This window comes from Bos javanicus, chromosome 14, assembly GCF_032452875.1.
Source record: "Bos javanicus breed banteng chromosome 14, ARS-OSU_banteng_1.0, whole genome shotgun sequence".
Classification (NCBI taxonomy): domain Eukaryota; kingdom Metazoa; phylum Chordata; class Mammalia; order Artiodactyla; family Bovidae; genus Bos; species Bos javanicus.
Window position 1 is genome coordinate 1 of NC_083881.1, and position 59,042 is coordinate 59,042.

At 38.7% G+C, this 59,042-nt stretch overlaps 2 protein-coding genes and 4 pseudogenes across 2 annotated transcripts; 2 read left to right on the forward strand and 4 right to left on the reverse strand.

The window, feature by feature from the left end:
- Positions 1–1,984: 1,984 nt before the first annotated feature.
- On the reverse strand, positions 1,985–2,103 carry LOC133260826 (5S ribosomal RNA; annotated as a pseudogene).
- A 10,085-nt stretch (positions 2,104–12,188) lies between these two features.
- Positions 12,189–13,125, reverse strand: LOC133260193 (olfactory receptor 4P4-like). Its single transcript, XM_061438375.1, has one exon. The coding sequence runs from the start codon at positions 13,111–13,113 to the stop codon at positions 12,565–12,567; it is 549 nt and encodes a 182-aa protein (XP_061294359.1). The 5' UTR covers positions 13,114–13,125; the 3' UTR covers positions 12,189–12,564.
- An 8,702-nt stretch (positions 13,126–21,827) lies between these two features.
- LOC133260808 (olfactory receptor 4P4-like) lies at positions 21,828–22,734 on the reverse strand (annotated as a pseudogene).
- A 4,018-nt stretch (positions 22,735–26,752) lies between these two features.
- On the reverse strand, positions 26,753–27,482 carry LOC133260195 (transmembrane protein 60). Its single transcript, XM_061438376.1, has one exon. It carries the CDS (start codon positions 27,382–27,384, stop codon positions 26,983–26,985), a length of 402 nt encoding a protein of 133 aa, XP_061294360.1. The 5' UTR covers positions 27,385–27,482; the 3' UTR covers positions 26,753–26,982.
- Positions 27,483–40,035: 12,553 nt separating this feature from the next.
- LOC133260809 (olfactory receptor 5D13-like) lies at positions 40,036–42,101 on the forward strand (annotated as a pseudogene).
- A 6,561-nt stretch (positions 42,102–48,662) lies between these two features.
- On the forward strand, positions 48,663–50,011 carry LOC133260810 (olfactory receptor 5D13-like; annotated as a pseudogene).
- The last annotated feature ends 9,031 nt before the right edge of the window (positions 50,012–59,042 follow it).

Genomic DNA, 59,042 nt, shown 5'->3' on the forward strand with positions numbered 1-59,042 from the left:
CACTAAGGCATCAAGGAAGAAAGGAGTAGAGGTGGAGAAAAAAAAGAGACAACCTTTCCCCTTGGCTCCGTCTCAACCAGCTGCTTAGTTCCTTCATCTCATGGACTACGATCTGGGATAATCTTGTTTTTCTGATTTTTGTTTGGGGACCGTTTCTAGTCACAGGGCTAGAAACAGTGGAGGGGGTAAGCCCTTCTTTCCATTCCACATCAGACCCAGTGGGCAGTCCAGGCCCTGCCCACTGCATTGAGTCTATAGCAACAGAATCACCAGTGATGCTGGATAACAATGCATATTCCTGGAATCCACTCCATTCACTACTGACTCTTTGAGGTGGTGGTCTGGAACCTACACCTGGAAACTTTCTTGAGGATTCCAAATCACACCAAAGTCTGAGGACTATGGAAGATCTTCACATTTCTGGAAGAGCCGCACACCTCCAGAAGGAACCACAAGACTTGCCTGAAATGGTAAAGGTATAAGTATTGGACTGAAAGTTGGAAGGTCTCCACCTTTGCTATGTAAGTAAAATGATCTTTCTTTGAAATGAAAATAGATAATACTAAAAGTTCACATTGTTCTAGAGCATTAAAAAAAAAAAAAACCCTGAATTATAGAAATCTGATGTACGAGTTCCTGGAAAGCAAGAACCTATATTTATTGATATGTCTTCATGCCTTAGATCGTGCCTTGAATATAGTGTGCACATCAACAGAAGAAAGAAAAGAACTGAATCGACAAAGATACAAAGAGATCCAAAGTGCTGAGCCAAGTGAAAAGTTGAGGCTTCACAGAACTTTTCTGTCTTTCACACACTGAATAAATATTGAGCACCTACTATGAGCTAGTAGGCATGCAATATGTTTCTGGAAATAGAATGCTGAGAGAAGAAGAAACACAGTTCCTTCTTTCACTGAGACTAATCTAATGATAAATAACAGGCAGATACTTTGAGAACTTCTATAGGGGCCTCTTCCCTCACCAAAAACTGGGTGTCAGAGAAGGCTTTTCAGACTAATAATTGAGTTGAGATCCATAGGTTGAACCGACGTAAACCAGGGTTGAGATGCAGGAAGAATTTCAGGCAGGTAAAATAGCATCTTGGAAGGCTACGTGACAAGGGAACCTTAGTACATTCAAGAAATGAAAAATGCCCTATGGGATGGAACCAAAAGAGTGCAGAGGGCATTCCAGTGAAAAGAAATCAGAGAAGAAAGTGGGGACCAAGCAATGAAGGGATTTGGTCATATCTTCTCTATGATGGGAAAATACAAGAGCAGTTGGAGCAGGGAGGTGATAGAATTGCATCTGCATTTTAAAAAGGTCATCTTGCTCCACATCACTCATGATTGGACAGACTCAACTCCAAACTACAATGAGGTTCCACTTCACATTAGGCAGAATGGTCCTCATGGAAAAGTCTGTAGATAACAAATGCTGGAGAGGATGTGGAGAAAAGGAAACTCGCCTTCACCCTTAGTAGGAATGTGAGTTGGTAGAGCCACTATGGAAAAGAGTATGGAGGTTCCTGAAAGAACTAAAACTAGAAGTACCATATGATTCAGCAGTCCCACTCCCAGGCATATATCCACCAAAAGTATAACTGAACAAGATACATGCACCGTCTGTGCACATATATGTGTGTGTGCCCGCGGGTGCGCGCGAACTCGGGCGTTCGTCTTCGAGGATGGGGGTGGGGTGGGGGTGGGGCTGGGGGTAGGGCTGGGGCTGGGGCTGGGGCTGGAGCTGGTGCAGCCCCCCGGGATTGCCTGAGGCACGCCAAGGGAGCCCCAGACGGAGACCCGCGGGACGGTCATCTGGTTTCCTGGAAGCCAAATGTGGAGGGGCTCGCGGGCTGCGCGGAGGCAACCCAGGTCTGCAGCGGGAGTCGGTGCCCTGGCCACCCACCCCCAGGAGGGGCTGGGGCTGCGGGAGCCCAAGAGTTGGGACGTGGGGCGGGGGCTAAAGGAGAGGGAAGGCAAAGAGCCTACAGCACCCGGTATGCCCAGGCTGTCTCCCACCCAAGTACTAACCAGGCCCGACCCTGCTTAGCTTCCGAGATCAGATGAGATAGGGCGCGTTCAGGGTGCTATGGCCTTAGACGGAGGCTGCTGCCGCCCGGCGCCCTAAGAGCCCTGCGCTGCACCTCCCTTTCGCTCTGACTTGCCGGTCAGCCATTCCGTCGACAAGTAATTTTACTCCCTCCCCTTTCTCTCCCTGCTTTCTGAGAGTCTCTCTCCTTCCATACTTGATGGTGTGATGAATGGATGCCTTAGATCATTTTCCCTCAACATTTTTTTCTCTTTATTTTTACATTGATTTCTATGAATTCATCTTCAAGTTTATGGATTATTTCTGCTAGCATCTCAAATGTGCTATTGAACCTATCAGTTTTTCATTTCAATTATTTTAGTTTTCAAATCTAGAATTTATGTTAGTTTCCTTTAAAAAAAAATAATTTGTAGCTCTTCATTGAGTCTCTCTGTTTGTTGACTTTGTATCATACTGTCATCTAATTCTTCAAACATGGTTCCAGTATTTCATTTTGTAGTTATAATTATTTTGATATTTTATCTTTTGACCTTCATACTGAATTTATAAGTGATATACTTATGTGAGTTATCAGTGGTATGTTATACAAATGCTTTACTCACCACCATTACAACATTAGAGTTTCCTGATTTTAACTGTATACTTACCTGTCCCAGCAGGTTGATAAAGAGTCCAAGCCTAAAGCCCCTTTAAGGAGGAGGCAAGCTTGCTTTTTTTTTCACATTCTTTTGCCTAAGACAAGTAGGCATTGTAGGGAGCAGTATCTCAGGTTCAAGGACATTCCTCTTTTTGAGCTTTGGATGTATGTTATAGGAAAGGGTCTGGGCAAAACGCTCACATCCTTGAGATGTTTTTTGTCTATTCTCAGAGGCTAGTTGAGAAGTATATATGGCCCCACTTAAATTAGTGGGCCCCTTCTGATGTGTGTGTCAGAGCTTTTTCTGTCACCTTCACTTTAAATAAAATATACACAAAGCTCTGAGTGACTGAGACTGTCTTGGCCCCAGAGTAATATCTTCTTCTTAGACACCATGAATCCAGTGGCATCGGTCACCGTTGACTGCTAGGTTATCATCTTGGGGGCTTGTCCAAGATCTTCAAGACAAGGTAAGAACACTCAGAGTTGAGATTCTTTTGCTCTTTTACTGTGGTCTCTACTTTACTACAGAGAAGGCAATGGCACCCCACTCCAGTACTCTTGCCTGGAAAATCCCATGGGCGGAGGAGCCTGGTAGGCTGCAGTCCATGGGGTCGCTAAGAGTTGGACACGACTGAGTGACTTCACTTTCCCTTTTCACATTCCTGCATTGGAGAAGGAAAGGGCAATCCACTACAGTACTCTTGCTTGGAGAATCCCAGGGGCGGGGAGCCTGGTGGGCTGCCAACTCTGGGGTCTCACAGAGTCGGACACGACTGAAGCAACTTAGCAGCAGCAGCAGCAGCTACTTTCCTAAATCAGAAGCATCTGGACTGAACTTCTTTTCCCCAGTCAGCTTTTCCTGGTCCCTCTGACCATTTCATATCTGCTTGGGGAATTAAAGTTATTAACCTTGTGTGCCGGATTGTAGACTTTCAAGGGACTTGCAATCCATGCTGTTATTGTGCTTTTCTAGCAAGGCCCCCACTCCAAGTTTTACAGGACACTGCAGACAGGAGCACTTTAGGGAGCTAGCTGGAGCTCTAGCTCCAGGGACATCTCTCAGACTAGAAATCACCATCCTGATCCCACAGACACACAGGCAAGTTCTTGTCATGGCTATGCCTCTGGACTATATGGATTGAGGCATTGCTGGTGAGCATGAGATTCCTGAGGACACAGATTGGGACACCCCAGATTTGGGCAGAATGAAAGTGCATTGGGCTTCTTCCCTTAGTAGCGCTAGCTCTTAGCAGAGCAGACGAAGCCCTCCAGTGGCTCTTGTCTCAACTCCTTAGGTATTCTTTTTGTACAGTCTGATGGACAGGAATAAAAAGGATGATGTTGGCACTCCATGAATATGAAGGATTAGCTTTTCCTCGCAGGCGGGCCCTCCATCGCCTCCTTTGTTATTAAATAGACTCGTGTGGCCACTCTCAGGAGGATGTCTTGGGTTTTCTGTTCATCCCTTTATGACTTGCCACTTATACTGTTATGAGGAATGTGCGCAGGTACACAGAAGTTGGGCGCGTCCCCTAGTGGTCTTGGCTCGGCAAGCATCTGGAAAACTACTCTGTTCCACCCCAGGTGGTGCCGGAATAAAAGGGAAATCAAACCAAGGTTTTAATGGTGAGGACCTGGACATCAATCTGGGATGCCATCAGGTCTAACCCTGGTGCATCTCCACCATGCCTGGGTGGTAGAACGAGGGGGGTTGGGAGTAGGACACCTTCACCTGTAAGAGACAGGTTAGCTCTGGCCAGGGAAGGAAGCTTAGGTGGAAAATCAGTCTCCAACCGCGTCTAGAGCAGGGGCAGACACCTCTGGTAGAAAAAAGCCATGGCACTGGGCACTGCTTTTTTCTCTCTTACAGATGGGGCCTAACAGTCCAGAACCACCCCCCCTTGAATAATATCTTGAAAAACTGGGATAATTTTGATCCTCAAGGCCTAAAAATCCCTTATATATGGGGTTTCTTTGCTTTAAGAGAAGACCTCACCTGCCCAGAGAGAGAATCCCTGCTGGGACATCTTATCAATCAGTCTACCCCTGTCATCAGAGCCCATCTGAGCACTCTCTGGTTTAAAGCTTAGCTATGAAGCTATGACTACATGAAGGAGAAATGACATTTTGAACCCTGAATGGCCATATGTATTCTTTAGACTCCGGAGAAAACTAGGTAAAATGGAATCTTTTTGAAATTGCAAAACTGGTTCTTTTTGCACATGTAATTACTAAACGTTTGACTTGTGAAAATACTCTTTTGGGGAGCTCTGATCCTGCGTGAGAAACAGAAACATGCCTGGGGAAAAACCTGAGTTAACTCTTATCATGTCCTTGAGATACACAGCCCACTCTATCTGGGACTCCAGCCATGAGCTGGAACTCAAGCCAAGAAAATAAAAGGGTCAAAGAGACATTTTAAATTTCAGGTGGAAAACTGTGAGGTTTCTGTCTGTCCAGATTTGTGTCTGTCTCGGTGTATGTCTCCATCCTTGGAAAAAATTGCTAAAGGCTAAGTGGTTCAATGAGCTCTAATTAATTGGCCTAAAGAGAAGTCAGTGCTTACAAATCAAACAATTCTAAATTCAAGAAAATTAAAGTAAATGAATTTGAGGCTTGTGTGAACTGGGAAATAATCATTACTGAATTGATACATGATATTGATGTTTGTTTATTGATCTAATTAACAGAGGCATTGTGAAGATACTTTTATAAATGATATAACTTTGGGTGATTTATCCTTACCAATCTACAGAATGATGATGTAAAGTACAAGTCATGGTTTCTGAAGAAAAGTAAGATGTGTGTTTTTAATAAAAAGTAATAAGGAATGGAATTCCATTCTATTAAGGAAAAGCAAAGTAAGTCTAAACGTACAGGTGGCTGTCCTCTAAATGCACAAATGAAGTGATGAATACAGAAAGTGTAAACAGGTGTGTTGCAAGTGAAAGAAGAGTTTTGTGCATGCTACAAGTTTGTTAAGACATTAAACTGCCTTTGAAGTCTTATTGTTACTATGACTAAGTGAATAACTATTGTTTCACAGTGAATATAAGCTGTTACCAAACTGGAATTTGGTTTTCTCTCACTGATTAAAAGAACAAAGTTTTCTTGGAATGTGGCTTTTGAGAACAGACTACAGCACATATGAACAAAGCTCATTCTGCTTCTACAAAAGTTAACACCTCTTCAGGGAATTTAAAATGGATTAAAAATGGCCATAAACCAAAGAGTTGGGGCTATGAGAGGTCCAAGATGGCCACTTGGCTTTTCCTGGCTCCCTGACAAACCTTATTTTTATTTGATAATGCCTTTCCTGGCTTCAGGATTAATATCTCAGAAAAGAAAAAATGGTTAAAAGGTGCTTTCCACAATCTCCAGTGATCAGGGCACCCACTTTGCTGGACAGGTCATACAGACGTTCACAAAAACTTCATGAGTCTCTTCGAGACTATTGCTTTCACTGATGTCCTTGGTCATTGGGCAAGGACAGCAGAACAAAGGGATCAATTGCATGGGATGGAGTAGACCGCTAAATATGACCACAATTTTCACGACTTTTTGTCTGACATATTGTTGACTTTTACTCTGTGTTTTCAGATATAAAGAAGCACTTCTCCTCGAGTTACTGATCGTTTAAAACAATCTAGTGATTTACTCCTATGGGTAAAATTATACCTTTTTTCTCTCTGCCTCATCCCTCCAGAAACTGGAGACACTTGGGTTCTGAACAGCCTTATCAGGTAAATAAAAAGACTGTCTCCCGACATATACAGAAATCTCAACATATACTGGGGAGCTCTAAAAGAAAAATCCACCTAACTGATGTCAGGCCTATGGCATCTATTATGTTTCACTGAATATTAAGTTCCAGTTTTTTTAATTAAGGTCTGTATTTACTAAGACTCACTCCTTAGATAGTTCCTTGTGGTTATGTTACATTGCTAAGAGGTTGAATTAAGTTGTTAAAAAGGACATTCTGAGTTTGTTTCTAAAGCTTATCTCAATAACCAGTCTTTGAATAAAGATCAGATGCTCAGGATCTACAAGCAGGATATCAACAGCAAGCTATAGTCATTTAGCAAACTAAGTCAGATGACATGGAGATGTCACTGGGCTACACCTAATAGAAGTTCTTGACTTAACTTCTTATGATTCTACTATTACTGCTATTGTTTTCGATATTGCCTGTTTCAAGAAGTGTTGTTCCTTACATTATCAAGTGTGTGACTGAGCCACTAAGTGAGTCACTGTATGACTTAGCTGTAAAAAGAAGAGAAGTGAAAAGCAAAGGAGATAAGGAAAGATGTAAGAATCTGAATGCAGAGTTCCAAAGAACAGCAAGGAGAGATAAGCAAGCCTTCCTCAGCGATCAATGCAAAGAAACAGAGGAAAACAACAGAATGGGAAAGACTAGAGATTTCTTCAAGAAAATTAGAGATACCAAGGGGACATTTCATGCAAAGATGGGCTCGATAAAGGACAGAAATGGTATGGACCTAACAGAAGCAGCAGATATTAAGACGAGGTGGCAAGAATACATAGAAGAACTGTACAGAAAAGATCTTCACGACCCAGATAATCACGACGGTGTGATCACTGACCTAGAGCCAGACATCCTGGAATGTGAAGTCAAGTGGGCCTTAGAAAGCATCACTACGAACAAAGCTAGTGGAGGTGATGGAATTCCAGAGGAGCTATTTCAAATCCTGAAAGATGATGCTGTGAAAGTGCTGCACTGAATATGCCAGCAAATTTGGAAAACTCAGCAGTGGCCACAGGACTGGAAAAGGTCACTTTTCATTCCAATCCCAAAGAAAGCAATGCCAAAGAATGCTCAAACTACCGCACAATTGCACTCATCTCACATGCTAGTAAAGTAATGCTCAAAATTCTCCAAGCCAGGCTTCAGCAATACACGAACCGTGAACTTCCAGATGTTCAAGCTGGTTTTAGAAAAGGCAGAGGAACCAGAGATCAAATTGCCAACATTTGCTGGATCATGGAAAAAGCAAGAGAGTTCCAGAAAAACATCTATTTCTGCTTTATTGACTATGCCAAAGCCTTTGACTGCATGGATCACAATAAACTGTATAAAATTCTGAAAGAGATGGGAATACCAGAACCCCTGACCTGCCTCTTGAGAAATCTGTATGCAGGTCAGGAAGCAACAGTTAGAACTGGACATGGAAAAACAGACTGGTTCCAAATAGGAAAAGGAGTACATCAAGGCTGTATATTGTCACCCTGCTTATTTAATTTCTATGCAGAGTACATCATGAGAAATGCTGGACTGGAAGAAACACAAGCTGGAATCAAGATTGCCGGGATAATATCAGTAACCTCAGATATGCAGACGACACCACCCTTATGGCAGAAAGTGAAGAGGAACTAAAAAGCCTCTTGATGAGAGTGAAAGTGGAGAGTGAAAAAGTTGGCTTAAAGCTCGACATGCAGAAAACGAAGATCACGGCATCTGCTCCCATCACTTCATGGGAAATAGATGGGGAAATAGTGGAAACAGTATCAGACTTTATTTTGGGGGGCTCCAAAATCACTGCAGATGGTGACTGCAGCCATGAAATTAAAAGACGCTTACTCCTTGGAAGAAAAGTTATGAACAACCTAGATAGCATATTCAAAAGCAGAGACATTACTTTGCCAACAAAGGTCCGTCTAGTCAAGGCTATGGTTTTTCCTGTAGTCATGTATGGATGTGAGAGTTGGACCATGAAGAAGGCTGAGCACCGAAGAATTGATGCTTTTGAACTGTGGTGTTGGAGAAGACTCCTGAGAGTCCCTTGGACTGCAAGGAGATCCAACCAGTCCATTCTGAAGGAGATCAGCCCTGGGATTTCTTAGGAAGGAATGACACTAAAGCTGAAACTCCAGTACTTTGGCCACCTCATGCAAAGAGTTGACTCTTTGGAAAAGACTCCGATGCTGGGAGGGACTGGGGGCAAGAGGAGAAGGGGACGACAGAGGATGAGATGGCTGGATGGCATGACTGACTCGATGGACATGAGTCTAAGTGAAGTCCAGGAGTTGGTGATGGACAGGGAGGCCTGGCGTGCTGCGATTCATGGGATCACGAAAAGTCGGACAGGACTGAGCGACTGAACTGAACTGAACCGACATAACATAAGAAATCCCCACGTAATAGGAATTAAAATCAGTATATGAGTTTTCTCATACAGTGTGATTTACTAGCGAAAAGCAACCACCACCCCACAACCTGAACTGCTCATGAATCCAGACTGAATGAGGCAGGCAGAATAATGTCTTACTTTAAGCCTCATTCCGAGAGAGAGAGATTTGTATGAATGATGTCTCTGTGAAATGAAGCAATATATTCTGGCCTCTTTATTTCCTAGTACTTGTACTTATTAACAAGAGAGATAAGAATGGCATATATTGTAAGCATCTTTTTAAAAAATTCCTCACCCAAAGTATCTGGTATTAAACTTTGTAGTTCGTGGCTGAAGGTCATGGATTATGGTTTATGCTTAATTTACACATGAAGGCAGAACTGAGGTCTCTATGGAAGGCTATTAAACACTATAAGCAAACACAGAGATGGGGATATTGAAAAATATCAGTTATTACCAGATATTCGCAACTATCTGGGAAGATGAATGGATGATCTTTATGAAAATGTAACTCCAAACAACTGATCCACTTGAGGAGATAATTCAATTGGGAAAATAAGTAAGATTTGGTTAATTTACATTATTTACTACATATTCATTCAGTTACTTTGATAACTTTTGCCTCCTTAAGATTATTATTTACAATTCTGAAACACCATTCTTTTTTGACATTTAAATATGAAGCAAAATATGAAAATAATATTTGCAAAGTATCTTGCAAGTACAAAAATAAGACACATACATATTCAGTTCAGTTCAGTCCCTCAGTCGTGTCTGACTCTTTGAGACCCCATGTACTGCAGCAAACCAGGCCTCCCTGTCCATCACCAACTCCCGGAGCCCACCCAAACCCATGTCCATTGAGTCAGTGATGCCATCCAGCCATCTCATCCTCTGTTGTCCCCTTCTCCTCCTCCCCTCAACCTTTCCAAGCATCAGGGTCTTTTCAAATGCGTCAGCTCTTCTCATCAGGTGGCCAAAGTGTTGGAGTTTTAGCTTCAACATCAGTCCTTCCAATGAACACCCAGGACTGATCTCCTTTAGGATGGATTGGTTGGATCTCCTTGTAGTCCAAGGGACATTCAAGAGTCTTCTCCAACACCACAGTTCAAATGCATCAATTCTTCGGCCCTCAGCTTTCTTTAGAGTCCTACTCTCACATCCATACATGACTGCTGGAAAAACTATAGCTTTGACTAGACAGATCTTTGTTGCTAGTAAATTAATGGAAAAAAAAAAATTCTCCAAGCCAGGCTTCAGCAATACGTGCACCATGAACTTCCAGATGTTCAAGCTGGTTTTAGAAAAGGCAGAGGAACCAGAAATCAAATTGCCAACATCTGCTGGATCATCGAAAAAGCAAGAGAGTTCCAGAAAAACTTCTATTTCTGCTTCATTGACTATGCCATAGCCTTTGACTGTGTGGATCACAATAAACTGTGGAAAATTCTGAAGGAGACACGCACATAATATAGCCAAATATTAATATGGCCTATCTTCGTGTGGAGAACAGTTAACAACATTTTTATGACATATTAATAATGTGATTCTTTAAAATTCATATCTTTCCTCTTAATTCTAAAAAATATTACATTATTTGAGAGAGAAACAGAAAATATCCTATTACCTAAAATAAATCTATAGTATTAAATATAGTTTAACTCATTATATAGAATACAAATCTATACTATTAATAGTTACATTTTATATCCAAAACAATGCACATTTTCATAAGAAAATGCAGCAATCTTAAAAATGTATTTCAAACAAAATGTATACTTTGCACTAGAAAATCATGAAAATCCTATAGGTATGGGTGTATACACATTAGACTTCCCTGGTAGCTCACCTGGTAAAGAATCCACCTGCAATGCAGGAGACCCCTGGTTGATTCCTGGGTCAGGAAAATCCCCTGGAGAAGAGATAGGCTACCCACTCCAGTATACTTGGGCTTCCCTGATGGCTCAGTTGGTAAAGAGTCTGCCTGCAGTATGGGAGACCTGGGTTCAGTCCCTGGCTTGGGAAGATCCCCTGGAGGAGAACATGGCAACCCACTCTGATATTTGTGCCTGGAGAATCCCCATGGACAGAGAACCCTGGTGGGCTACAGTCCATGTGGCCACAGAGTCAGAAACACCTAAGCACAGCAGCAGAATATATATATATTCCCATCACTGAGTCTGATCTATATTTTGTCAAATATTATTTTAGGATTATTCTACACTTGGATTTAGATAGTAAGTGAAAGTCTTTTACTTTGAGATAAATCATCTATTTTGAGGAACTAAAGGATTTATATTTTCTTCTTTTTTGTAGCAAAGTCAGTTGTAGTTTATTTATTCCTTGATCATGTATACTTAATGTCAAACCCAGTTAAAATAGCATGAGTTTGTATATATATATATATATATATATAAACACATATATTTTCCCCAATACTTACAATGTTACTTCACAAACAGATCACACAGTGACTTGCTTTTCAGACTGTAAGACTTGCCATGTAGACTATTAGGCTGGACTTTACACTATGTTGTATTTAGATCTATATATTCTTTTCACTTAAGTAAAATAATAGCAGTTCACAAATACACAAAAAAAATCTCTAGGTACTTGATTAAAAGAAATCTAGAGTTGTAGGATACGAGGCTAGGTATATAGTTCTGAAAGGAGTTTGCAGTATGTGATTGTTCTTATTTTCCTATAACTGCCTTTTGGTTTTTGTTTAGTCGCTGAATCATGTCCAGCTATTTTGCATCCCCATGAGCTGTAGCCCACCATATTCCTCTCTCCATGGGATGTCCCAGGCAAAAACACTGGAGTGGGTAGCCATTTCCTTCTCCAGAGGATCTTCCTGGCCCAAGGATTGAACCTGTGTCTCCTGAATTAGCAGGTGGATTCTTCAACTGTCTTTTACCTTTTAACATATTATTACCTTTTATACCTTGAGGCCAAGTATTTTGAGAGCTAGGTCTCCCCCAGGTTTAGCCTTCAATACAGGCAGGATCACTCTCCCTCCAGATTTTTCAGTGTGTTTTTACTCTGTAAAAAGTTTTCTTTTCTTTTTTTTTTTTTTAAACAAAGGGGATTATTAGTGAAAAGTGAAATCAAGGAAAATGCATTGAGAGGAAAATAAAGAAGGAACCACTGAAGGCAAGCTGTTGTTGGAGGCTTGGCTTTTACACATTCTGACTGATTTTCCCATTAGCAGGAGAGAATCAGCAACAGAGGGAGTGATGAGAAGACAGTCACTGGCGTCAGAGATGAATGACCTTCAAATTATTAACCTCCCTTCCCAGAACCTTTTTATTGCACCAAACTCTTCTTATGGAATTTTTCATCTCCATGTTTCTAAGTGTGTAGATAAGTGGGTTGAGCATGGGGACAATAATTGTGTAGAAGAGCGTAAACACTTTATCTTCTGGTAATGTTGTGGCAGGTCTAATGTAAACAAAGATGACAGGTGTGAAAAAGAGGATCACGGACTGTGATGTGGGAACTACAGGTGGAAAGTGCTTTATGGTGGCTTTCTGCAGAATATGTGCACACATTACACAGAATCAAAATGTAGGAGGCCATCAAAACCACAAAGAGCACCAGTCCCATCTAGCCAGAATTGGCAATGACAAAAAAGCCAATTTTGTGAGTATCAGTGCAGGCTAGTTTCAACAAAAGATATGCATCACAGAAATAGTGATCTATTTCACTGGGGCCACAGAAAGGTCAAACAATCGCAAGAAGAAAGAGACCAAGAGAATGAAGAAGTCCCCCTGCACACGACGCTATGAGAATTGAGTGACGTTTTTGCCTGTTCATGGTGATGGCGTCGTGGAGAGGTTTGCTGACGGCCACATAGCAGTCACAGGCCATCCCTGTGAGGGTGAAGACCTCAATCCCCCCGCCAAAGAAGTGGGTGGTGAAAAGCTGTGTCATGCAGTTTTTATAGGAAATGGCCTTTTTCTCCATCAGTAAGTCAGTCATGAGTTTGGGTGTCACAGTGGAGGTGCAGAAGAGATCTGAGAGTGCAAGGCAGTTAAGGAAGAAGTACATGGGCTGGGTGATTAGCTGACTGCATGTAATAGAAATCACAATGATCAAATTCCCCAACCAAATAGCCAGGTAACAGAATAAGAAAAATAAAAAGCAGAGGATCTGGACTTTCTTGTCCATAGAAAGTTCTAAGAGGATAAATTCAGTAACATTATTTCTATCTTCCATGATCTGATGTTCAAGAAAGTTATCTGAAATGACAAAACCAATGAAACGAATCATTGATGAGAAAATGGAAACCTAATATCTACTTAAAATGGCACCAATGCCGTTTAAAGACAAGTTATTTTGAGACCCACTGAAATAATTTTCATTTAATACGAGTCTTTTGAATATCTAGTGCTAATATTCTTCTAAGAGCTAAGAATACAGTGATAAATTAGACAAAGTTCAAGTTTTTATATAATTTAAATTATTTTGTGAGGAAGCAAGGAATTACATTTGTCAAGAATTAAAAAAAGAGAGATAATCTTAATAGTGTTAAGTAGGGTGCAATATAATGTGCCAATTTAGGATGTAAAATAGGGGTAACTATAGAATTTGCTTGATTAAGTGGTTTCTAATGAAATCACAAAATTGGTGTAGGGTGTGTGGGTGGGTTTTTCAGTGCTGGCACAGAGTCAATGTTAAATAAATATCAATTAAATAAAAATCTGGAAAGTGAACAATGTGCTATAATTTTGAAGGAATAATACAATAAATAATCATCCTTTAGTCAGGTAATTCACGATAAAACTGAAGAACAAATCATTTTTATGAGTGGACTCATAATCCTTTTTGACTTTTAAGTTAGTTAAGTTGCTCAGTAGTGTCTGACTCTTTGCGACCCCGTGGACTGTAGCCCACCAGGCTCTTCCGTCCATGGGATTCTCCAGGCAAGATTACTGGAGTGGGTTGCCATTTCCTTCTCCAGGGGATCTTCCTGACTCAGGGATCAAACCCAGGTCTTCTGCATTGCAGGCAGATGCTTTAACCTCTGAGCCACCAGGGAAGCCCTTTTGACTTTTAAGAGGAAAAAATTCCTTCATGTGAAATACTCCATGAAACTTTCATATTTCTTAAACTTTATTTGTAGCATCTCTAGGTTAATATATTTACAACTCTGCTTTTCCTATTTGTCTATATTTCTCTTGCAAGATTATTTCCTCTTTCAAAATAAATTAACATTCAGAAGTTATTTGAGTTACATCTTATCAGACTGTAATTATAGTTGCCTAGTTTGGAAATAATATACTGAGAAATGGGCTCCTCTAATTCCAAAATAGTTCCCCCAAACACAATACAATAAACAAGATATAACACTTCTTCCCTTAATTTCTTAGAGAATTCACCCACACAATCTGCATGACTATATAGAGGAATCTCTTGGGTTCTCTAAAATAGAAGCAGTTATACCTGTATTCATGTAGTCATCTGGTAAATACACTATGTAAATAGGCAAAATAGCTAGTTTTTTCCTCCCACTTTGTTGCTTAGTTGCTCATTCCCTAGGATCCCAGGCTCCCATTCACAAAATAAAAGTGGTTAGATAATCTCTGAAGATCTCCCCAGATTCCAATAATGTGTGACTTCTGATTCTCCATTAATTTGGGGAAGACATCTGTTTACCTCTCTCCTGCCTTCCCTTCTCTGCTTGATACATTGAAACTATAAAAAGTAACAAATACAGTGGCAATTTCATTACAATTCCTGTGCCTCAGTTTACTTCTCGGTAAAATCAAGGTAAAGATAATATCTCTTTATACGGTGATTTTTTGAATAATCAGTTTCTAAATATGAAATTTCTTAAAGCAATATCTGGAAAGTACTATATATTTAATAGTTATTGGCCATCCTCAACAATTACTAAGGGCTTCCGTGGTAGCTCCGATGGTAAAAATCTGCTTGCCATGAAGGAGACCAAGGTTCAATCCCTGGGTTGGGAAGATCTCCTGGAGAAGGGAATGGCTACACACTTCAATAAATATTTTTGCCTGGTGAATTCCATGGACAGAGGAGCCTGGTAGGCTACAGTCCACGGGGTCACAAAGAGTCAGATACAACTGAGCAAATAACACACACATGATTACTAACTATAAGATCAAGGCCCCAGAGAAAACGTGAGTACACCATCTCAGGAACTGTACCTTGTACTATCCTTCCCTGAACAAGATAGGAAATATTATTAATATTAATATCAGAAACTTCAGAGATAAGAGTTGTGTTCAGACATAGCTCTGATACTCAAATGCAAGAGTCTTCACCTCCTTAAATACTTTTTCCTTCTTCCTTAAAATAAGCATGCAGTGCCTAATTTACAGGAATCCTATGGAATGTAAATAAGCTTACATATACAGAACTTGATGCTCAAAAACATGTTAGTTTCCCCTCCTTCCTCTTGGAACCCCCATAGTGTTATAAATTTAGGAGGTCCTCACACTATTTGAGTGGTAGTAGATTCTAGTAATTAAGGTTATGAGTTCTGGACCTACATAGAATGAGATGCTCCAAAATTCACTTGGAGCATAATCACAGATAAAATATATAACCTCAGCTTCTTCATCTATAAAATGAATAATACTGTAATTAACTCTGGGATCTGCTGTAAAGATATGATGAGTTCACTTATATAACAGCTTAAGACAGAAACGTATATATTAAGATAAAACATTTAGTAAATATTCATTGTCATTGACATTATATTTGTCCTATCAATGGGTACACTGTATTATTCTTACTATATATTTTGAATCGCTTATTTAAAATATGTAATATTGTAACATGGGATAAATATGGATAAGACATAGCAGAGTTTCCCTGCCATAAACAATCTGCTCTTTCTTACCTGAAGGCTGGGGTTGCTCACTGTGGGGAAACATCCTGTCGTTAAGCCAAATCGTTCTCTTTGGTCTGGGTTGAGCTGACTTTCCACATTTCTGAAGATAAATGTACTGCTTATTTCAGCCAGTTAATACTTTTGTTTTCTTTCTTTTGAATTAATTAACCTTATTGATGGACAGAGAGGCCTGGCATGCTGCAGTTCATGGCGTCCTAGAGTCGGACACGACTGAGCGACTGAACTGGACTGAGCGACTGAACTGAACTGAACTGAACTGATCTGAATTAGACAGATATTTATGTTCCCCTTTGATAATTTTTCTTCATCTCAACTAAGGAAAAAGAAACCTACCACTTAAATACTATCCATTCAAATAGCTTCTTTGAAAATTTCATCATATATTTTTGCTTCTGCATAATCTTAGAAGCATACTGGTGTTTTGATTTTAATTTTTTTAAATATATCTTCAGTTCCTTCACTGCAATACTGTCCACTTATCTCTTGGGCCAGTGCATTCTTCTTCATATTAAACTTTTTTCCATAATGGAATCCAAAGAGCTAATAATATGATTAAATTTTTGAAATATGAAAAGACAAATAAATCTAGCAATATTTTGAGAGCTGCTGAGAGACATGGCACTGATAATTTTAAGACAAACTATCATGACAAATCACAAGTCATGATAGTTGAAGCCAGGTTTTCCCAAATAGTAAAAATAGCATTTTAAAGTCTCTGGAATTTTTCAAAGGTTAGTTAGAAGGCTTAGATCATAAATACAATCAGAATGATTCAAATATTCATTTTAAGGAAAATCACTATTATAATTACGAACTGGATTTAACTTACCAGCTGCTTAACTCATCAGACAGATTTCTTATAACATGAGGCTTCACACCTAAGATAAAGTCAGAATTTTAAAACCTGAATTTCCATGCAGTAATCCATCTCTAATTGCATAAAATCTTACAAGAGAACTTGTGAGTTCCACTGTTACAGATATGTTTGGTAAATTGAACCAATTTTGAGATTTTTTTTTAGCATGCAGTTTTTCCACTTCTAAAAAATAAATATGTGTCTCTCTGATATTTTGCCTTTGTCTCTATAGAAAAGTGACATATATACATATATATGTATCAGTTCAGTTCAGTCGCTCAGTCGTGTCCGACTCTGCGACCCCATGAATTGCAGCACACCAGGCTTCCCTGTCCATCACCAACTCCCGGAGTTCACTCAGACTCACGTCCATCGAGTCAGTGATGCCATCCAGCCATCTCATCCTCTGTCGTCCCCTTCTCCTCCTGCCCCCAATCCCTCCCAGCATCAGAGTCTTTTCCAATGAGTAACTCTTCGCATGAGGTGGCCAAAGTACTGGAGTTTCAGCTTTAGCATCATTCCTTCCAAAGAAATCCCAGGGCTGATCTCTTTCAGAATGGACTGGTTGGATCTCCTTGCAGTCCAAGGGACTCTCAAGAGTCTTCTCCAACACCACAGTTCAAAAGCATCAATTCTTCGGTGCTCAGCCTTCTTCACAGTCCAACTCTCACATCCATACATGACCACAGGAAAAACCATAGCCTTGACTAGACGGACCTTTGTTGGCAAAGTAATGTCTCTGCTTTTGAATATTCTGCTTGATGTTAAATTGGCATTTAAGGAGAATTCTGACAAAATGTGTAATATAGAAAAGGTCTCAATATCTCTAAAAATATAGAAATTTCCCATCACTATACTTTGCCAAAGATGTAAATCATAGCTTCAATTTCTCGATTTCTACCTAATAAATAAATATGCCAAAGTTCTTAATTATATTTCCCTATTGCATCAACATCCAAAGCACTGAGATCAGACATGGGACATGGAGACTATGAGGAAATGGAGTATATGATGACTATGGACATGGAGTATATAATGCTCATTTGTCAGGACAGGGCAGAATCAGTTAGCTGAGGGAGACTGAAGTGAGCTGCCATGGGAAATACTGAGAGCCCTACAGCTAGAATTAAAAGTTCAGTGAGTAGACCTAGGATTTAAGACAATTCTTCCTGGGGAGGAAAAAAATAAGCTTGTTAGGGCATTATAATTTCTGGCTGATGCCTGGAAAAGACTCCTATGCTTTACTGCTATGCTTTTTTTTTTCCAGGAAGCTCACATACCCCCATGGGGCATCTGCGCATCTCTTGCAAATGTGCAGACAATTTCCCAATTTATTTTTGTAGGCGAACTCCTTTGTAAAAAGATATGCTTTTTTCTGATTGAATTTTCCATATGTATATTTCAGAAAATATATTTTAGAAAGAACTATAACAAAAATAAAATGGTCTCATAAATTTATTCATATAAAAATATTTACTATTCCTAATTCTAAAAGGTCTGACTTGGACAAAACTTACTATGGAGAATGCATTTGTTGTTGTTTAGTCACTACGTTATGCCCCACTCTTTTGCAAACCCACAGAATGTAGCCTGCCAGGCTCCTCTGTCCATGGAATTTTCCAGCAAGAATATTGGAGTGGGTTTCTGCAATATGTTTCCTTCTCCAGGGGAACTTCTTGACACTGGGATCAAACTCACATCTCCTGCATTGGCAAGTGGGTTCTTTACTGTAGAGCCACCAGGGAAGCCCTAGAGAATGTATTTAGTGGTGAACAAAATAGCCTTTGTCCTCAGTGAGGCTGGAGACTAAGGAAAGAGACAGACAATGAGATAAACAAGAAAATAAGCAAATGTATAATTACAAATAGTATATTTTAAATAAATGAATAGGAAGTTGTGGGTCATTTCTTTTTAATCTATACAAATTTTAATCTATAGACGTTTTAGTCAAGTGCAAATCTTGGACATTCTTATGTTATACAGACATTTATTCCTTAGTTGCCTCTTGAATTTTACCTTATGTAACTCCATAAGACAATTGTATTTTCTCATCCATTTTTTACCTGCAAATGTAGTATTTATATTTGTTGAAAAGTTGAAATCATATGACTGAATTCATATTTTTAAAAATTTACTTAATCTTTATTGTTTGTCTAAAAGCTTCTAAGATCTTTTCATGTACCATTGAATTTTTTTTTCTAATTTTACATCGTGCATCGAACCTGGACTGGCACAGTCAGTGGGTATCTGTGAATGGATCTATTTCTATAGTTTCTTTAAAGTTTACCATTTGTAAAAGGATATATTTTAAAAGAGAATATTATTGAATTTTTATGCAAATGATGAATGGACACATGTCAAAGATTCTATTGAATTTATTATTAATATTTAATGTAGAAACCAGTGAGATGTTACCATCAGTTCAGGCAACAGTTCACCACATATTTATCGTCAGTAAGGGGTGCTAAAATGAATTTATAAGTTGATGCAAAACTAGTCAAGTATCCAAAGAAATCCAAATCAAAGAAATCCATTGCATTTCACCTGACACAATTTGAATTTCTATGGCCAGACATTGTTGACATTGATATTATTTTGTGTGAGTCAACTTCTCTATTTTGAGTTGTAAAATGTCTTAGCCAAAAATAATGAAAGATAGGTAATAACCTGAATGCAAGAACTAGTAAGGTCACTCACTAAATTACAGAGAATCTCACTGCTCTTTCTTGATATTATATGTGCTATTAATGACCCAACTGAAGAGAGAAATATGGCTGATGCTCTTGAGAAGCTGAGAAGGGAGGAGATCACAGTGCAAAAGTGAAGGAGTTAAATCATAATTCCCAGTTAATGATTAATATTGACAATGAAGTGTTTGCTTGCTTATCTTATTAAACTATAGTTTATTTACAATGTTGTATTGGTTTTGGGTATATAGTCATGTGATTCAGTTCATATATATGTGTGTTCATATGTATGTATATTTTCCATCTCAGATTACTTTTCATTATAGGTTATTATAAGATATTGAGTATAGTTTCCTGTGCTATACAATAGATCATTGTTGTTTATCTATTTTATATTTGGTAGTCTGTATCTGTTAATCCCAAACTCCCAATTTATCCCTCCCCTCCCCCTTTCTCTTTTGGTAACCTTAAGTTTGTTTTCTGTGTCTGTGAGTCTTTTTCTGTTTTGTAAATAAGTCCATCTGTGTAATTTTTTTATAAACCACATATAAGTGATTATATATGTTTGTTTTTCTCTGTCTGACTTACTTTACTTAGTAAGATAATTTATTGGTCCATCCATGTTGCTGCAGACTCCAAGTATTTTAATAATCCACATTCACAACTTTTGTTCCAAGAATAAAAGTAAAACAGAAACATTTGTGTTAATTTTTGAAGTTTTATTTGTCAATAATACAAGTCTGGTTGGTTGGAGGATAGGGCTTCTGACACAGAGGGAAACTTTGAGGGTTGGCTGGTCTTATTAAAGACCCTGCTTATTTCACACCAGAAAGTGATCTTTCACTTTCCTGCTCTTTATGTTCTCTGACATGTATACTGTGCATGCCCTATCCAGGAGTTTTCAGAGGGCTGTCAAGAAGTAGGTTTAAAACAACAACAAGCAAATATGTTAGGATCTTTCTATAAGAATTTCTAGCACATAATATTTTTAGGTTTATTTGTTGGGCATTTTCAACTGAGTCATAGAACTATGCTATTTTTCTTTTGTATATTATGAACCCATCTTAAGAATCCTCAACATTGACAACTCATTTTTATCTAACTTGGCTCTCTCTACAACTTGAAAATAAATTCTCATGCAAGTACATCATATCCACGAAGTTTTTTAAAGACTTTTGAGATTCTACCCATTCCTAATCAGTTATCTAGTGGCCTGATCTTGCTCCTAGTCATTTCTGACATTGGGCAAAGGTGCTCCAGGATGACTTTAAATTCCTACTGGAAAAACTGCTATTAACTTGAACAGTGCCAAAGATGTGATCATTGACTTTGAGTGATATTCTCCACTTGCCCACTCTAAGAAAAGATTAATTTCACCAGTAATAGGTGCCCATTGCACACTGTGCTGTGCTTAGTCACTCAGTCATGTCCTACTCTTTGTGACCCCCTGGACTGTAGCCTGCCAGGAACCTCTTTCCATGGGGATTCTCCAGGCAAGAATACTGGAACAGATTGTCATGAGCTCCTCCAAGGGATCTTCCCACCCAGGGATTGAACCCAGATTCCCCACATTGCAGGTGGATTCTTTACTGTCTGAGCCACCAGGGAAGCCTAGTAATAGGAGCATGACATTAATATGAGCCCCATTCTCACACCCTCACTGCTGCAAAGGAAAGTTATTATCAGAAGGGTTACATTTCTGATGCATAACAGGAGACCGGGCAATAAAATAGCTCATACGTGTTGAGCACTTACTGTGTGACCAAGCAGTGTTTCAGTCCTGCACATATCCTCACTGGACTGTGTGCTGGGCTATTATTATCACTTGATGGATGGTTTGTTGAGCATATGTCCCAGTCCTCATAGTTAGTAAGCAATTCTGGGTCCAGAACACATGCCCGTAACAAATATACACCATCAGGTGCTAGAATTAGCCAGAGTTGCAGTTCATGTTTACACAGACAGAGTTGGGAAAGACAGTTCCTTTGAACAAAAGAAAAGAGATTGATGTGGGACTTAGGTAAGAGTACTGGTGTTGGACATATGAGAAGCTCCAGATTGCCGTTGGCTACAAAATTATCAGAGTAGAAAGCTATATTTTTAAGAAATATAGTTGCAGGTCCAAAATTTGGTCTTTTAGAATATTCTTTACATGATGCAAGTAAAATGTTGGAATTATCTTCTAAATCATTGCTACCTGGGATTGGCTTTATTGACTAAAGTCACATACAAGAATGGGCTGTATAGGTTCTCAGTGTTGATTTGTATTACATGATGCCTTTGTGGTCTACTGCTAAATATCTAAATTGATTACACAGCCAAAAGATCAGAGGGGAAGAGGAGATATAAATAAGAAAACTAGAAAACTAGAAAAGAGCACAGCAGAGTCTGGATAAATCCAGGGAGTTGTAAGCTTTTGCTCATACTTAAATCTATATATTGCTAAAACAAAATGAAACAAAAAAGCATATAAGGCAAGCATTATACATTTTAAAGTCTTCATTGTAGAAAATCCATATATTCAACCAAGTTCAGCAGTGAAAATCAGAGGTATCTTTTAGTTCATTTCCTTTCTTACTGCGATATGGCACCAGAATTTCTTTATGTCATTCTTCATCTCCAAGTTTCTCAATGTGTAGATTAGAGGATTGCGCATGGGCGCAATGATAGTATAAAAAAGAGCGAACACTTTGTCTTCTGGTGAAGTAGTTGCTGGTCGAATGTAAATGAAGAATAAAGGAGCAAAAAAGAGAACCATCACAGTGTTGTGGGAACTGCAGGTGGAGAGAGCTTTGCGGCGATTCTCTACAGAGTAGGACCTGACAGTGGACAAGATCACAGCGTAGGATACCAACAAGACCACAGAAGTCACCAGGCCCATGAGGCCCGAGTTGGCAATGACAGGGAGACCAATTCTGGTGGTGTCAGTGCAGGCCAGTTTCAGCAAAGGATACACATGGGCCACAGTAGGGTAAAAAGATGGCCAGGAGAAACTGACCAAAGGAACGCAGGAACCCCCCAGCGCAGCAAGCAGCGATCATGGCAACACACTTCTGTCTGATCATGATCAGAGTGTAGAGCAGAGGTTTGCAGATGGCCACATAGCGGTTATAGGGCATCCCTATGAGGATGAAGACCTCAATCCCCCCAAAGAAGTGCATGGTGAAGAGCTGTGTCATGCAGCCATGGTAGGAAATGATCTTCTTTGCTGCCAGCAAGTCAGCGATCAACTTGGGGGTCACAGTGGAGGTGTAACAAAGGTCTGCGAGGGAGAGGTGACTCAGAAAGAAATACATGGGCTGCTTCACAAGTTGACTGGAGGCGATAGAAATCATGACAAGTAGGTTTCCGATCAGAATTGCAACGTACCAAAGTAAGAACAGTAAAAACCAGAGAATTTCAATTTCCTTTTTCTGAGAAAGTCCTAAGAGAATAAATTCTGTGGTGTTATTCCTATTTTCCATGACTCAGAGCAGTTTGTAGCCACTTGAAATTAAATAGTTATCAATCTTTACAAATATGTAAATACAATGATGTATATTATTCCTTGTCATGGGCATTTTAAAATGGAAAGCATTCAAAACTTGAAGAAAAAGATTTGATTTTTATTTTGAAAGGCTTTCCTTGCATTCTTTTTGTCCCTCTCTGGAAAATATTAATTCCTGATAAGCAACTTTGATACCTGATTTAAAAACTAACCCTGTAGAATGCAGCATATTTATGCAACCATTCTATTAGCATGTATTATCAAACATAACTGGATAATATGCCCTGGTTGAATTCAAGAACTGGTACTGTAGAAAAAAATCAGTCATCCCTTTCCTATTCTCACTATTTGTTATTGAGAAAATAGACACAGAAATGAAACCTTGAGAGAAAATAAAAAAGCACTTATATGTGGATAATGTTATATGTGAGAAATTTCCTTCCATCTATCCTAGGTGGAAATTTGATAGATAGAAAAAATCAACCAATTTGGAATCATGAGGTATATCAGTTCAGTTCAGTTCAGTCACTCAGTCGTGTCTGACTCTTTGCGACCCCATGAACCGCAGCACGCCAGGCCTTCCTGTCCATCACCAACTCCCAGAGTTCACTCAAACTCACATCCATCGAGTCAGTGATGCCATTCAGCCATCTCATCCTCTGTCATCCCCTTCTCCTCCTGCCCCCAATCCCTCCCAGCATCAGAGTCTTTTGCAATGAGTCAACTCTTCGCCTGAGGTGGCCAAAGTACTATATACATGGCCAAAATCAGCTATATATCTGTTGTACCTAATTTACCAATATTATTAATTTACAAATGTGCTTAATTTACAGATAGAATATTATATTTTATAGTCAAATAAAAGGATAACAAGCAAAGTATAATTACCTCTATTTTTTCAAAAGGTATCACCTCAAACTTTAAAAAATTTGTTTTTTACGTTCAGTAAGGCATTTGAGGTTAATAGTAGGTTTCACTTGAATTTTAGTCTCATACAGTGTCTTACTCACTTGCATAAATTGGCTTCTTTCTAAGTGATGTACTCAAGCTGTTCAACTCTTCCTAATAATCAGTCATCCTGAAAACGTTTGCTTCTTTCTGTTCCTATATCACATGTCTTAGTATCTCAGGCTGGCTTTTCTCTCTTCCATTCCTCTTATTTGTACCTCCTCCTCCTTCTAGTCACTGCTGTAAAGTAATGTAAAACCAGCTCTAATAATATGCTCATAACTATTATGCCTTTGAACAAACCAATACCTTTCTCCTGGCAGAAGTTCAAGAAGCATAGACTAGGGAGAACTACTGAGAATTAATCATTCCACTAAATCACACCAAAATTCTCTACTTCAACTATATAAAACACAAGGCCTTAGTATTTAAAATATTTTATTTCATTTACTCCAAACTTCAGAACCAATATATTCACAATTTATTTTCAAATCTGTAATGTTCCTCTCCTTATTTTTCATTTTCAGTGAAATTGCCATTCAAATCTGTGTACATAAAGTAGGGTTTGGAAGAGAAAAACTGCAAATCTATCTAGTGTATGAGAGTCAACATCAGTGGCCACAAAATGACATTTAAGTATGTAACAACTGAATAGTGAAGAGAGGATATTTGTAGTGGTCAAATAAACCATCTCATTCAACTAACAATTACATTTTAGGCTTTTAAAATAATTCTCAATAATTTAAAAGAATGTAGGGCTCTATTCTAACTTCTCCCCTAAATTATATTCTTCTGATTTGGTGGGAAACACTGTAAGTTATATATTCAATCACAGATTATTCTTTATTTAATACTTGACTTACTGCATGAATTGATCAGTTAACTTATATCTTCTTAGCGTCTTTTCCCTTACTATTTGTCTAAAATCCTACCTCTGAGATTCTTTATCAGATAGCAGGTCAAATCATATTTGAAAAAGACAATGTAAATGCCATTTTGGTAAGTGTATTTGCAGACTAAAAGTGGAAAATCAATGAAATGATTATGAATTACCAAGAAAATAAACAAAAGCTTTTAAAATGCAGATTCTTTTGTCTTACCAATACTTGAATATTTCAGACAAATTGAAAATTATTTTAAAAATTTTAATCTTGAAAATGCACTCAGTCTAGGCCATTAGAAAGAGAGGGAATATGTGAAAAATACCTACAAATTAACTTGCATTTTAAAATATAAAAACTGTTTAATGCATGACTCAAAACCATAATCTATATTCCTGAACAACTTGAAAGCATTTTTCCCTATTTTCAGGTATTTCTATGGAAAATAAGAAAGTGTGCCTCATATGTCTATAAGCGTCATTTTCATATTTTAAAAAATTAATAATTATATCAACAGAAGGTATTCTTTAAAATACTGGACTATTTGGAAAATGAAGCAAAATATTGTCTCCTTCATCTTGTTGTACTATTTTCTAACTTGTTGGCACGAGTATACCACACCCCTTTTTTGTATTTCAGTTTAGGCATCAATAAGCAATGGGAGTTAAACTATATGTTTAAGGATCTCTGCTGGACCCTAACTCCTTGTCCATGGTTCTGACGTAAATTTTGAGGAGTCAATAGCTGGATGTTGATGACTGTTATTTTCCAAACAAATCAGAATAAATTTACAACTCCCCTCCAGGTTATTGTCTCTCATTTCCTTTAAGATTAACTGATCCAGTCTCAGAAAGAAACACAACTCCTCCAGCTTTCCTTTTCTTTGGATCCTTTATAGCCTGATATTTTAAATTCCCTTTATCCAATCCAGGTGTATAGAAGGCTCCATCATACTTAAGTATTCTTCTCTGGAATCCCTAATGATTCCCTGAAGTAGTGAACCTGGACTAGCAGTTTCAAACCAATCTTTGCTCAGCACTATCACAGTGTATTAAACTCTGTGAAATCTGCTACTTCCAGGTAGATTTCACTAACTACAGCCCACCATGCTATGGTTACTCAAATATTCTAAGTCTTGTGGTTCTTAGAACTATCTACCTTGCTTCGTATTTTTTTTTCTAATAATTACCAGATACTGTTAAGTGCTTTAGCTTATCTCTCTAAAACAATCTTATCTTGGTGAGAGTTAGGGCCAGTGCCTCATTTTCTCCCTAACCTGGACATAATGAAAAACAAAACCAAACAAAATTTATGCCATTCAAATCTATGTTGAAAAGTGAATGTTTGACTTTGGAACAGATTATATAAACTTTCTGAGCCATTTTACTTGTTTAATCTCTAAAGAAAGGAAAATAAAACTCATCTCTTTTGGATGAAGGTTCATCTAGTCAAGGCTATGGTTTTTCCTGTGGTCATGTATGGATGTCAGAGTTGGACTGTGAAGAAGGCTGAGCACTGAAGAATTGATGCTTTTGAACTGTGGTGTTGGAGAAGACTCTTGAGAGTCCCTTGGACTGCAAGGAGATCCAACCAGTCCATTCTAAAGGAGATCAGCCCTGGGATTTCTTTGGAAGGAATGATGCTAAAGCTGAAACTCCAATACTTTGGCCACCTCATGCGAAGAGTTGACTCATTGGAAAAGACTCTGATGCTGGGAGGGATTGGGGGCAGGAGGAGAAGGGGACGACAGAGGATGAGATGGCTGAATGGCATCACTGACTCGATGGATGTGAGTCTGAGTGAACTCCGGGAGTTGGTGATGCACAGGAGGCCTGGTGTGCTGTGATTCATGGGGTCGCAAAGAGTCAGACACGACTGAGCAACTGATCTGATCTGATCCGATCTTGGATGTGGGAAAAGTTATTAACCAGTTATCAATTACTATGTGTCAAGAATTGTGCTAGGTGAAAAAAAGACAAAATCATCCAGGAGGCTTTATTGAAATTCTCATTTAGTAAGTTAGTTATCTAGTTCTCCCATAATAAGATTGTGACTGGATAATGACAAATTATGAAGGATTTGATGAATTAGATTAGACAATACATTCCTCATTTAATCAATTATATGACACTGTGTCTCATCATGAATTAAATTATTTTTTTAAGATCCAAAACAAACTTTATTCATATAGAACAATAAGGGTATTAATAACTCAAATATTGAATGATTAAGTTTGGGGTCAACTAGAAGTCACCAAGACTATTTTAATGGGAGCAGTATAAAATTACATTTGGTATTTTTCTCAGTTCTCTGGCATTCTTCAAGCTTGCAAAGATTCAGTACACTTTAATAATAACTTGCTGAACAGCAATAAAATGAGCTGATGTCCTTAGAAGTCAGTCTCTCACAAAAAAGACATTATATCCAAGCTCTATCAAAGCCCCAGCCAGTAAGGCCCATAAAGGAATGAAGACATAGGACAGATTCATGGTAGTAAACTGTTCCAGTTTAGCACAGAGTGCAAGACAGAAGGCTAATTTAAGTAACATTGCAATGAGGTACCAGGCTTTTTTTTTAATATTGTGTGATCCATGTCGAGGGTCAAAGCCAGACTTACATCGCCCAGCCATTTTCACAATCAGCATGACAAGAAGGATAGTATCAAATATCCAGACTGGAATAAATATGAGGAACCAGTTCCAAGGTGCCTTCTCATCCAGTTTCAACACCAACATGATCAAGAAGAGTAATGTGAAAAGCCAGGTGAGTAGTACTCTCTGAGCCAAGGACATTCTCATTTAAACAATTTAAAGAAGCTGTTGCAGGGTCGAAAAAAGGAAAATATACCCCAGCAATTCTGCTGTCTGGAGAGCGGAGAGGGCTCGAAGATCAGGAAATTCGCCAGTTTGGATCCTTGGCCTTTTCCACACTTCTCCCCCCATTAAATCCAGAAGCCATCACATGAAGTCAAGAAAAAGGGACCTCAATTCCGCCTCCTCAAATGACCACAGTACAGGCTCTCTTGGGTGTACCTCCATGAATTAAATTATTAATTCTGTTGGCTTTCCCATTATATCCTCACTCTATACATTGATTATTTTAAGTATTCAGTATGCATTTGTCAAATAAATAAATTTTATTTCAATATTTGATAGAATGAAATGAAAACTCATTTTAATTACATGTCATTATCATTATAATTATTTTGTCATGTATTTAAGAGACATAAAAACACAGAATGCTTATACTAAAATTTACTTCAGAATGATAGAGACTCAGAAAGATCATTTTAGAATTGCTTTCTAATTTTTCCTAGTATTCTATTAGAAAAATCACTTGAAGGTCACATAAATCCATCCCTGTAACCTTCCCCCACTTCTCACTCCCTTGGCTTACTGTGGAGACTAGACCTTTAAGAGTAGTCTTATATATTAAAACTCAGTCACTTGCCCTAAAACCCTGGTTGTCTCCAACCTGGGTGGTCTCCAAACTGTACGGAACTAAATCTTACCATGCACTATTAGCCACTCTTTCATTTATTCTGAATATTTATTCAGATCATCTTCATTAACCTCCTCTTTTAATAGACAGCCCTGTCTTGGACAACTTGTAATAGAATAAGTGGTGTTTTTAAATACAGGAGTGAGAAACTCAAGCTACAAATATGGCACATTCAGGCAATTAATAGAAAGTAAGTGCAGAGTGATTTAACATACTTTGTACTTCTTGAGTTTTTCCTTAACAGATTTTCTGTATCCTTTACTGGAATTTAAGTCACAGACTTTCTGCTTTACTAGCTTCCCTTTAACATTCCCCAAGTTATGAAAAAATGTTTATCACTGTCATTTTTATTACTTTATGCAATTGACATAGGAAGGGTAAGTTATCACACATGAGTTGTACAAAAAATGTGTAGCCATAAAAGAGATGCTCTGTGTTACCAGGTAGATAGAGCAATAGTTTCAGATGTTGACTGTATGAACATGTGGTTAAAGTCTTCTAACAAACATTAGCCAAGGGGCAAATGATCATTAAATTATACTTAAATAATAAATTCTAAAATCATATTGATCTGATTAATTGTGGATTGATTAAAGAAAAGTTAATTCATGTCCAACTCACTTGGCTTAAATCTCAGGTACATGTAATATTTCACAGTACCATAATGTAAATTAACCAGTAAATTCTATGACTATGAAGTAATATGTCTCATTATACAAATAATTCTCTAGAAATCTGAAAATAGAAGTTACCTGCTCTCTAAGGTAAGGTGTCCAGCTTTTTTCTTAAGCAAATTCAAAAGGCTTTTCCCAGTTTTATTTTAATGTTTAAGAGAACAAAATGGTGCCATCATTTATGTTGGCAACTATTCTTTATTTCTCTTTAAATAACACTTTTATTATATTCTATGGTGAACATTAAAACAAAGACAACATAAGGTTCCTATCTGATTTCTAAGCAACTTTACCAGGGAGATATTTAACTTGCAGACATTTATTGCAGTATCTCTGTGAGTTTGGAAATTCCCTTTGGGATAATGTGACCAAAGTGAAGCTGAACTTTTCTGAACATTATTCAAAGACCTAAAAATAATTATATTGACCAAATCATATTTTCCCTATGTGTATATGGAAACTAAGTACAACCTTCCTTGGGGGCTATTGTGAGAAAACTCAGATGACCTGGAAAGAAAGCTCATAACATGCACACCTCAGAAAGAAGAGGCAAAGAAAGAGAAGGAAACTTTTTCTTTGTTGCAGGTAAAATGAAAACACTGATGCCGCCTCAATTCAGTTTGTGGAGCGTGCTAGCTATTCCAGCATGCATCTCCTGTAGCCTATCAATAATAAAACCACTTTGAAAAGTTACCACAATCTGTTGTCCATTCTTCCTCAATGTCTTTCACTGTTGACTTTTCTGTCCACAGTTTACCCAAATAGCTCCCTTATATACCTCATCCCTGTAATGGAAGGTAACACCAAGTCTTTTTGTGGTTACTTACGTTTTTCTTATTTCTCAGTAACATTTGGAGACAATATTTTCTCTTCTCTGACAGCATTTTATTCAAGCTCCAGAGACCATATTCCTCAAATGTTCACATTTTTTAAAAATGGCACTTGTAACAACTTTAAGTGCACAACTCAGTGGCATTGCTTATATTTACAATATTGTGTAATTGCTATATATTTCCAAAACATTTTCATCACTCCAAACAGAAACCCATTAAGTAATAACTCTTCATCCTCCTTTCCCTCTACCACTGATATCCTTTAATATACTCTGCCTCTGTGAATCTTCTTCTTCTATTTCATGTAAGGGAAATCATGCAATGTTTGTTTCTCCTATCTTTTTTTTTTTTAATTACTTAGTTACCTTGGCTGTATCAGGTCTCAGCTGTGGCACAGGAATATCTCATTGCACTGCCTGGGCTCTTCACTGTGGTGGGGGGTGTCAGTTGCTCCTCCACAGGTGGGATCTTAGTTTCCAACAAGGGATTGAACCTGTGTTCTCTGTGTTGCAAGGTGGATTCTTAACCACTGAACCACCAAGGAAGTCCCCTAATCCCTTTTTTTCTACATTGCAATTTAATCTTGATTTCTCACAAAATTCTTTTTTTTTTTTACAATCTCTTTCTTGAGTCCAACCAACTCTTTTTTGGCATAATCTCTTTTTTCTATTCATGTTTTATTTTATATTTATGACATATTTTTAATATTTCCAAATAATATTTAAGGAGATTTTCATGCAAAGATGGGCTCGATAAAGGACAGAAATGGTATGGACCTAACAGAAGCAGCAGATACTAAGAAGAGATGGCAAGAATACACAGAAGAACTGTACAAAAAAGATCTTCATGACCAAGATAATCATGATAGTATGATCAGTGACCTAGAGCCAGACATCCTGGAATGTGAATTCAAGTGGGCCTTAGAAAGCATCACCACAAACAAAGCTAGTGGAGATGATGGAATTCCAGTTGAGCTGTTTCAAATCCTGAAAGACGATGCTGTGAAAGTGCTGCACTCAATATGCCAGCAAATTTGGAAAACTCAGCAGTGGCCACAGGACTGGAAAAGGCCAGTTTTCATTCCAATCCCAAAGAAAGGCAGTGCCAGAGAATGCTCAAACTACCACACAATTGCACTCAATTCACACGCTAGTAAAGTAATGCTCAAAATTCTCCAAGCCAGGCTTCAGCAATATGTGAACCGTGAACTTCCTGATGTTCAAGCTGGTTTTAGAAAAGGCAGAGGAACCAGAGATCAAATTGCCAACATCCGCTGGACCATGGAAAAAGCAAGAGAGCTCCATAAAAACATCTATTTCTGCTTTATTGACTATACCAAACCCTTTGACTGTGTGGATCACAATAAACTGTGGAAAATTCTGAAAGAGATGGGAATACCAGACCACCTGACCTGCCTCTTGAGAAACCTATGCAGGTCAGGAAGCAACAGTTAGAACTGGACATGGAACAACAGACTGGTTCCAAATAGGAAAAGGAGTACGTCAAGGCTGTATACCGTCACCCTGCTTATCTAACTTCTATGCAGAGTACATCATGAGAAACGCTGGGCTGGAAGAAACACAAGCTGCAATCAAGACTGCCGGGAGAAAAATCAATAACCTCAGATATGCAGATGACACCACCCTTATGGCAAAAAATGAAGAGGAACTCAAAAGCCTCTTATGAAAGTGAAAGAGGAAAGTGAAGAAGTTGGCTTAAAGCTCAACATTCAGAAAACTAAGATCATGGCATCTGGCCCCATCACTTCATGGGAAATAGATGGGGAAACAGTGGAAACAATGTCAGACTCTAATTTTGGGGGGCTCCAATATCACTGCAGATGGTGACTGCAGCCATGAAGTTAAAAGACACTTACTCCTTGGAAGGAAAGTTATGACCAACCTAGATAGCATATTGAAAAGCAGAGACATTACTTTGCCAACAAAGGTCCGTCTAGTCATTCCAGTTGTCGTGTATGGATGTGAGAGTTGGACTGTGAAGAAAGCTTAGCACCGAAGAATTGATGCTTTTGAACTGTGATGTTGGAGAAGACTCTTGAGAGTCCCTTGGACTGCAAGGAGATCCAACCAGTCCATTCTAAAGGAGATCAGTCCTGGGTGTTCATTGGAAGGACTGATGCAAAGCTGAAACTCCAATACTTTGGCCACCTCATGCGAAGAGTTGACTCATTGGAAAAGACTCTGATGCTGGGAGGGATTGGGGATGACAGAGGATGAGATGGCTGGATGGCATCACCGACTCGATGGACATGAGTTTGAGTGAACTCCGGGAGTTGGACAGGGAGGCCTGGCGTGCTGCAATTCATGGGGTCTCAAAGAGTCGAATACGACTGAGGGACTGAACTGAACTGAATAAATGATAATTTCATTATTAAAATTGTTGTGTTTTACTTATGGGCTAAGACATAGTCAATTTTTAAAACTTCTTAAGAAAGATTGGAAAAAATTCTATTCCTTATTAGTAGATTTCTGTGATATAATGTAATTGTGTCATTTGGGATTATAACAGAAACACAATCACATATATATATATATATATCATATATTATTTTTAGTTTGAATTTAGAGTCTTTTTATTTCTCCTCTCATCTCTTATAGTTTATGGCTTATTAATATTTTTGCTTTGTCATTGAATTATATATATATATGTTAATAACATTATAACTTCATTATGCATTCTTTTTTTTTTTTAAACTTTACATAATTGTATTAGTTTTGCCAAATATCAAAATGAATCCACCACAGGTATACATGTGTTCCCCATCCTGAACCCTCCTCCCTCCTCCCTCCCCATACCATCCCTCTGGGTCGTCCCAGTGCACTAGCCCCAAGCATCCAGTATCGTGCATCGAACCTGGACTGGCAACTCGTTTCATACATGATATTTTACATATTTCAATGCCATTCTCCCAAATCTTCCCACCCTCTCCCTCTCCCACAGAGTCCATAAGACTGTTCTATACATCAGTGTCTCTTTTGCTATCTCATACACAGGGTTATTGTTACCATCTTTCTAAATTCCATATATATGCGTTAGTATACTGTATTGGTGTTTTTCTTTCTGGCTTACTTCACTCTGTATAATAGGCTCCAGTTTCATCCACCTCATTAGAACTGATTCAAATGTATTCTTTTTAATGGCTGAGTAATAATCCATTGTGTATATGTACCACAGCTTTCTTATCCATTCATCTGCTGATGGACATCTAGGTTGCTTCCATGTCCTGGCTATTATAAACAGTGCTGCGATGAACATTGGGGTACACGTGTCTCTTTCCCTTCTGGTTTCCTCAGTGTGTATGCCCAGCAGTGGGATTGCTGGATCATAAGGCAGTTCTATTTCCAGTTTTTTAAGGAATCTCCACACTGCTCTCCATAGTGGCTATACTAGTTTGCATTCCCACCAACAGTGTAAGAGGGTTCCCTTTTCTCCACACCCTCTCCAGCATTTATTATTTGTAGACTTTTGGATCGCAGCCATTCTGACTGGTGTGAAATGGTACCTCATAGTGGTTTTGATTTGCATTTCTCTGATAATGAGTGATGTTGAGCATCTTTTCATGTGTTTGTTAGCCATCTGTATGTCTTCTTTGGAGAAATGTCTATTTAGTTCTTTGGTCCATTTTTTGATTGGGTCATTTATTTTTCTGGAGTTGAGCTGTAGGGGTTGCTTGTATATTTTTGAGACTAGTTGTTTGTCAGTTGCTTCATTTGCTATTATTTTCTCCCATTCATTATGCATTCTTGTTTTTGTAATATATTAATAGTATTTGCTTCTGTAAGGATTTTAATATTTATACTAATATTTGCACATATTATTAACCATGTTTTTGTGTATTTACTTCTTATAAAATTAATTGAGATGAAGTGTTAACACTCTTCATTACCTAAACTATGTGATTATGTATCACTCCTAGTTCCAAAATGAAAATTGGAAAAACAAAGATAAAAATCAAAGGTGAATTGCTGCTTGAATGTGATATAGTAAATTGCCATCTTTGAACACTGGTTTCCTTATTCCTGAAAGAGACATGAAATTACTAACGGACCAAAAAACAAACAAACAAATAACAACAACAAAAAAAAAACCTAAAAACAAAATTATTTTTTATTCTATGGACTTAAACCTAGAAAATGAGTGGCTTCCCTGGTGGCTCAGATAATAAATAATTCACCTGTAATGTAGGAGACCCAGGTTCGATCCCTAGGTCAGGAAGATCCCCTGGAGGAAGAATTGGCTACCCACTCCAATACTCTTGATGGAGAATCCCATGGACAGAGGAGCCTGGTGGGCTACAATCCACTGGGTCACAAGAGTCGGACATGACTGAGTGGCCACGCACACACAAACCTGGAAGACAACTTCTCAGTTAGTTCAGAGAAACTGCTCTGAAAAGGGAAGGGAGGAGTCAGGATGTATATGCATTTTTGCAACAAAAACCAGGCAGTCAGACCATCAGAAGATTATCGGAAATTAAAACCAGAAAGCTCACGTTAATGAATTTAGGGCTTTCTGTGCCTGGGAGAGGGAACAGTCGGGCTCCTTGAAATCATCCCTTTGAGCTGCACCTTGACTACTTAGGGCCAGTGCCCTGCTCTTTTCTATCCTGTGTTCCCTCAGGGTGCAGCTCTGTTCTAGAGAGTTCCTCAGGGCTCAGCAGCCTGAGCGGGAGTGGGGGTGCAGGAGCCGTGCTGATGGCTTGGTGGCCTCAGCATCCTCTGTCGGTCGACATGACAGAGCACATTTTTCCTTCACAGAATAAAATGTTTTCAAAGTTATATTTAAACCACGAACATCTTGCTTTCTATCAGTTTCTGCTACTTTTATCTAAAGCAGTCAATCAATGCACATTATTTGTGCCTTGATTTAAATTACAGTGTCACTCTGCCATCTAGTGGATATGCTATTTGTATCACTTGTTGCCGCTGCTGCTAAGTCGCTTAAGTCGCTTCAGTCGTGTCCGACTCTATGCGACCCCATAGACTGGGCTATGCAGCCCACCAGACTCCCCGGTCCCTGGGATTCTCCAGGCAAGAACACCGGAGTGGGTTGCATTTCCTTCTCCAATGCATGAAAGTGAAAAGTGGAAGTGAAGTCGCTCGGTCGTGTCTGACTCTTAGCGACCCCATGGACTGCAGCCTACGAGGCTCCTCCAGCCATGGGATTTTCCAGGCAAGAGTACTGGAGTGGGGTGCCATTGCATCACTTGTTAGGGAAAGACAAATTCATACTCTTTGCTACTAATTTGCAGAGGGATTTTATGCTACTTGAGGCTCAGAAGGTAAAGGATCCGTCTAGAATGTGAGAGATTCTGGGTTCGATTCCCGGATTGGGAAGATACCCTCGGGAAGGGAACGGCAACCCACTCCAGTATTCTTGCCAGGAGAATTCCAGGCAGAGAGGAGCCTAGCAGGCTACAGTCCACAGGGTTGCAAAGAGTCAACCATGACTGAGCGATTAGCACTTTATACTCTTAGATCCTATGAAAAAATTCTACCAATTACTGTGTAATTTTGCTGAGAATGAAACGACAAATAGATAATGTAGGGTCAAACTGGGAATGTTGGGGAAAATAAAACCAGCATTTCCTTCCCATTGTGTCAAACTAGTATTTAAACTGTATATAAACTTAAGCGGAAAAAATAACCTCTTGTGTAATAAGAAATAATACTGGACTGAGACTATCAGATTTACTTTAATTCTTTAATCTTTTCTGAATATGTGCCAGACTGGAGCCCCAGACCAGATCAAAGAAAGATAAATAAAACTGCCTGTGCACACACTAGACACCAGGGTGCCCGTGATGGCCTGCACTTCATACTTGCCATTCTCAGAGGTATCTACACATAAATACATGCAGGGAAAAAAGTGCAAGTGTTAGTTGCTCTGTCGTGTCTGACTCTTCATGACCTCATGGACTATAGCCCAACAGGCTCCTCTATTCATGGAATTCTCCAGGCAAGAATACTGGAGTGAGTAGCCATTCCCTTCTCCAGGGGATCTTCCCAATCTAGGGATAGAAGCCAGGTCTCCTGCATTGCAGGTCAAATCTTCACCATCCGAGCCACCAGGAATCTATCTAAAATTATGATTTACATGTCATACTGAATTTAGGAGGCTATTTTGAATTGAATTTCTTACTTTTTTTAAGCATGCTTTACCTACCATACACTTATAGGAATGATCTCTTCAGTTAAGTGCTGTGCTCAGTCACTCAGTTGTGTCCGACTCTGCGACCTCATGGATTAGAGCCCACCAAGCTCCTCTGTCCATGGGAATTCTCCAGGCAAAAATACTGGAGTGAGTTGCCATTTCCTCCTCCAGAGGATCTTCCCAACCCAGGGATCAAATCTGGGTCTTCTGCATTGCAGGAGGATTCTTAACCATCTGAGTCACCAGGGAAGCCCCTCCTCAGGTATAGACAAAGATTAATAAAGTTTGTATTTAATTCAATCCTTATGTATTAAGGTGGTTAGAATGTACTACTTAGTTACAGTAATAGATTTTTTTATCAGATGGAGTGGTTAAGTCAACCTGTTACAGATGTGTAAATTATGGATTTTGAGAATTATACAGATAATTTTAAAACAGTATTTTGGGAACACCAAGCAAAAAGTGATCTTAGTGAAATCTCTAGGCCAGTGTGAGGACCAGTCACAGAATATGGGAAATGTAGAGAGACATTGTGGAGTTTAATATCTTGTCTACATTCTTCCGGAAAAGTCTTCCCCTTCCTTTTGTTTACATTCAAGTTTGTGTCTCTAGAGCCCCTTCTCATATACTTTTAGTGAAACTGGGCAACCCAGAGACTCTGAGTCATTCACACTATTCTGTTCATTGACACTGGAGAAAAAAATAGAAAATTCTTTTATTGTTGTTGGTCTGAAATTAGCTTCCTGCGGCTTTTAAAAGTTAATTCATTTAAAATTAAATTTCTGTCCTTAGGACACAGAAAAAAGGTCAGTGTTTCTTTCATATTTTAGCCTTGAAATATTTGAAGACAGTGGTAAGAGTCTCCGTTTGTTTTCCCTCCGTGTTCCAGATGTCTTTAGGCCTTTGGTTGGTTTATCAGATGCTCTAGCCCCCACATTACACCTCACTGTTTACTACTTCTCATTGCAGGTGCCTGTGTGATTATTGCTAGCTTCCGGGAATCACTGACTCGTCTGCAATGAGATGCTGTCAAGAATATAATGTTTGTTTCTGAAACAAAATGAAAATGGGAGTTAATTCTTTCTGTTTACATCAACAACTAATGCAACTGCATTGAATGCCATGATTATAATATTGAAACTGAGTCCATTTCATTCCCATTGTCGACACCGTTTTACAACCACACTCTCTTCATTACTACATACTTGTCCTGTGGGCATAGAACTCTATTTCCACTCTATTCAGCAATCGGTTTAGTTCAGTTCAGTTCGGTCGCTCAGTCATGTCCGACTTTTTGCGACCCCATGAATTCCAGCACGCCAGGCCTCCCTGTCCATCACCAACTCCCGGAGTTCACTGAGACTCAAGTCCATCGAGTCAGTGATGCCATCCAGCCATCTCATCCTCTGTCGTCCTCTTCTTCTCCTGCCCCCAATCCCTCCCAGCATCAGTACTAATCCTAATTGCATTCTTTACACGATTTAGATTCTCTGGTCCTCTGATCGTATCTCATACTTTTTGTTGTTGTTCAGTCTCACAGTCATGCAAGACTCTTTGCAACCCTATGTCCTGCAGCATGCCAGGCTTCTCTGTCCCTCGCCATCTCCCAAAGTTTGCCCTGCATAAACTCTACTTCTAATTGAAAACAATTTGAACATTCAAATTCCTACCTTGGTTCAGACTGTCTTCTCTGCTTAAAATGTCTTTTGTTTTTGTTTCTTATCCCTTCAATCTATCTTAACACTATAGTTTGACTCAAAGTTCAAAGTCCTATTGTGATTTTATTGATCAGGAAATATCTTGGTCATTATTCAAGTATCTCAACATGTGAGGAACACTCTTAATATGCTTGACAAAAGCTTAATGAAAAATAAATAAGCAAAACACAAAAATATGCACAGTGGCAATGCAGAAAAGTGTAGTATTTTTTAAAGCAAATTATTATTTCTCTCTCTACATTACAATTATACCATAATAATCCCACTGTTGAACTTCCCAGGTGGCGCTAGTGGTAAACAACCCAACTGTCAATCCAAGAGAGACAGGTTTGATCCCTGGGCTGGGAAGTTTCCCTGGAGGAGAGCACTGCAACCCACTCCTGAGTTCTGCCTGGAGAATCCCATGGACAGAGGAGCCTGGCGGGCTTCAGTCCATACCCTCTCACAGAGTCAGACACCACTAAAGTGACTTAACACACATGCACCCAGTCACTTTATCATAAGCCATAATTGAGAACAAGCTTAAATCTCTGTATTGCCACTCAGAGGACATCTGCCTACTCATCTGGAAATAATTTTAGACTTTGAACAATCAATAAATGCCTTCTATTGCATACGTTGACAAGGTGTGATCTGCAAACCAAATCTGTCCTACTGTCTTTTATAAATAAAATTTTATTGGAACAGAGTCATGCCTATTGATTTACATATTGCCTACAGGTGAATCCATGCTGCGAGATACAGAAGTGCATAGCTGAAATTGAGACTATGTGGCTCACAAAGGCTAAAATATTTACTATACAGTTTTTTCCAGAAAAAAGTGCTGCTCCCTGTTCTGTTAAACTGTTATTGGAGTTGAGATATTTATATGTTAAGATATGGCAGCTTCTTAAATAATAAATATACTATACTTCCCATAAACCTAGACTATAAACTGAAAAATAGAATACCAGTTTTTTTCAATTTCAATAATAAATGTAAGAATAAAAAAGAATTGTACTCATATTTATAATAGTAATGCAAGTTGTATTATCTTAAGAAAACCAATGGTTTTTACAGAAAATGAAACTCACAACACAATGTTAAAGAAAGGGTAAAAAACACTATAATATGATTCATATTGTATAAGTTTTACATCCAAACACGTCAATATGTCCCTCAGATACAGAGAAAGTGAAAGTCGCTCAGTTGTGACAGACTCTTTGCAACCCCATGGTCTGTACAGTCCATGGACTTCTCCAGGCCAGAATAATGGAGTGGGTAGCCTTTCCCTTCTCCAAGGGGTCTTCCCAACCCAGGGATCAAACCCAGGTCTTCCGCATTGCAGGCAGATTCTTTACCAGCTGAGCCACAAGGGAAGCCCAAGAATACTGAAGTGGGTAGCCTATCCCTTCTCCAGGGGATCTGCCTGACCAGGAATTGAACCAGGGTGTCCTGAATTGCAAGAGGATTCTTTACCAACTGAGCTATGAGGGAAGCCCACAGATACAGGGGGACAACCAGAAATTCAACAAAAATTAAGAATCTTTGGATTGTTACCCAATAGTTGATTTTGCTTTTGTATATTTCTGCATTTTGCAAGTATTTAAAGACAAAAATATAGTGTCTAGTTCAACATTTTTAAAAGATCAATGGACTAGAGTGCATGATGAAATTGTTCCCCAAACTTTGGGAAAAAATGCATATGCAACCAAAGTGTCACAAGGACATTATTTCATCTAATTGCCCCATTTGTGGTCTCAAAGCAATAGCTAAATAATATTCTCTAAGGTTAATCTCCTTGGGGTTTTGGTGGCATATATATGTTACAGTTTGATGTTAGGGTTCAGCTTTTTTGGTTTCCTTTTTTTGGTGTCCTTTTCTCAGTCCTTTTCAAGTCTGAATATATTTTTAATACATTATAAGAGAAATTCATTTTCTGAAATATTCATTGCAATATACTCTAGATTCCCGTTAACTATTTTTCAGACTTATTACTATATTAAAAAAAATGACTTCTCAGCATAAATTTTCCTGGAATCCATTGAACTTAGAAAAGAAGCTTTATTAAATGAGCCAGTCAAATTCTTCTACACTCAGGTGAGTTGATTTTTATTTCACTTTAAAAGGAATATAATATGTTCCTAATATACTTCATTAATCTTTGCAGGAGGCAAACAAGCACGTGTATAAATCTAACTGCCAGATTACCTGTTTAGTTGACTAGAAGTCTTTGATTAGTTATCTTTCACCACATTTATTATTGTTCACCATGCTACATCACAAGGAAATTTTGTTTTTTCTGGATCACAATATTTTCATTCCCTTTATACATACAAACTTTAATAATAAACAAGAACTATAAGTTGTCATCTGTGCTTATATGGATTATATCCTGGAATAATGCTCTAAGAAACAAATTGAGGCTGAGATTTTATAATTTTATAGTTTCTAAAATGCCTGTTACAGGGCTGAGCACATAGTGGGTCTGCAATGGGAAAATTATACCAAGGTAATTGCACAGAAAAGAAGATAAATACTATGCACAGCACCTGTGCTCACAGCTGAACATGGCTGACACTTCCTGGACTACATGGGCGATTGGGAACATTGGCCCCAAGCCTGTTGACAAGTACAGAGTGTGGAAGGTGGAGAGAAAAGCTACAGGTGTGGAGAAGGAGTGTGGGGAAGAAGGAACAAGTGTGCATCAGAAATTGTATTCATCTTTGGTGAAGATTTCCCTTTCAACCCTGGACTATTCAAACTTTGTTACCATAGACATAGGGAACAAATCCTGACTTTAAAAAAAAAGTGTTTTCAGTTAGAGAATATGTGCTCTATGATTTGCATGTTGAATTGAAACATACTTTCAGGAAATCAGGAATTAATCACATGTTTAAGAATGTAAAGGAACAACTGAAGAAACAGAGTTGGGGAATATGTGAATGACATAGTTATACATGTACAGGAAATCTGGAAGTGTTATATGTGTTCTTGGAGTATAAAGTTATAAAACCTGAGTGAAAATAACAGAGTGTTTAATTTCAACTCCTGATGATATATAGAATTTTTAGAGAAGTCTATGTGGAATGAACTTCCCTTTATACTGAGTGCCATTTCAGGTTTTGGTAAGAATTTAGGAAGTAGCTTTGAAAAGAATGAATTTTAATGTCAGAAAAAGACAGTAGAGGCATTTTGGAGGGAAAGAGGCTAATTTAAAAAATAATAATAATTCAATGCACTCTTTTTCCCCATAAGTACTCTCATTCTATGCGTAGGTCAGGAAGATCCCCTGGAGGAGGGCATGACAACCCATCCAGTGTTCTTGCCCAGAGAATCTCATGGACAGAGGAACCTGGTAGGCTACAGTCCATGGAGTCACAAAAACATCCGACAATACTGAGGGAATAACATTACATTTCTTTCAAATTCTGCTGCAGATTTCTCTGAATCAACTTTTATATTTTGTCCACAGGAACCAAGAAAACCAGAGTGCTGAAGTCACTTTCATTCTCTTGGGCTTCTCAGAATATCCCGAACTCCAGATACCTCTTGTCCTGTTATTCTTAACCATCTACTCCGTCAGTGTGCTGGGGAACCTGGGCATGATCCTAACTATCTAGATAAATCCCAAATTCCACACCCCTGTGTACTACTTCCTCAGACATTTGTCCTTTGTTGATCTCTGTTACTCAACAGTAGTTACATCCAAGCTACTAGAAAACTTGATTGTGGAAGACAGAACCATCTCCTTCACAGGACGCATCATGCAGTTCTCCTTTGCCTGCATATTTGTGGTGACAGAGACGTTCCTGTTGGCAGTGATGGCATATGACCGATTTGTGGCCATTTGCAACCCTCTTCTCTACACAGCTGTCATGTTCCAGAAGCTTTGTTCCTTATTGGTGGGTGCATCATACTCTTGGGGGTACAGTCTGTTCCCTGACTCTTACCCACTTTTCATCCGAATTGTCCTTTAGAGGAAATAATATCATAAATAACTTTGTTTGTGAGCACGCAGCCATTGTTGCTGTTTCCTGCTCTGACCCCTACATTAGCCAGGAGATCATTTTAGTCTCTGCCATGTTTAATGAAATAAGCAGCCTGATAATTATTCTCACCTCCTATATTTTCATTTTTATCACTGTCCTGAAGATGCCTTCAACTGGGGGGCTCCACAAAGCCTTCTCCACCTGTGCCTCCCACCTGACTGCCATTACCATCTTCCACGGGACCATCCTTTCCCTCTACTGTGTTCCTAACTCCAGGAGTTCATGGCTCATGGTCAAGGTGGCCTCTGTCTTTTACACAGTGGTCATCCCCATGCTGAACCCAGTGATCTACAGCCTCGGGAACAAAGATGTGAAAGAGACTGCTAGGAAGCTGCTGCTAAGTCGCTTCAGTCGTGTCCAACTCTGTGAGACCCCATAGAAGGCAGCCCACCAGGCTCCGCCATCCCTGGGATTCTCCAGGCAGGAACACTGGAGTGGGTTGCCATTTCCTTCTCCAATGCATGAAAGTGAAAAGTGAAAGTGAAGTCGCTCAGTCCTGTCTGACTCTTAGCGACCCCATGGACTGCAGTCCACCAGGCTCCTCCATCCATGGGATTTTCCAGGCAAGAGTACTGGAGTGGGTTGCCATTGCCTTCTCCAGCTAGGAAGCGAGTCAATACCAAATTATTATGTCAATGAATGTAAAACGGCTTAGGTTTGCTTTTTCATTTACAAGAGCACTGTGGAGAACTGTCCAAGTTTTGTAGCATTTTTTAATAGCATTTCAAATTCCAATTTTTAGGAAGGAAAACAGTGCACACATTTAATGAAATTCCCTTGTTGATACATCATTCAACCACTTTAGTAAACTGTAGAGACTTAGCAATAAAATAATAAATAACACCTAATTAAAGCCTAGACTATTGAAGTCTCTAGATAAAGTATTTGTCATGTAAAGATTTCTGAGTAAGGACACATTACCATTTGGCTGTTCAGGTGAGTCTTCTTTTTTTCTTTTCTTTAAGTCATTATAAGTCAATCGAAGAGTGGATTTGAGTTGTCATGAAAGTTTATAGTTAACCATGAGGGAGTTACATGAGTTGAATCATAGTAACTAAGAGTTGTTCAACACTAAGACACTAAAGTTAAAAGACATTCCTGTGCTTAGTTGCTCAGTTATGTCTGACTCTTTACAATTCTATGGGCTTTAGCCTGCCAGGCTCCTGTGTCCATGGAAAGAATACTGGAGTGGGTAGCCATTCTCTTCTCCAGGGTATCTGCATGACCAGTAATCAAACGTATGTCTCCTGCATTGCAGGCAGATTCTTTACCATCTAAGGTACCAGGGAAGCCTAAATTTAAAGGATATATTTATTTAACACCACATAGAAAGAATTGGTACATTATAAGTGCAAAGAAGTCATGTCTCTGTCCCCACAGAATCCTGAATAAGATTTGGTAAAATTCTACTTGTTAATATAAAATTTATTTGTTTTTTGTACATAAATCATCAAAAATAAAATTAAGAAATGCACACTTCAGAAATAGTTCCAGCTAAATCTAAAACAGTATTTCACGTCAGTCAAATTACATATAAAATAGCTATTGATGTACAATGATAACATAACAGAGAACTTCATTGGTAAGTAACATTAATGGTGGATTGAATGGGGGCCCTGCTAATATCAATTAGAGAATCTTGGTTAACCTGATTTAATTTTGCCCAACTAGCAAACTCATGGACTTCCCTGGTGGCTCAGATGATAAAGAATCCACTTGCAATGCAGGAAACTTTGGTTCTATCCCTGGGTGGGGAAGATCCCCTGGAGAAAGGGAGGGCAACCCACTCCAGTATCCTTGCCTGGGGAATCCCATGACAGAGGAGCCTGGCGGGCTTCAGTCCATGGAGTTACAAAGATTAAGACACGACTGAGCAACTAACACACTTCACAGTAAACTCACATCCAGTCTAAGGAGTGAATTCTATGTGCTGTGGTGCTTCCCGGGTGGCACTAGTGGTAAGAACCTGCTACCAGTGCAGGAGACGTAGGAGACATGGGTTCCGTTCCTGGATTGGGAGGATCCTCTGGAGGAGGGCATGGCAACCCATTCCAGTATTCTTGCCTGGAGAATTCCATAGACAGTGAAGCCTGGTGGGCTAAAGTCCATAGGGTGGCAAGGAATCAAACACCACTGAAGCGACTTAGCACGCACCCACCTTGGTATCAGGTGTACCCAGACCCTCCTCCCTAAATAGACTCTACTATCACATAAGATATATATTATCTGCCAGAAATTGGGGGAAAAGCCTAACACCTCTTTGTGAAAGACTATTTTTTTTCCCTGCTAAGCATTTTGTCTAATAGTAATACTATGTTCATCCATGTGAGAGGAGCCACCAAACTTATTCTACAGTGTCTGTAGCATTTTAGATTCCCAGGCATAATATATAACTCTTCTGGTTGCTTCATATCCTTGCTAATCATTGCTATTATATACTTATATTATAGCAAATCCAGTGGATATAAATTGATATCTCATCATGACATTGATTTGCATTTTCCTAATAACTACATATGTTGAGAGTATTTTCACATGCTTGTTGGACATTTGTAAATTTTGTGTTGTATCTGCTTTGACTTTTTGTCCTTATTGTTTCTTTTCTGTACCTTTTCTTTTCACTTTATTAATAATGTTTTTAATATACAAATATTTTAAATTTTGAGGAAGTACAATAGCAATTTATTTATTTATTTATTTATTGTCATTCATGTTTTGTTTCCCTGTTTAAGAATCTACTGCCAAACTCAAGGGCATGAAATGTAAGGCCTGTGTTTTTCTTGTAAGAGTTTTATAGTTTATGCTCTTTCATTCAGGTCCTTGTTCACTTTCTGAGTTAACTGTTGTATATAATATGAGGCAAGTGTCCAATCCCGTAATTTTACTTGTGAATGCCCAATTGTCCTGGCATCATTTATTTGAAGGAGAATCTATTCTTTCTCCAGTGAATATTAAGAGAATCATAACCTCAGAAGCACCATGATGATGGTGAGGTACAAGTTGGGAGAAATCAGAGCCCATATAGGGCACAGCTGCCCAGTCAAAATGTATTCTGAATCTTCCACTAGTGAGAAATAAGCTTGTTGTTATTGTTGTTCATTCACTAAGTCGTGTCCGGGTCTTTGCCACCCCATGGACTGCAGCACGCCAGGCTTCTCTGCCCTTCACTGACTCCTGGAGTTTGCTCACACTCATATCCATTGAGTCGGTGATGCCATCTGACCATCTCATCCTCTGCTGCCCTCTTCTCCACTAGCCTTCAGTCATTCCCAGCATCAGGGTCTTTTTCAGTGAGTCAGCTCTTCATGTCAGGCGGCCAAAGCACTGGACCTTCAGCTTCAGCATCAGTCCTTCCAGTGAATATTCAGGGCTGATTTCCTTCAGGATTGACTGGTTGGATCTTGCTGTCCGAAGGACTCTCAGGAGTCTTCCCCAGCACCACAACTTGAAAGAACAATTCTTCGGCACTTTGTCTTCTTTATGGTCCAGCTCTCACATCCATACCTGACTGCTGGAAACACCATGGTTTTGACTATATGGACTTTAGTTGGCAAAGTGATGTTTCTGGTTTTGAATGTGCTGCCTAGTTTTGTCATAACTTTCCTCCCACAGAGCAAGTGCATTTTAATTTCATGGGTGCAGTCACCATAAAGCAATGATTTTGGAGCCTAAGAAAGTAAAATCTTTCACTGCTTGCACTTCAGCTCCTTCTATCAAGTTATTATTTTTAACCTGTGTCCTTAAAGCCAAGTTGGGTAGTTACCAAAATTAGTGAAAATATCATCCTTTTCATAAACAGATGTTTTTAGAAAACATATCATCCAAAATTTCTTTTTAGATTCAGTAATAAATATAAACATCTGAGAACATTCTATATTTGAAAAGCCAATGGAATCTGTTTTCTATCAATAGAATCAATAGTGTAAATATAAAATAAAGTATATAGTACAAATTTTGTAAAGTATAAATGGTAAATATTGTAAAGTATAAACAGTATAATTATAACTTAGCAGCCATATGTTTAGAAACATAAGAATATATATATATATACCTTCATAAGAAAATTTTAAAAATTAAATATGGATTAATAAAAGATAAATCTATTCGTGTATAATTTCCCCTTGTGGATTTATGTATTTTATATCCACATAGATTTTTTTAATGGTGTTTTTTTATTTTTTAAGATTAAATGAGTAAAGTTGATAATACAAATGCCCTAAGGCTTTAGGGAAATAATATACAATCAATACACCACCTGGGACAGAGTTCAGAGTTAAAATGTAATTAGTTGAATTGCAGTCATCAAGGCAGTACCTCAGTTATATTCTCTAGTTTTCACATGCCTAAGGTCATGATGGCATATATTTGTGATAAAGTTTGGTGCCAGGATTTACTTTTCAGGCTTGATCTTATCTTTGGTATCTCTGAGTTTTCTTAACAGGTTGGAAAATCATAAAGTATGAAATAATTAATGAAAAATACTGGGCACTTTTACTACCCTTTTCAGGTGTGTTTCTATTAAGTCCTAAGCAGCAGCATTGCTGGAGTTCATTAATCTTAGCAAAGAGTTCTTCACTAAATGACTCATTCAAGTTCTTCTGTATTTGGGTGAGTTGATTCATGTCTCTTTTGTTTTACTTAAAAAAGAAAACACAAAGATCCAGTAATCTTTGTAGGAGACGGACACATGTGTAGAACAAGGTGTGCACAAAGAACCACGTTTTGGCTGAGAAGGTTTATGGAGTTATATTCCAATTCTTTTTTTTTTTTCTTTATATCAAAATGAATCTGCCACAGGTATACATGTGCTCTTTCTTTCAAATAATTTGTATCCTAGTTTTCTCACTGGGTATCAACCATAAAGTCAGAAATGGAGAATTCTTCTTTTGGCAAAAGAAGGCCCACTTTGTGGGCCTTGTCTTCAAGATTTTCCTGTAATTTTCTAGAAATAAAGTGACAGTAACAGCCATATTTATAAATAATAGGGATATCAGATAAGATCAGATCAGTCGCTCAGTCTTGTCCGACTCTTTGCGACCCCATGAATCTCAGCACGCCAGGCCTCCCTGTCCATCACCAACTCCCGGAGTTCACCCAGACTCACGTCCATCGAGTCAGTGATGCCATCCAGCCATCTCATCCTCTGTCATCCCCTTCTCCTCCTGCCCCAAATCCCTCCCAGCATCAGAGTCTTTTCCAACGAGTCAACTCTTCGCATGAGGTGGCCAAAGGACTGGAGTTTCAGCTTTAGCATCATTCCTTCCAAAGAAATCCCAGGGCCGATCTCCTTCAGAATGGACTGGTTGGATCTCCTTGCAGTCCAAGGGACTCTCAAGAGTCTTCTCCAACACCACAGTTCAAAAGCATCAATTCTTCAGCGCTCATAACCTACAGTAATTGTGAGTGATAAATATGCAAGTTTGTCTGTATACAGAGGGGATGAAACAATGAGTCATGTCTATAAAAGAAGGTGGCAAAATAAAGCAAACATCATAAGAAAGAATAAAATGGGGAAATAAATTATAAAGAAATAGGCATGTACTATATAACAGAGGTTGATAAATCCACCTTCACTAAGAAGGATGTATTAAGTGATAATGAGGTTGAACTTATAGATCCAAGCAGTTTTTGGAAAAGTCATACTGAATAATGTTAATGTTATACATTTGCTATTAACATTTATTTAGAATCTTAAAGTCACTGTTATATTAAACAATCATGGGAAATTATTCCCATAATCTTGCACAGAGCATTTTAAATTGAAGGAATGTGGCTGGAATAATAGTCATAGTCAATCTTTGCAGTGCTGAGACCTTACAAAGTCTTGTTACAGAGGGTCTGTTGTGGACATGGTCCTTGGAAGGTATCTTTCTTCCAAGTTCATCATGTGGGAATCAGAGAAAGCTATAGTGTGGTGAGAAAACCGAGAGGAAAATAGGGAAAGGTGCATCTTAAACCAAGTGTTCTAATGAAATTCTACAGTGTTTCTATTGTGTGGCTTCCAGAAGAAGGGACTTCTGCATTGTCTTCCCCAATGTGTCCACCAGTTGATAGATGTCCATGCTTGTGCTGGATTTTCACAAACATATCAGGTGTTTGAAATCATAACAATTATTCATAATTCTGATATATAAAAAGGTAAATATCTGTTCTACCATGTCTTACAGCATTTGAATTCATTATTGAAGTACCTAGTTCTAATCTAGTGATTTAAAATTTATGTTACTATTCTTATCTTACTATAGAGGAAAAGTTACTGATTATTGTGATCAGTAATAATCAAGAAATATTCTGCTGTCCCATTTGAAATAGGTGTTTTCCAGCCACTTTTCTTTGGAAGAACTAAAAACTTAATTCAAAATGGCAGAGTATATATTGGATCCATTCTGAAGCCTATAAGCTTTCTCCAGTACTTTCACAGTTCTTATTTTTGTCACCCAAACTCCAAAATCTGCTACAATGGAAAAAAATGAGTTTTCTGTTCAATATTGTTTCAACTATTATCACAGGAAGCATAGCTCATATTTTGTTTTGAAACTTCTGATGAATAATACAATTGGCTATGAAGAATACATTTAAACATTTTCAAAATTAATTCAAGATAAGTGAAAAAGTTTAGTATGTCTTATAGCATAGCTCCAGAATGGGTTGAGAATTTGGAATAACTAGGAATAAGAAAGGAATTGAAAGGAGATACAACAACCAAGAAAATATTATATTAACTGTTTTGCAGAGATGTTACCATTATACAAATTAGCATATAAGTTAATTGTCTCATAGCTCAGGAGGTGAGGCAGGTAAGAAACTGTGGAACCTAAAGACATGTTTTTCTCCAATACATGTAATTGGATTGTATATATTAGGTGTTTTCACACAGCTCAGAGTCACGCAAAGACAATGTCTCCTGAAAACAGCTGATAATAATGAGTTTTATTATTTGAAATAAAGCAAGACCTAATCTGTTTTAGTTCTTTGTTTCTGAAGATCATACACAATGAAAATTATTATTGGCTGTATAATTGACATACAAGTGAACATTAGCATAGAAACACTGTAAACAGAGACCCAGTGAGCTTCGCAACACATTTTCTATTCTCTCCCTATTTCAAAGTTTAGTTTTTACTCTTCTGGATCAACACTGATACTTTGTCCACAGGAACCAAGCAAACCAGAGTGCTAAGGTCACTTTCATTCTCTTGGGCTTCTCAGAATATCCTCAGCTCCAGCTGCCCCAGTTCCTGGTCTTCCTGACCATCTACACAGTCACTCTGCTGGGGAACCTAGGCATGATCCTGATCATGAAGTCCAGTTCCAGGCTCCACACGCCCAGGTACTTCTTTCTCAGCCACTTATCCTTCGTTGATTCCTGTTACTCGACAGTAGTTACACCCAAGCTACTAGAAAACTTGGTTGTGGAAGACAGAACCATCTCCTTCACAGGATGCCTCATACAATTCTTCTTTGTCTGCATATTTGTGGTGACAGAGACATTCCTGTTGGCAGTGACGGCATATGACCGATTCGTGGCCATTTGTAACCCTCTTCTCTATGCTGTTGTGATGTCCCAGAAGCTTTGTTCCTTGTGGTTGTCTGCATTATACTCTTGGAGTATAGCCTGTTCCTTAACATACACATATGTTTTATCAAGGTTATCCTTTTGTGGGACTAAGTTCATAAATAACTTTGTGAGCACGCAGCCATTGTTGCTGTTTCCTGCTCTGACACTACATTAACCAGGAGATCATTTTAGTCTCTGCCACATTCAATGAAGTAAGCAGCCTGATGATTATTTGCACCTCCTAAGTTTTCATTTTTATCACTGTCTTAAGGATGCTTTCGACTGGGGGGGTGCCACAAATTCTTCTCCACCTGTGCCTCTCACCTGACCACCATTACCATCTTCCACAGGACCATCCTTTTCCTCTGCTGCTGCTGCTAAGTCGCTTCAGTCGTGTCCGACTCTATGCGACCCCATAGACTGGACTATGCAGCCCACCAGGCTCCGCCGTCCCTGGGATTCTCCAGGCAAGAACACTGGAGTGAGTTGCCATTTCCTTCTCCAATACATGAAAGTGAAAAGTGAAAGTGAAGTCGCTCAGTCCTGTCTGACTCTTAGCGACCCCATGGACTGCAGCCCACCAGGCTCCTCCGTCCATGAGATTTTCCAGGCAAGAGTACTGGAGTGGGGTGCCATTGCCTTCTCCATCCTTTTCCTCTATTGTGTTCCTAACTCCAGAAGTTCATCGCTCATGGTCAAGGTGGCCTCTGTCTTTTACACAGTGGTCATCCCCATGCTGAACCCAGTGATCTACAGCCTCAGGAACAAAGATGTGAAAAAGTCAGTGAAGAAATTAATCAACATTAAATTGTTCTGTGATAAAATGCAAAGCTAGAAAGATTTTTGAGAGTAAGAGTTTCTCAATAGCAAATAGAATCATGAACCTATTTTAACCTTGCAATTGACAGGCCAATTTCTGTTCACTCTTTTATTTTATTAAAGTAACTTTAAAATTACAAATAAAATAGAAATAAAAGACTACTTCAACTAAAAGTTTGATACAAACATTGAATTGTAATTTTTTGTGTGTATAATATCTGACCTTGTATTTGTCCTGGTTAAATTTCAGTTTAATTCAAGTCATGTGAACTGCAGGACTTTTAAAAGGATCTGAAGAGTTAATGCCTACAGTAAGGAAGTTTACATCTTAATGTAAAAGTAGTACATTAAAAGCTGCTCAGCATAAAACTCCAAGTATCTTAAGACTTTATTAATTCCATAAGAAACATTTTGGCTTTGGAAGATTCCCAGGCAAACAAAGGCAAATTTGAAATATATCTAACTTAAATAGTTCATAATACGGTATAGTTTAAATATAATTGCTAATATAACCAGATATAAATTATTCTCTATGTGCTAGTGCAAGAAAATGATACAAATGTTGGAGATATAGTGTATACCTATCACTTAAGTTTTTCCATGTACATCATTGTGGTTGTACATTTTAAAATGTATTTATCTATCTCTTTTACTAGAAATTTTACTTAGGTAATTTTTGATTCAATTTAAGTTACAGTATCTTTAAACCAGTTCTCCCATGATAGTATAACAACCAACAAATTAATTATGATTTAGTGTACAGATTTCAGTAAAGCATTGGCTATTTATTCATGAAAAAAGAAACATTTATGAACTCCAGTAGGTTGCAACAACAGCTATTTTTGAAATAGTGACTTTACTGAGGCAGCTCTGCTGATATGAGGCAGGTCACTTGAGCTTCAGGGCTGAGCTAATGGACCAACTAATCTTCACTCTACAGACCTGTATGTAAATCATCCTCCTTGGACCATTCTTACGTTGGAAGCAATGAAGTCCCTGTTTGGGTCTCATCTATGTTTGGGTCAAAGTAAATTAAAAAAAAAAAAGGTTAAACTCAAAGGCAAGGTTTGAAAATTTTTGCTTCTTGTAGAGCTGTTATGTTTTAGGTCAGGGGTACAGGGTGACATGAAGAAGTTGGCTCAGTATTTGTGCATGTGTGATGCGTGCCTTCTCAGTCAGGTCCGACATTGTGATGCCATAGACTGTAACCCCTCACGCTCCTCTGTTCATGGAATTTTCCAGGCAAGAATACTGGAGTGGGTCACCATTTCCTCCTCTAGGGGAACTTCCCAATACAGGAATTTAATCCAGGCCTCTCAGGATTGAACGAGAGTCTCTGGCATCTCCTTTTTTGGCAGGCAGATTCTTTACCACTAGCGCCACCTGGAGAGCCCTGGCTCAATATTCACCAAAGATTAATTAAAACATTTACCTCATCAAAGATATTCTTTCTTGATAATTCCAGGTAATTCTATAGCAAATAGCAGAGAATCCATGACTATGACTGGTTTTACCAAAGGTTTTAATAATTGATGGGTCATTGGATTGCTTTAAGGAAATGACTGATTGAGATTAAACATAAGTCTTGCCTTTCCTATTTGTGTCTTACTAACGGGCTTCCCTAGCTTCCCTGGTGGCTCAGACTGTTAAGTGTCTGACCGCAATGAGGGAGACGTGGGTTCGATCCCTGGGTCAGGAAGATCCCCTGGAGAAGAAAATGGCAACCCACTCCAGTATTTTTGCCTGGAGAATCCCATGGACGGCGGAGCCTGGTGGGCTACAGTCCATGGGGTCGCAAAGAGTCGGACACGACTGAGCAACTTCACTCACTTCACTCAACGGGCTTCCCTGGTGTCTCAGAGGGTGAAGTGTCTGACTCCAATGCGGGAGCCCCGGGTTCAACCCCTGGGTCGGGAATATCCCCTGCAGGAAGAAATGGCAACCCACTCCAGTACTCTTGCCTGGAGAATTCTATGGACAGAGGAGCCTCGTGGGCTACAGTCCATGGGTCGCAAAGAGTCAGACACGACTGAGCGACTTCACTTCAATCATGATTAAGGTTTATAAGCAGAAAGTAGGGAGGGGCTATGTGTTGTAGTTATAATTCAACAAATTAAATATTACATTTCCTTCCATGATTTAGAGCTTTCTATGAAAATTAAATATTTACCATAATGCTTTACACTAAATCATGTCTTTTATTGCTTAGGAATATGCAGCAAAATTCCCGACCCTCTTTACGCATGGCAATAGAGATAGGAATTTAACTTTTGTTTGTCATCCAAGGGTCATAACCAAATGTTCCTATCCAGTACAGGGAGCCCAGTCTGGTGGTCTCTGACTACTGGGAGGAATGGAATGAGGAGAGGGGAGGCAGCCTAGGAAGGGAGGGGATGCATGTATAATCATGGCTGATTAGCATTGTTGTATGGCAGAAACCAACACAGCATTGCAAAAATTAAAAAAAAAAATCAGAAACAAAAATAGTGTGCTGTGTATCTGTGTGTAGTTTAATAAAGATCTGTTACTAACACAAAAATGATTTAGAAACTTTGAGAATGCATCATGTAATGTCTGACATATTCAGTAATGTTTTAAGATAACAATTAAAATATACTATTTTAAATAGCAAATTTGAAGTTATGTAACTTGTAATTTGGTTCTCATTAGATTTTTATATTAAGTAGAAAAGAAAACAAAAGAGAAAAGGATCAAATAGTTGCAAAATCCTTTTAGTATAGATTATTTTTGCTTGGTAAATGCTCTTGAATAGGCAGTTTATTTATAAAAATGCAATGCAAACTCTTTTCCAAAAATTCTTAGGTTGCACTTTCAATCTAAAAGTAAACATTTTAACTACGAAGCTCAATGCATTGATATGTTAGATAACATAGGTTAGTTCACTAATGGTTATATTAAGTAACATTTACGGACTACTGTTTCTATAGATGGATTTATATGCTACTTATCTTTAAAACTTTTGGAGGTAGCAAGTATAAATATAACTTTTCTTCCTTGAAAGACTATGACTAAACGGTTGCTGAGGATACATACAATACTGCTAAGAATTGTACAGTTCGATGTTCACTTCTTTCTGGAGCAATAATTACAAAACCTGGATCTGGTGCATGATGTATACATGCCAATATTAATATGTTGACTAACTAAAGAAGAGGCAACAGCCAATATACTGATTGATATTGGGCACGTATCTTACTATATTATTCTATTACAAGACATTTTCCTTACATAACTAAAGTCAAAGTGTGTTAGTTGCTCAGTCATGTCCAACAGTTTGTGAGCCCATAGACTGTAACCTGGGCTTCCTTTGGTGGCCTGGTGGCAAAGAATCTGCCTGCTACACAGAGGACACAGGAGACCTGGGTTCGATCCCTGGGTGGAGAAGATCCCCTGGAGGAGGACATGGCAACCCATTCCAGTCTTCTTGCCTGGAGAATCCCATGGACAAAGGAGCCTGGTGGGCTACAGTCCACAGGTATGCAGAGTCATACACAACTGAAGTGACTGAGCATGCATGCATGGACTGTAGCCTGCCAGGCTCCTCTGTCCACAGGATTCTCCAGGCAAGTACACTGGAGTGGGTAGCCATTCTCTTCTCCAGGTGATCTTTCCCCATCCAGGGGTCAAACCCACATCTCCTGCATTTAAGGTAAATTCTTTACCTTCTGAGCCACCAGGGAAGCCCTTACATAAGGGAAATTCAGAATCAAAAAATGTAAAAAGTTTAAAAATATAAAATCTACTAGATTTATTAAGAAATTATTAAAAGATCTTTTGATTCACATTTATGAAAAGATAGTTTCATAATTTGTGACACCTATCTGCATTCTTGCATATTCTACTAACATAGCATCTCCAGTCCTAAACATGGTACTCTTCCAATGTGATCATTACTGTGCAATATCTTAATTCATTTTTTTTCTTTTCATTTTTTAAATCAATTCTTCAATTCTTTAAAAGAAGTATTTTCCTATTATAATGTTCTAGTGAGGTTTATGTTTTCCCAAAGAAATTCAAGCAAGAAGTGGTAATTTGGGGGAAGACTTTCAAAGATGAGTATTTGGACAACATCTTTAGCCTTAAACATAGACCAAGCATCATGTGAATAGAAAATTGGATTCCAATAATCAATGGTCTGTGGTAGTAATATGGTTTATAAATTATCCTTTGTGGATGACTGTAACAGAGTGTTCACCGAAACAAATGTCTTGAAAAATTGGGTGTCAAGTGGGCCTTAGAAAGCGTCACTACAAACAAAGCTAGTGGAAATGATGGAATTCCAGTTGAGCTATTTCAAATCCTGAAAGATGATGCTGTGAAAGTGCTGCACTCAATATGCCAGCAAATTTGGAAAACTCAGCAGTGGCCACAGGACTGGAAAATGTCAGTTTTCATTCCAATCCCAAAGAAAGGCAATGCCAAAGAATGCTCAAACTACCGCACAATTGCACTCATCTCACATGCTAGTAAAGTAATGCTCAAAATTCTCCAAGCCAGGCTTCAACAATACGTGAACTGTGAACTTCCTGATGTTCAAGCTGGTTTTAGAAAGGGCAGAGGAACCAGAGATCAAATTGCTAACATCCGCTGGATCATGGAAAAAGCAAGAGAATTCCAGAAAAACATCTATTTCTGCTTTATTGACTATGCCAAAGCCTTTGACTGTGTGGATCACAATAAACTGTGGACAATTCTGAAAGAGATGGGAATACCAGACCACCTGACCTGCCTCTTGAGAAATCTGTATGCAGGTCAGGAAGCAACAATTAGAACTGAACATGGAACAACAGACTTGTTCCAAATAGGAAAAGGAGTACATCAAGGCTGTATACTGTCACCCTGCTTATTTAACTTAAATGCAGAGTACATCATGAGAAACGCTGGACTGGAAGAAACACAAGCTGGAATCAAGATTGCCAGGAGAAATATCAATAACCTCAGATATGCAGATGACACCACCCTTATGGCAGAAAGTGAAAAGGAACTCAAAAGCCTCTTGATGAAAGTGAAAGTGGAGAGTGAAAAAGTTGGCTTAAAGCTCAACATTCAGAAAACGAAGATCATGGCATCCGGTCCCATCACTTCATGGGAAATAGATGGGGAAACAGTGGAAACAGTGTCAGACTTTATTTTGGGGGCTCCAATATCACTGCAGATGGTGACTGCATCCATGAAATTAAAAGATTCTTACTCCTTGGAAGGAAAGTTATGAACAACCTAGATAGCATATTGAAAAGCAGAGACATTACTTTGCCAACAAAGGTCTGTCTAGTCAAGGCTATGGTTTTTCCTGTGGTCATGTATGGATGTGAGAGTTGGACTGTGAAGAAGGCTGAGCACCGAAGAATTGATGCTTTTGAGCTGTGGTATTGGAGAAGACTCTTGAGAGTCCCTTGGACTGCAAGGAGATCCAACCAGTCCATTCTGAAGGAGATCAGCCCTGGGATTTCTTTGGAGGGAATGATGCTGAAGCTGAAACTCCAGTACTTTGGCCACCTCATGAGAAGAGTTGACTCATTGGAAAAGACTCTGATGCTGGGAGGGATTGGGAGCAGGGGGAGAAGGGGACGACAGAGGATGAGATGGCTGGGTGGCATCACTGACTTGATGGATGTGAGTCTGGGTGAACTCCGGGAGTTGATGATGGACAGGGAGGCCTGGCATGCTGCAATTCATGGGGTCGCAAAGAGTTGAACATGACTGAGCAACTGAACTGAACTGAACTGATGAAGAATACTGTCATGAAAGTTGTGGTGATCACAGGAAATGGGAGAAAATGAGGTATGGGTTCTTTTGATTGTCCTGGGGAGCTTGCAGTAGGAAGTGACAAAATTCTGGGCATCAACACTTTGGCAAATATTACTTTGAAAGAAGTTGAAATATCTTACAGTAGCCCTAAAAGAATCTTCATTTTTATTAAGCCACTAGGAAAGTTCCCTAAATTTCTCAGTGGGAAAACTGTGTGTCAGGGACTATATAGTCCTCAACATCATAAAATAATTTTCTTTATCACATGATCTGTGGCATTCTTCAATATTGTTGGCATTCCAGTCTATTTTGATATTTTCCCCAGTTGCTTGTTGGTGTCTGTTAAGATACAGTCTGATTTTGTATCAGACAAATGAAACACTTCTCCCTTTGAAAAACTTTTTTCAACAATCTGTCTTTAATAAATTAACAATTTATTTTAATATCTCTCTGGCTTAGACTCTTGAACCTCAACATTTCTCCTGACAAATATTGTCCTGTAGTTTAACTTGTCTTTCTTCTGATTTTTCTTTTGTTTTTCTTTCTCACTGTACTTGTTGTAGTTGTTTAAAAAATAACAAATTCTGTAAATAAAACTATTTAGTCATTTATTCTTTAAATGAGTATTTGGCACTTACCACTTTCACAAATCTTTAAATCTGAAATAATTGTTTTTTTAACAAAAAAGATGCCATATCACAAATAATTAAGACATCCATTTTTTAAAATGTATTTACATAACACAATCCCAACCTCTCTATGGGAGCATGCACAATCAGGGCTTCTCTACCTAGAAGCACTGTCAAAGCTTATGAAATTAAGTCTTCAAGCTTTAACTAAACTACATTTGGAGGATAAAAACACTGTTTCGATCCCTGGTCTGGGAAGATCCCACATGTCACGTGGCAACTAAGCCTGTGTACCATGACTACCGAGCCTGCGTTCTGGAGCCATGAGCCAAAAATAAATAAATAAATTTTTTTTAAAAAGAAACAAGTTAGTATCATATACACAGTTCTTGCTTTAACTAAAACTAGCATGCAATTCTGAACAAAATTTGGAAGAAAGGAATTTAGAATTACAAAGTAATACTCTATAGAATTAATAAACTTGTTGCACTAATTATCTTTGGTCTACATGGACTTCAACTATCTTTATCATTTATATTTGATTTACTGATAAAAGCATACTAAGAAATCTGTAAAACAGCAAAAAAGTAAAATACCAAAAACCTTCTATTTCAAGTGATTCTCTTTTAAAATGCTCCTTTGATTGGATTTATAAGTATATTTGTTGATTCCATCCCTGACAAAGCTTCAGTTGAAATATCAGGCCAACTGCATTGATGTGGTGACAACAGATGCTCAAACAAGTAAGCAGATATTTTCTTTATTTCTTAGCCCTATATTAAAAATAGCTTACACTTATAAATGGGAACCTCAATTAGCTGCTGAGTTATAGGTTGCCCATTTGGCTAAATCTTCCCAAATTAGCTGCACCAGAATTGTCAATCCCTTTGAATAATTTGTGTAATCTTTGTTTTCCAACACCCCTACATATGTGTATATCATTTCCGACACAGGAAACTGTGTGTGTGTGTGTGTGTGTGTGTCTGTTCAGTTGTGTCTGACTTTTTGAGACCCCCTAGACTGTAGCCCTCCAGGCTCCTCTGTCCATTGAATTGTCCAGGCAAGAATACTGGAGTGGTTGCAATTTCTTCCTCCAAATAAACTATGTAGTATCATCTTATTGGATCAATATTTTATATGGCCTTTTTTTTTCTTTCTTGATATGTGACATAAAGGAGTAGGTGCAGCGATCACATGGATGAATTAAAAATATTAGTGCTATGACCTCTGTGACTGTAGTACAGAAATATAGCTGGATCTCTGGGAAACAGTAGAAACAGTGTCAGATTTATTTTGGGGGGCTCCAAAATCACTGCAGATGGTGACTGCAGCCATGAAATTAAAAGACACTTAAACTCCTGGTAAGGAAAGTTATGGCCAACCTAGATAGCATATTGAAAAGCAGAGACATTACTTTGCCAACAAAGGTCCGTCTAGTCAAGGCTATGGTTTTTCCAGTTGTCATGTATGGATATGAAAGTTGGACTGTGAAGAAAGGTGAGCATCAAAGAATTGATGCTTTTGAGCTGTGCTGTTGGAGAAGACTCTTGAGAGTGAGTCCCTTGGACTGCAAGGAGGTCCAACCAGTCCATTCTAAAGGAGATCGGTCCTGGGTGTTCATTGGAAGGACTGATGCTAAAGCTGAAACTCCAGCACTTTGGCCACCTCAAGTGAAGAGTTGACACATTGGAAAAGACTCTCATGCTGGGAGGAATTGGGGGAAGGAGGAGAAGGGGATGACAGAGGATGAGATGGCTGGATGGCATCACCAACTCAATGGACATGAGTTTGAGTGAACTCTGGGAATTGGTGATGGACAGTGTTGGGGTTTTTCTCCCCAGGACTTGGAAGCGACGAACCTGAAAGAAGGACACTTGGACAGTCTCTTGCAAGGACTGACAAGTTTATTTCTGCAGTCAAGCTTTTTTATAGAAGCAGGAACAAAGAGCTCAAAGTATGCGGCCAGCAGAGCGCATACGGAGTTAACACATTATCAGTAGAAACATTTCAAGGACAGCACGCTCTGAATCACTCATGGGCTTCTCCCACAACCCGCTCTCACAAGTAACATCCCTATTTATTATTAACTCTTGGTGCCGAGCATAACCAAAGGCAGGAGATGTCTTTCTATCCGTAGTGCAAAGCCGCGTACTTCTGGCCCTTCGCCATTTTCCCAAGGACTTTCTCCTTTTACGGCTATTTTGCACTACGCTTCCCAACATATCCTCCTTTTGTTTTTAAATTAAGCACGGCAGCGGCTAGTTGGACTCCATTGTGGGAGGCACGGAGTCTTGAGTAGAGACTTCTGTATCCTATAATCAAGGACAAAAAGAGCAGGGTGATTAATACATATATGAAAATATTGCTTCCTGAAAGCCAAGCTCTAGGGTCTAGAGACGATAGGGTTTTGGTTAAAGTATCATAGAATTGAGTACTATACAATTCCCTAGGTACCCTAACTTGAAAATTAGCAACTTGTTGTTTCAACAAATTGATGTCTAAACTTGAGTTACTTGTGAGATCCTGCAAATGCGCCTTAACCTTATTCCAGGGATATTAAGTGCTATTATAGGGCATGTTAGTCAGACAAAAAGAAGTAAAATTCCAGTGACAGCGTATACGTGTTCAGAAAGCCAGTTGCTGCATTTGATCTCCTAAGCAGATAACTGCAGTTTGTAACTCATTAGTGTTTGTAATTGCTGATCTATTTGAGCTTGTCGAGTCCATAGATCATGAGAGTCTTTGTGCCA

Bases quoted from the DNA above. Each gene is read 5' to 3' on its own strand.
- LOC133260193 (XM_061438375.1), bottom strand. From the start codon at position 13,113: ATGATTCGTTTCATTGGTTTTGTCATTTCAGATAACTTTCTTGAACAT.
- LOC133260195 (XM_061438376.1), bottom strand. From the start codon at position 27,384: ATGAGAATGTCCTTGGCTCAGAGAGTACTACTCACCTGGCTTTTCACA.